Source organism: Notothenia rossii (genome assembly GCF_949606895.1).
Source record: "Notothenia rossii genome assembly, chromosome: 3".
Classification (NCBI taxonomy): domain Eukaryota; kingdom Metazoa; phylum Chordata; class Actinopteri; order Perciformes; family Nototheniidae; genus Notothenia; species Notothenia rossii.
Genome location: NC_136901.1, coordinates 55,727,067 through 55,799,155, shown reverse-complemented (window position 1 = coordinate 55,799,155; position 72,089 = coordinate 55,727,067). Strand labels below are relative to the sequence as shown.

Here is a 72,089-nt window from a genome sequence, read left to right as displayed (position 1 = left end):
ATTATTTATCAGGAACGAAGGTGCTAGTCGGAGGATTAGTACTTCGATCTTTGATAACTTAATAACTTCATTCGAATAGGAAGAGAGCATGTCAACGAAAGAAACTAAGTTGAGACCAGACGCAGAGCCAGGCTCAACTGCAGATATCAAGGAAAGGGTAAAAATCAGATCAGATGCTTTGACCTTTCCAGGTAAAAGACAGAAGAGATGGAACCAAATAGAGAAACTGTTGGAACAGTGGCAAACAAGAGGACTGATTCCAGCAGATGATCAACCTGGACCAACAAAAGCCCATAGAAGAACAGTACTCGACTATGAGCACGAAAAATGCCTACAACAGCTAACCATGGAGGGAAGCTGAAGAAAGATTTATAAGAGTTACAAGTCCGATACTCCACCTGGAATATGCCAGCCTATTGGCAGACAGCATAAATGTGGTCCAAGTAGCAGACCTGTCAGTGAGGGAAGACATAGCAGAAAAAAACAAAGAGGCTCCAGTTATTCAAACTCCGAAGCTGTATCTAAGCTTGGCCAAAGTCCCTCCTCCCTCCCCGAATGTTGGTTTTATAGGAGAAGTCTTGCAGTTGAATGGAGTCTCCACGGACAAATATATCAAAGAATTGGAGTATGAAGTAAGAATGTTAACAAGTAACTCAAAACACCTGATGGAAGAAAACATACGATTAGAAGAAATCACAGAAGAAAGACGACTACAAAGAGAAACACAAAAGACAGAAATGGTAGCATTACAACTGAGACTCTTGAAGATACAAATTGCTGAGAAAGATACCGAAGCCAATAAAAACAAGAAAGCGGCAAGGCAAATGGCAGCTACATCAAAGATGGCCAAAGAACCAGAGAAGGCAAGGCAGACACCTCAAACAGTTCAACCTCGAGTAGTGCCAGAGATTCAGATGCAGAACCGACAAAAAGGAGGAAGAGGTTTCCGGTTTGAGAGATGTTACCATTGCAGCCAAATGGGACATTGGTCCAGAGAGTGTCCGCAGAACAATGCACCAAACAACGGCCCTCCATGCATTTACCCCAGGGGAGGTTTCCATGATGACGACGGAGGCAGGGGGTCCCAGGGATGTCAAAGACGAACAGCATTGCCAAACGTGACCCAAATGCCACTGACAGCCTGGTATCAACCACAACAATGAGGAAGCTCAGAGGGCCAGACCACCAGGTGATGCATCTTCAGCACAAGGGTATTTTGAAATCCAGCTACATAGAGCCACATATATCACCACATGAGGGAGAGGTTGAATGTTATTTAAAGGATAGTGAGTAGAATATTGCATTTACACATAAAGCATCCAAAGATTAAAAGTAGCAGAGTAGAACATTTAGCAGACTATTTTTGTAATTATGAGAAGGATACAGATTACAAGTGATGTTGTTCGCCCACACAGAAAACTATTGTGTCGACACAGCTAGTGAAGTCAAGAAGACGGGCTTCCACCCAAAATATGCAAGGGGCGGCAATACGCCTGACGTGAAGCTGTCCAGACCTGAAAACAGAAACTCGATTCTGCTGTGGTGAAGTCTGGCTACAAAGGGAGGTGTTCCAATAGGGTCGCTTGTCTCAAACCAGTGAAGAAGTCAACAAGAACCCAGCAGAACTAGAGAGTGACTGTTAGCGGGAGAACAGTGACGGAGCGACAGAGACTGGCCCAACACTTTCCAGCCAGTACATAGATAGACCCCGTCAGAAGACCGGGGCTGTGTTTAAAGGGGAACTTCATTTATTCTTAGCCAGAAGTGTAGTTTTTAATCAAACAATTATGTGATTTATGGAGTCAGATTACATTTTTCTCATAAACACAATTTTATAATCGGTCTGAAGTATCTGTTTTAAGGCATGAGCTGCAGATTAAATAACATAACACTGATTGAGAGCTTGGATGAAGAAGTTGTAGGGTTTTTACAACAGTTTCAAGAATCAGTCTTTATTAATTTATTTATTCTTGAGTAACTTTACTGATTTATAGTGTAGTGCGTAAGGCAATATCTCATTTGAGTGAGGGGCACCAGCCCTTCATGTAGGTCACCCTCTGTGAGAATAGTTCATATTTTCTCTCCAGTTTGGAGAAATATTATTTTATCATATGTTAGTTCAGCAGTGTCAACCAATCCTCTAATCCTAGAATTATTGAGACGCATTAGCGACACCAGGGGTATTGTTTTTTTCGTAGCAACAATGATACATAATACCATGACAAAAGCCATTATTGAAACAAGTAAACTATTAAGGTGCTAATTGCAGATTTTTTGTGAATATGCATTTATGCCATCAGAAAGCCATAAATCATACAATATTTGTGTACGCCTTGTGGGCACACGGAGAAGTTATATTTATTTAATGCAACGTTATGTGTTTTACATGTCCTGTTCAGAATAGTAGTGATGGGATTTATGGCTCTTTGAAGGGAGCCGGATCTTATGGCTCCGTTCCTTTCAAAGAGCCGTTCAAAAGAGCCGTTCAAAAGAGCCGTTTTTTTTGGCGGGGTTACTTGGTTTGTCTGTGAAATAATCACCAGGATAATGATTGACTGTATTGCCAGACCTAATGTCAATAATCTGCTTTGTAAACACGACACAAGGTGGCGCCATATCCATGTCATTCATGTCCGTGAATGTACTACTTTGAATTTACCCTCCGTATGTGTTAAGTAAATAAAGTTGCCTTGCCTTGAATGAAATTCACGCAACTCTTAATATAGATACTGTGTTTTTAAGTGGCGATGGAGATCATTTGTTGGCCCTGCTTTAAAGGATATTTTGCCTTTACAAATGGTGCGCTTTTTTGGTTGAAGTGCATCAAAATGCTGCTGCGTTTTCGCGTTTGGCTCATTTTCCATCCGAAAAACACGTCGTCTACCTGTCCTGTAGCCTACCACTTTTTATGACTTCTCTCTCGCGTATTCCATTAAGACCCACCCCATCTCACTCCTCCTGCTGAAACCTACTAATCAGAGTAGGGGCGGGTCTTCACAGAATACGTTTGGGGAACAAAATCAAGCTTTTTAACAGGCGAGTGGATTTTGGCAGGCAGTGAGTGCGGACTAACAATTGAACGATAACAAGAACGGCTCTCACCAAGTACGACTCGGTTCCCCTCGTTCATTCCAAAGAGCCGTTCAAAAGAATCGGCTCGTTCGCGACCGACACATCACTACAGAATAGGGTAATCGTTGCAATATTAATTGAGCATGTTATGCTCAAAGGAGGGAGTGTCATGATTATACAGATATGTTGATTCGGTGACGTTGTAGTTAATAAATAATAACAGGTAGTTAACAATAGGTCTCATAACAACGAGAGGTATGCCGAAGCTATGGCCTTCTCCAAAGAGGGAGTGGTCCAGTTTTAGATATTAGACAAATAGAAGTGGATGAATATGTCAGAACTCTGAGTAATATTATGCAAGTTTTGTCTACACAGGCTAAGAAAACTACAGAGATAACAGACGAGACACCAGAAGAGACTCCTGTTCGGCCAGGTGAATGGATGAGGGTCAAAGTTCACAAAAGACAGTGGGCTGATGATCCCCGGTGAACGGAAGAGTGAAAAGTTGTAACAAACTTCACACGCGCTCCGGTTTAAAGGTAAAGAAAAAGGAGCAAATTGACACCACCTCACACATTGTCACCCTTCACTGGCAACTTCCAGAACATTATTGGGAGTTAGGACTGATTTGGCAGAGCTGGAACAAAACAATAAATAGAAATAAGATAAAGATAGAAACAGCTCAAAGACAAATTGTCTATAGATTTCTATAGATTGTACACTAAAGTGAAAACCTATTTTTTTGTTTTACATCTGAAAAAGAGTCCAATTTTTTGTATGTTATTTTTGTACTCATCATTTAAATTCTGTAACTGACACAACCAGGGATAAAATAGAGATGATGTGAAGAACAAAGCCAAACCAATTGTGGGGTCCCCTTGGGATAAGAGTCAGAATAGCATTGTTGATTGTGCTCAGTACACTTGGCACCTTTCTGGTTGGATGGGGAGCACAATATCAAGTAAGACATGGAACCATTAGTTCACTCATAGAGAATGCCCACATCACTAACAAGACTCCAGCTGTGTTTCAGAGACTTTCACTTATCCCCGGAGCCAAAAGATCAGCTGAGCAACAAGAGGAGGAGTTAGAAATACTCTGTCCCAAACAAGAGGCGGTTATAATCAAGATGATTCACCCCCCCTACATGCAGTTCTTGTATCAAATGATGAGATGGGTTTAAGTGATCGGGATATGTAAGTGATGGGGATTTACAGATTAGGGGAATCTCTAAATACACTGGATCCATGTTTTAGTCCGTACCAGAAACACCCCCTGTTAAGTTATGAACAACCGACCAGTGACCTGAGCACAATTATTGAAAATGATTACAGTAGAAACAGGCCACTAACCCACAAGTACAGCTTTGTACGTACAAACTCTATGAACAAGATTCCCCAGCAGATAGTGGCGAAATTGCAGATATGTCCAGTCACAAAAGTTACTAAGGTTCTAAATAACATTGAGATTGAATTGGGATGGAGAAAATATGGGGACGTTCTTTTTTAGTGTGTGAAATATGTAGTGCTTGAAACATGTAGGTATTTAAATGTATAGAAGAAAATGGTTTCCAGAAAGAGTTAATTGGAGTAGACATGTTACAGTGGCTGAAAGCAATGTTTAGGGATATGGTCAAATTATTAGTAGACATAAATTGTGTTTAGATGACATTTAACAACTAAGATAAATAGTAAGATTAGGAAAATAGAGTGGAAAAGGTTGGATTTATTTTACCTCAGTGTGTTAGAATTAACTATAGATAATGCGTCCCGAGATCTCTCTCTCTCTATCTCTCCGCCTGTCAGAACGCTACGACCCCAACTTCCAAGCAGACAAAAGACCTCACCACGGAAGACTCCTCCTTCTCCATCGAACAGACAGAGAACCAGAGCTGAACCAACAATGACAAGACTTTATCCAGAACCATCTCCACCTGAGGAATCCAGAACTACAGGTGACATAAAAGGCACACTCATCGGTCCCCCACAGGACATGGAGTTCCAAGCTAAGCCACAGGATTGGGCACAAGAGCAGAGTGTGGGACATGAGAGCCGAATACGCCCTCCATGCAACAAAGTAGAGACTGTAAAGGAGGAGAATGAAATGCAAAGCAGTTGGGCCACTGAAGAGAGTTACAGTGGAAGGATCCAAGAGCGGATGGACTGAGGAGAAGGTGGACGGAGAAGAGGACAGGACGGAGGAGTTGGCATGGTCCGGCAGAACGTGAGGGGGTTGTGGCTTGACAACCAGAGGGGGAGAGAAGGAAAACGGGAGTGAGTGAGTTTACACATAAACACACTTATTCACCAACGAGAAATACGTAAAGAAAAAAATATTTATTAGCCATGAATTAATCAATTAGTAACTTTATAAAGTAAGAAAGAGGAAACTATTAAATAACCCTAAAAACACACTGAGGGTAGAACATATTATTCAATCTTTTCATCATATGAACAAATTATTCTTTAAGAGATTCCAATTCATGTGTGAACCAGGGAAGATTTAATTTGTTACAATATAAATCTACAGTTTTTTTAGGAACCACTCTATAAGAGTAGACAAATCTTTATTTGTATGAAAAATGTTAAAGGTAGAGCTAGTACCAAGCCAAAGATAGTATTCCAATCTAGAGTATTGATTTCTCCATTGTAGCATGGTTATTACCTCAGGAGGGAAGATTAAGGTGGAAATAACATTTGTTTTTCATCCAAGAAGTAGAGTTTTAAAAAGACACTGGGCAAAGAGAGATTGCACATTTTAATAAAAAAAAAATAATATAATTGGGAGTAATACATGCGGGGCCTTGGATCACTCATTGTGATGGTGCATATTTTACAACAAATATCGTTCAGGGAGAAGGGGTCTCTCGACCCACCCTGCAGATGTTTTAAATCTTACTTGCAGCTTCAGAGGGAGCGCACGGCACCAGAGTTTGAGTTTTAAAAGACAAGCGCCACCAGCTCCTAATGGTCATCCATTCACCAGATGACCTGACATTTAGAGATGTTATTTAAAGGAGAAACATACCTGCCATAAGTGAAAATTCCTTAATTGACTTACAAACCATTAATGAAATGACTTCCGTTTTTTAAATCCTTGTTAAAGGAGGGAGTAATTATCACATGCTCGGGCACCCAAGGTTCCACACACTGTTAAAGGGGTTAGAATAGTTATTTAAGTAGACCAGAATTGAAAATAAATTAGTATAATGCGTTATTGATATTCCACCGGTTCTCACACCATTTCAGGGACTCTATCACTGCATTAGAACAGACCACCCAAAGGTACTTAGTAGGAACTTTTAAGTGATGAAATTCTACAACTGTTGTAACTGACCAAAATCTTCTCCCAGAAATGACTGTCTAGAATGCCGTACCCCAGAGTAGAACGTACAGGTTGATCACGGCGGCCCCTTCTAGAGAACATATTACTTTCATACCTTAAATGGTATGAAAGGAGGGAGGGTACATTTCTCATGAGGAGACAGTTACAAATGCAAGCAGAACAAGACGACCCACCCCCGTATACAGATGTTGATGACAATGATGAGTTAGTTTGAATGATGTAGAATGATATGGATGTTCGGAGATGAGATTGATCAATGAATGTCCAGCCGATGTGATTCTTTAAATGATATCGTGAAGAAGTGAGCAAAATTAAAATGCTAAAATGGAGTGAATCCATTTAAATGTACTTTACACTATTCCAAGATAGTTTATTTTTATTTTTCAATTTACTTTGCCAATCCAAGATATTTTATTTTATTCTTTATTACTTTATACTATTCTAATATGGTGGATCTCATGTTTTATAAATCGTTGCTATTCTAAAATGGTTTGTTTCTTTTCACTTTGTAAAAAACAAGTGCCTTAACACTGAGCGTGGTATGGGAACGGTCTCTGTGAAAGGAGGGAGGAAGAAATGTTCTAATACCAAGCCATTGCTGCAATATTTGAAGAATGTAAACACAAGAAGTTATGCACAAGGGAAAACTTTTATGTTTGAGAAGTCAAAGTATTTTTTTGTATTTTTGTAAAGTTACGGCTATTGAACCGTTCCATTTTGAATGTATGTTTGTAATATGAGTTATGTACTATGCAAAGTTCAGATGAAGAACTCATTGATTTCAGTATTAGATACACACCTAAAAGGTGTGTAAGGAGGGACTGTTAGAAATTAAAATCAACGTTTTGATGGTATAATGTAGCTTAAACATACCGTCAGTTTAAATGTTGTTTTATACTGAAAAAAACAGAAATTCTCTTGCACAACCAGTTGTTAAGCTTTTATTCTGAAAATCCTTCATCTCCGGTTAGCATTTAGCATGTGGCTAATATACTATTTCCTAAAGAGGTGAATTTAGTAGCGAAATGACATGGAGTGATGCACACCGAAACCTGCTGATTTAACACTACAACTATAGATGTCAAGATACTACCATGCTGAATATTAAATGAAGGTACAGTTTATTTGAATACATTATTGTTTACAGACGTGGGTAGCATGTGAAAACATCCGGACCTCCAACGGAAACCAAAATGCCGTGAAGTATTTCCAGTATTTTTAAAGTATGAATTACAGCGTTTAGAATGTGTTAAACGAAAAGGGATGAAAGAGAATATGAGGAGAAAAGGCATGTGGAAGTAAGCAATGAATGTAAAATGTCGGAATCCTCCGTATAACGCAATATCGGACTCAGAGGAACAAGGGGGGAGTCCCCTACGTCACTACAGCTCCCAGAGAGGAGGAGCGAACAGCCAGCAAGCGGGAAGTACGAAGACTTGTGTGCTCTCTTCTTCACGAGAGGGAGCTGCAGCTTTTCTCTCCTCACCTGAACAATATTCTGCTTGTAACACTACCGCGCCTTTTCTAAATTAAAGTATCCCATTTTAATCTTCTCAGAGACTCCATTTAGTCTCATTTTTAAAGCTTCTCTCCTGGACGCGAGAATAACGAACATAGTTAACAATATCTAGATACTTTCCAAGGTTTGACATAATGAATTGTGCTACTTTTAAAGCAAGCAACGATGTTTTCAAATCTGTAAAATCAAAAAGCTCCTCAAAAACGCTATCGAAGCAGCTCCTGCCGTTGCTACGTTAGTTCAAACAGTAACAACGGACTATTTTTCTCAGCGGATGCATGTCAATTTAAATCAATACAACTATTTTTTAAATCAATAAAATTATTTTCTAAATCCACAAAAGCATTTAAATTTATATTGGGAGTCATTTTTGTTGAGAATGTGGCCATGTAATAAGCAGGATAATGTGCAGCGACTTGGTCATTATGGGTAAAAGAACACCTTCATGCCGATCTAGATCCCTCCGCTTCGTTGAAGATATCTGCGTTCTTGTGACACGTAAATACTGCGCTTCCTATGTTTTGGTGCGGACTGCGTTCACACCAGCAATGAACCGCTCCAGAGTTCGCAAGCAAGCGCTCCGAGACCACCTATTTTAGCGGACCAGAGTCCGGTTGTTTAGTTCACTTAAGAGGTCTCGGACTGTGTTCACACCGACCCAAATTAACCGCACCAAGCGGCTAAACGCACCAGGGTTCGATTCAACCGGACTATACAAGGCAGGTGTGAACGCACCCTTAGTTTATTATATTTTGTTTATTATTATTTCTTAGCTTTTATAAAATTGTAATAATTTTAGGGCTGTCAGTTGATTAAAATATTTAGTCGCGATTAATCGAACATTTTTTATCTGTTCTCAATGTACCTTAGAGGAATATTTTTCAAGTTTTTAATACTCTTATCAACATATGAGTGGACAAATATGCTTTATGCAAATGTTTGTTTATTATCATTTGAACAATGACAAATAGTCTCATCAATATTTAACACAACAACCTCTGAACTATACAAATATTCGCCTCAATTCAACCTGGAACCTCTCTCATACAATACAAAGTGTGTGTGTGTGTGTGATTGTGTGTGTGTGGAGAGACACTGTGATGGATTGTTGGAGCTTTGTGCAACTCAAGGCATATGCTCGAACGGGAGCTGCCTGGGCGCTACAATCATGTTGCGCGCACTATCCGTGCTGAGTGTGCCAACTGTTCTTACAATGTCCCACTGTCTGGCTATCTGCATAAAGTCAATTGCTCGGCGTAGTTGTTGGCGAAATGTCGCTCTTCTGTTTTCTTTGATACAGCTCCTTATATCCGTTAGCGCAGCTAGCTAGCACCAGATGCTAATAACAACAACAATACACGTAAGGTGTGCACGTTCTCTCTCTCTCGCTCGCTCAGGCCATACATACACACACCCTCCCGGTCCTCGGGTCCTCCCGATGGCCAGTCGGTGCCTGCCGGTGAGCGTGGAAGTGTGGTCTGCGAGCGGCAGGAGTGGGGCTGTCAGCATCAGCTTGTAGATGGTATTTTAAACTCGATGCGCTCCGAAACTACCGGGCGGCCGAGGACAAAAAATACACATGCGTTAATCGCGTTAAAATAATTAGAGGAGTTCATTTTTTTTTGCGTTAACTTGACAGCCCTAAATAATTTGTTTGGTTACGTATTATTCTTTCTGTGTCTGTATGCACCACTAATACCAATGCATATTCCTTGTATGTGTAAACCTACTTGGTAAATAAAACCGATTCTGGTTTAAATGTCTTAACTATAACCTTGTGAATAGTCAAATCCAAAAATAAGAAGTGAAAAAGAACACGTTGAAGAGCAGAAAGGAAAAATCAATGATATACGGGGTTACATTCAGCCCTATTCTATGAAGGAACAATATACACACATAAAAGAGGACTTGAAATATGTGTATAATGATCATGGAGTTTGAATCACTTTAACACAACATAAGCTTCATAAATAAATTATGCATTGCTTTTCCAAAACAAGCACAGCAGGGAGTAACTATCATGTGTCATGCCTTTACGTAGTTACATCAAAAAGTAAAACTTGACATAAGTGAGTGGCAGCCTGCTGATGGGTAGTTACTTTTTGCTCATTTAAATAAACTACCGTACGCTCGGGTACACAGTTTTTAAACTCCTCCAACATAATTAGCTCACACATTGAGGTAATGTCATCAGCTTTACAAGATCTACACCACCTGTCAAAGAGGATTTTCTTCTCCCTCGCCAAGTCCGCATAAGTCTGGCCAGAAGTTCTCTTCAGGCCGCAAAACGCTGCCTGTAGGCCTCAGGCACAAGCTCATATGCCCTGAGAACAGCACCTTTCACATTGTCACACACCGAACTATCCTTGACAGAAAGAGCAGAGCAAGCCTCCTGAGCCTTGCCGACTAGCTTGCACTGTACAAGTATGGCCCACACATCTTCTGGCCAGCGCAGAGCAGCAGCAATGCGCTCAAATGCACCAAAGTAGGTTTCCACTTCTGACTCACGAAAAACAGGGACCAAAGAAATGTGTCTACATACGTCGAAGGAGGCAGCAGGACCAGACTACGGCCGTGTCTCGTTTCTGAGATTCCCCTCCTCAACTCCTATCCTCGAGACTTAGTCCCGCCCACAGGAGATGCGTGCGGAGGAGCCGAGGAGGGGAAGCAGCAGGCGGTTAGAGAAATGAGAACTCCTCTCCTCTGAGCGGTCATTTTAAAGAGACGTCCGTTAATTATAACGTGGCAACAGCTGCATCAGCTGTCGAGTGTTTTGTCAGAGCGCTGTATTTTGTAATCTCTGTTAGATCAGCTGAACAGTGTTCCCCCACATACAGGACTGTCTCAGAAAATTAGAATATTGTGATAAAGTTCTTTATTTTCTGTAATGCAATTTAAAAAAACAAAAATGTCATACATTCTGGATTCATTACAAATCAACTGAAATATTGCAAGCCTTTTATTATTTTAATATTGCTGATTATGGCATACAGCTTAAGAAAACTCAAATATCCTATCTCTAAATATTAGAATATCATGAAAAAGTATACTAGTAGGGTGTTCAACGAATCACTTGAATCGTCTAATTAACTCGAAACACCTGCAAGGGTTTCCTGAGCCTTGAAAAACACTCAGCTTGGTTCAGTAAACTAAATCACAAGTATGGGGAAGACTGCTGATCTGACTGCTGTCCAGAGGACCGTCATTGACACCCTCCATCAGGAGGGTAAGACACAAAAATAAATTTCTCAAAGAGCAAGCTGTTCACAGAGTGGAGTTTCAAAGCACATCCACAAAAAGTCTGTTGGAAGGGGGAAATGTGGCAGGAAACGCTGCACAACCAAGAGAGATGACCGCAGCCTTAACAGCATTGTGAAGAAGAGTCGCTTCCAGAATTTGGGGGAGCTTCAAAGACAGTGGACTGAAGCTGGAGTCCAGGTATCAAAAGTCACTGTTCACAGACGTGTCCGGGAAATGGGCTACAATAGCCGTATTCCCATGGTCAAGCCACTTCTGAACTCAAGACAACGGAAGAGGCGTCTGACTTGGGCTAAGGAAAAGAAGCACTGGACAGTTGCACAGTGGTCCAAAGTCCTCTTTTCAGACGAAAGCAAGTTTTGTATTTCATTTGGAAGTCAAGGCGCCAGAGTCTGGAGAAAGGCTGGAGAGGAGCAAAATCCAAGTTGCTTGAAATCCAGTGTGAAGTTCCCACAGTCAGCGATGGTTTGGGGAGCCATGTCAGCTGCTGGTGTTGGTCTACTGTGTTTCATCAAGCCCAGAGTAAATGCAGCTGTGTACCAAGAGATTTTAGAGCACTACATGCTTCCGTCTGCTGAAAAGCTCTATGGAGATGAGGAATTCATTTTCCAGCATGATCTGGCACCTGCCCACAGTGCCAAAACCACCAGTAACTGGTGTACTGACCATGGCATTACTGTCCTCGATTGGCCTGCAAATTCCCCTGACCTGAACCCCATAGAGAATATGTGGGGTATTGTGAAGAAGAAGCTGAAAGACACCAGACCCAACAATGCTAATGAGCTAAAGGCCGCTATTGAAGCATCCTGGGCATCCATAACACCTCAGCAATGCCACAGGCTGATTGCCTCCATGCCACGCCGCATTGATGCAGTAATCCGTGCAAAAGGATTCCCAACCAAGTACTGAGTGCATTAATGGACATTTTCAAATGTTTGATTGTGTTTTGCTATTATAAATCTTTTTTTTTTACTTGGTCTGAGGAACTATTCTAATTTTTTGAGATAGGATTTTTGAGTTTTCTTAAGCTGTATGCCATAATCAGCAATATTAAAATAATAAAAGGCTTGCAATTTTTCAGTTGATTTGTAATGAATCCAGAATGTATGACATTTTTGTTTTTTTAATTGCATTACAGAAAATAAATAACTTTATCACAATATTCTAATTTTCTGAGACAGTCCTGTATGTACTTTAAATTCCATTTGCAACAAGTATGACACGACTGTATGAGTATTTCCGACACATAATAGCATCTCTTCTGTATTGGGCAGCACTAAAACATTATTATAAAAAGTACCCTACAAATAAAGGGCGACATACTGTATAGTCTACATTAGGCTTATACGTTTCATATATTCACACATACAAACACACAAAAAACCCAATAACTGTCTATAACCCTTTTAAACTAGTAGGCTAAATGACATCATAAATCATCAAGTCACACCTCTTTCACAAAACACTTGCAATAAATTTCTAATCCAAGTAATTAACGAATCATGAGGGACCTGCAGGCTAAGGTCCAGGCACACCTCTGATTTAAATCTCAACAACGAAAAACAACGTGAGAACATTAAACAAATTGACTCTGAAAAATCCATTGAAAATGCAACCTGCAGTAGCGTGTGCCTTATGGCAGTGGCAACAACTGCTAACCAACAACAGGAATCAGGAGAGACGCCGATCCCAGTGCTGGAAAGCTCAAATGCGCAAAGCCATCCTGCTTCATCTTGAGTTTAAAATTGTTTTAAATGATTGAAAAATTCATTGGAATACAAAAATAGATTAATTTGTTATTACAGAATATTTATGTGAAGTTTAGTTTGCTGGATAAAAGGTATTGACCTCTGTACATGTTATTCTTCCTGTAGGTTCAACACCCACACTCTCCCATGTACAAACGTTTGAACAGCAGTGTCCCGGTGCTGGAGCTGTACTTCGGTGATCGGTGCCTGCTGAGGGACTTCAGAATGAGCCGAGACTCCCTGGAGGCCTTGATGCGGTGTCTGGGGCCTGAACACCACATGACTGTATTGACAACTTTGTACTGGCTGGCACACGGTTTGTCATACAGTGTGATGTCCCGGGCCTTTCAGGTACCCCTCTCCACGGTCCACAGACTGGTCCACCAGGGAGTGGAGGACATCGCTGCTCTCAGGCAGTCTGTGATCAGGCTGCTTGCTGGTCCAGAGCTGGAGGAGGTCGTGCAGGGCTTCCAGCAGCTGGCCAATAGCCCAGCATTTAGTTGCTGTGTGGGTGCCATTGATGGGTGCCACATTAGAATAAAGACCCCACCCGGACCCAGTGGCCAGGACTACGTGAACAGGACGCTCTTCCCGGGAAGGCTAAATTCCTTCAAACATTCGTAGGATTTCCGGGCTCCTTGCAAAAAACAGTGCCTTATACAAAGAGGCTTTAGTGTCCACAGGGTGGGGGGGCCATCAGTACTATCCACTTTAGTTATTAGGCAGCTCCAGACATGGTTTTGCACAATTATGCACAACAACACAATTAGAAAGCATTTAAAAAAGGGCAACGCTATCTTGGGGGTGTCTCATAATAACAGAGTCAGTGAAAGAAAACAAGTCTTTGTTTCTTCTCAGTGTTTTCCAGAGACTCAGTGTTGCAGAACTGATGAGAGGCTGGCTGTGGCGTGGCAGTGTGTTGTCCTGCCAGCATGCTGCACTATAGATGGTCAGTGAGCTGAAAACAAAGCCCATCGCCTTCCAACATCCCTGCATGCCCTGAATAAATATACACGTATATATTATTTCTAAGGTAGCTGCTCTACCCAAATCTATCCAGGCAGCATTCTTCTGCACTTCTTCACTGCTCAAAGATCTGGCTGTGATCCAGGTAAGAAGTGGTGTGTGTGTGTGTGTGTGTGTGTGTGTTATACAAGCTCCGCAGTTAAAATTCCTAGCATGCACTGTGATTGCTGCTTTACTTAATGCAACAGTAAAAAAAGCAAATCAAATAAAGAAAGCTAAGTTTTATTCCAAAGGTTGAGGCTTCACCATGTTGCAATAAACCACTCGGTAAATTGAAATGAAAATCTAAGTGGACTGAAGTCAAGTTTACAAGAAAGGGATGCTCAATGAATTATGGCAAATTGCATACACAACTTGTACGGTGGTTTTATTGAATCAATCTTTGGATACTTGCTGGTTCATCAAATAACAGTAGAAAACAGTATTTAGTTGTTTTAGTTGAGCTTTACCATACTTTTACATTTGAAGCTACAAATGTTGTTTTGACTTTTTTCAAAGCGCAGCACTAATCTCAATCTTCATATTAAATATTTTTGAGCGCATTGTTTAGGTTGTTTCTTTTTTTGCAAATTGCCCCTAGGACATTAGTTTCCAATCACATTAATTTGTGGTGGAGACCAAACTTTAGCTATAATTGGGATGAATATTGGACTTACATTGGCCCAGTAGGCAGAAACTTGACCCCAAAATAATGCTCATATTGCTCTGTTTTTGAAAATCCTCAATCTTAATTCTTCTATTAGATTATGACCTTTTCCCCCTTCAAGCAGCCAGGGGACTTTAGTACCAAGGCCCCCCTGGCCTTCATCTACTAGGTCCATCAAGGAGACATGTATTTATGGTATGCACAAACTCAATGTATAACAATTACATGCCTCTGTAAACACACCATACCCCGAAAAGGAGTAGGGAGAAGAACATCTCATATTACCTGCCCCTTTCTCAAAAAAAAAGAAACAAATGGTCTGTCCTTCATATTTTCTTATTCACAGCCAATCATTGCAGTAGGAAAATAAGAGGAACACAACCAAATAATTAGTTCCCACTACTAGACAGTTAAGGGAAAGACACAAAATAACACCAGAAGAGACGCATTTTAAAAAAGGACAAAAAACCATGAAGTGACTCAAAATGTCTTAAAGAGGTTCACGGTCAAATGGGCTCTTAAAGTAATTGAACCAGCCTAGCTCTGTGGTTACAAATAAATTATAATAAAATGCACTTGATGGTTTCTTATTATGCTGGCGACTGCCTGTTAAGATATTTTTTAAATGTCACCTATCATGTGAAAACCGTGTATATCTAGAATGTCAACATTTCTGTCAGAAAGTAAAGAGCCACAGTTTTAGTGTGACCTTTTCGGAGTTACCCAGTGGAGAGTTTCACAAGAGTCAAACACTGTGTAATCCTTCAGCTAAAGTTCACTGAGAAAGTGTGGTGATTGAAATAGATCAATCAAATATATTTTCAAGCCTTTTCTTGGGAACCCCGATTATATCTCAACAGGGTGTTCTGGTTCCAATGAACCGGTTGGGCGTACCTGGAAGCAGATCTATCATGAAGAGGAACCCTCTGAATAGGGATGGGTATCGTTAAGGTTTTAACGGTACTACTACTTTTATCGATACCGCTTATCGGTCCGGTCTTTTAACGGTACTCTTCTCGGTTCTTTTGGAGAAAAAAACATGGTAAACTAACTAAACAAATTGTGAACAAAACTAACATTGCTTTTTATTTAAATTTAAATAAATAAAATTTCACATCAAAAGAAACAACAATGCTTTAACAAATCATATTAAATAATGTGATGACAGAACTCTAAACAGAATAGCTGAAACTTTAACAAAATAAATAACTCAGTTACCTCTAATCATTAACCCATGTTTGTATAATGTAGTGAACTCTGTGTGTTGCTGCTTGCATACATAATACTTGACGTGGAAAAGTTACTCGTGGATGGGGCTTCAGAGCTAATAGAAAGACAGTCGAACCCGGTGCATTTCTCCGTCTGAATGTGGTGCACTTTTGCTAAATGTTTCGACAAATTGCTCGTGTTACCGCCCTTACATGCTAAACTCTTATTGCACTTTTGGTAACGAGCATTGTCCACATCGAGACGGGTAAAGTTTAACCACACCTCGAAGCGCGTTCTCTCCGCCATATCCTCCGTGTGTGTGTGTGTGTGTTGCTGCATGTAGCAGCTGAGCAGCTGCATGTGTGCAGTGTTGCCAACTCCATAGTAAGGAAAGTAGCTATTGGCTGTCCGAAAAGTCGCCAGAAGTCTCTAAATGACGTCATTGCCTAATTTGAATATCATGTAATAGCGGTAAAAAAACGTTCCACCCCCTTCAAGGAGGATCAAAACTTGAAACAAGAGTAAATCCAGACGACAGTAGATCAGAAATGTCTCTATTAGAAAAATAGAAAGTAGTTTTAAGTAGAAATCTCCCTTACAATAAAGGCAGTATGCCCGTGTGTCATCTCCAATAAATGGCTTCAACCATCCTTTAAACTCAGGGTTTGATTCCCACTCCTTTCTGTACTTTTGTGATTACAGTTTACTTTAGACTGTGACATGATGACCTACGTGAATGTTTAGCTTGTCACAGAGAGGCACACACACATTGGACGAGGTGATTAAGTGACTGAGGCTGTGTGAGTCAATGCAAAGCAAAGGCAGTTATGAATTATAGTGTGACAGTGAAGAAACATTTACATTTAAATCTCGCTCAAAAGCAGGACGGCTTGTCGCATGCGCAATTCATTTACAGTCTCGATGCGGGAGGGTGTGGTTGTCTCCTCTCTGCTCTGACTGCAGCTGAGCTGCTGCGGGAGGCAACTAGCGCCTGTGAGTACTATGGGAGGGCAGAGCAGGGGCAGAGGGGCTCACGGCAGCACCTGCGGCTCGTTAACTGCTGAACAATAAGTGAGTCTCCAAACACCAGAAAAGTCCCTAATAACACCATTACAAGTCGTTAGATTAGTCGTTAGTCGCTTTTGACAAGAATAAGTAGCCGGAGGGTTTGGAAAACCGCCAAATTTAACAACAAAGTCGCCAAGTTGGCAACACTGCATGTGTGTAAACTGCCCCGTCCCCTCCCAAGCAGGCGGGGGAGAGAGATCTCTCGACTGGAAATATCGAAAATAATCATAGACGCATTTTGCAGTCCTTTTGCATATTAGAAACTGATTTGGCGACACTGAAACTGCAATATAATGTTTGTGTATCAATAATACATATGACATAAAAAATGTGGAAGTCTCCAGTACCGATAAAAAGACCGATAACGTCGGATCTTAACGGTACCACGGTCTTTAATAATTCAGCCCCTCTGAGTGTCTAAAGTCCTCACCCTATCTCTAACACTGAGTCCAGTCATTCATATATGTACAACTTTTTTTCGTTGCTTTCTGCCATCTCATACTGTTATGAACTCAAACACTCAGGATGTAGGACCCAATTGTACGACCCGGGAGACAGAGGTAAAGTATTGGTAAGATACTTTATTTTTCCAAAAAAAGCAAGATGAACAAAAAATGGTCACTATCAAATCTCAAGTTGAGATAACAAAAAATGAGAACAAAATGAAATCGCTCACGTAGTGAGGAACAACACTTTTCTTGAGCACAAAGAGAGCATAGACCTGACCATGGCAAGAGACAAGACGAACTGACACTGAACACTGGGAGACAGGGGAATTTAAACACAGGATAACAAGACACAGGTGGGGACAATCATGGGCGGGGCTGACGCTGATAAGCACAGGAGACACACAAGGGAAACAGGTGAACACAATCAGACACACCAGGGAAACTAACGACAGGGAGGAAAACACAGGGAAAAGGACCAGACAATACACAAGGAGGAAAACATGACAGGGAGAACAGAACAGCAAAACACCCATTACCAGACAGACCAAATTAAAACCGTGACATGACATAAGAATCGTGACAGAACCCCCCCCTCACGTTTTCCCAGATGTAGATGAGACAAAGAGTGATAATGGAGGCGGATGAGATAGAGCTGACCAAAGATGAGCTCCGGAATTAACTTAACTATTTTCTATCTTCTCCACCCTCTTGGACCCCCCCAAAGCACCTCCCCCCTCCTCCCTTCTGTCAAGCGACTTTGTTAACCATTTTGAAAAAAAGGTTGATGATATTCGCTCTTCTTTTTCTGACTCACCTTTACTCACCGCTGGGTCACCAGACCCTCCCTTCACCCACACACTGACCTCCTTCTCCCCTCTCTCTCCAAGTGAGGTTCTTACCCTCGTTACCTCTGCCCGTCCTACCACCTGTTCTCTGGACCCTATCCCCTCAAACCTCCTTCAGACTATCGCTCCTGATATTCTACCATTTATCACCCATTTCATCAACACTTCTCTAACTTCTGGTCACTTTCCAAACAGTCTCAAGGAGGCAAGAGTAAACCCTCTCCTAAAGAAACCCACTCTCAACCCGTCTGATGTTATTAACTACAGACCCGTCTCTCTCCTCCCGTTCCTGTCTAAAACACTTGAACGCGCTGTCTTTAAACAACTCTCCTCTTATCTCCATCAGAACAACCTTCTGGATCCGCACCAGTCTGGTTTCAAGGCAGGTCACTCAACAGAAACTGCTCTCCTTGCTGTCTCTGACAAACTGCACACTGCTAAAGCAGCCTCCCTCTCCTCTGTCATCATCCTTCTGGACCTGTCTGCTGCATTCGACACAGTGAACCATCGGATCCTCCTTCGCACTGTCCAAGAACTTGGAGTTTCAGGCACTGCACTTTCCCTCCTCACCTCATACCTCAACGACCGCACCTACAGGGTTACTTGGAGAGGGTCCGAGTCCGACCCTTGTCAATTAACTACAGGGGTCCCTCAGGGCTCGGTTCTTGGTCCCCTCCTCTTCTCCCTGTACACAAACTCGCTCGGGTCTGTCATTAGCCCGCATGGTTTTTCATACCACTGCTACGCTGACGACACCCAACTAATTCTGTCCTTTCCCCGCTCAGAGACCCAGGTCGTCGCACGCATCTCTGCTTGCCTAGCAGACATCTCTCGGTGGATGTCTGCTCATCACCTCAAGCTCAACCTTGACAAGACTGAACTGCTCTTCCTTCCGGGAAAAGATTGTCCCACTCTTGACCTAACAATCAACATCGGCACCTCTGTTGTTTCCCCGACTCAGACTGCAAGGAATCTGGGTGTGGTCCTAGATAACAAACTGTCCTTCACTGCAAACATCGCTGCTACAACCCGCTGCTGCAGATACACGCTTTACAACATCAGGAGGATACGTCCCCAGCTGACCCAGACATCAGCGCAGATTCTGGTCCAGGCTCTCGTCATCTCACGCCTAGACTACTGCAACTCCCTCCTGGCTGGTCTACCTGCATGTGCCATCCGACCTCTGCAGCTCATCCAGAATGCAGCGGCTCGTCTGGTCTTCAACCTTCCCAAATTCTCCCACACCACACCGCTCCTCCGCTCCCTTCACTGGCTTCCAGTAACTGCTAGAATCCACTTCAAGACACTGGTACTTGCGTACCATGCTGCGAATGGATCTGGCCCTTCCTACATCCAGGACATGGTTAAACCGTACACCCCAGCACGTGCACTCCGCTCTGCATCAGCCAAACAGCTCGCTGCACCCGCACTGCGAGGGGGACCCAAGTTCCCGTCAGCAAAAACACGTGGGTTTGCTATCCTGGCTCCAAAATGGTGGAATGAGCTCCCCATTGAAATCAGGACAGCAGATAGCTTACACATCTTCCGACGCAAACTGAAAACTCATCTCTTTAGACTCCACTTCGAGCGATAAAATTACTAACAAAGCACTTATATACTAATAAAGGGCTGGCTTTCTAAATGCCAGTTGAGTAGCACTTGAAATGTTTGGCTCTATGAAACCTGATGTACTTATATGATTCTGTTTTCTTAAAGGTTGTATCTTCCTGGTCGAATGCACTTATTGTAAGTCGCTTTGGATAAAAGCGTCAGCTAAATGCAATGTAATGGAATTGGGTCAAACGGAAGGTGGACAAGCTGATCGAGTCCGATATTCTGGAGAAATTGATCCTGATTCAATCTATGCTGGATCGGAAAGTAAAACGGGCTTCCGAACTCGTGAAGCTCTGCGAGTCTGTGTCGGCATGTGAAGCCGTTGTGAGGAAAACATGACAGGGAGAACAGAACAGCAAAACACCCATTACCAGACACACCAAACTAAAACCGTGACATGACATAAGAATCGTGACACATACATTCAATCACTATATGAAGATGAAGGTTTAAATATTCATGGACTAGTTAACCTAACTCAACCTTCATACACTAAATGTTGTCATGACTAGTAAACAAATCCCAAATATAGCAGTATCACATTTCCAATCATTTTCCAGCAGAAAACCATGGCCTCAAACTTGGAGGAACTGACTCTTATCCTGACCGATGCAAAACACCCCATTCATTGTGTGATGAAGCCAAGCCAGCACACTTCTAATGTCTTCTGAAAAAGGATATACCTGTAAAGAATAACTTTTCTCTGTATTTGCTCCCTCATGGTTCCATACTACATGCATGACAATGTCATGCCATGTCATGTCATGTCTGCTTGGCATGTCTTACGATAGCCAGATCTGTGTGCCACTTAAAGGTCCCCTATTACAGGGGTTCCCAAACTTTTCAGCCCGCGACCCCCAAAATAACAGTGCCAGGGACTGCCCTATTATACTGTTTTTCATCAATATATTATAGGTCTCAGATATATACAAAACAGGTCTCTGAAGTGTTTGGCTCGAAATACCAAACACATTGTAGCATCCCATAAACCCCTCTGTTTCAGCCCTGTTTCAAAAGTGCTGATTCTCTGTCTTTTACGCATCCTACACGGTTCCGTTGCGTGCTTCAACGGAGACGCTTCCCATTCACTTTGAATGGGGCGACGTCACGCTTTGCTGAACTGAATTGTGGTTCCGTTGCTTCGCTTTGCCTCCGTTGCTCGCGGTAAAAGTTGAGAAAAGTTCAACTTTTCAAGCATCAACAGAAGCGCTAGCCAATCAAATCATATGCCAGTACAAGCGCTAGCCAATCAAACCGCATGCTTTGTCTGTCTGGGCGGGAGATTAATGTGATTGGTTGTTGGTCGCATGGCAGACACATCAACCCGCAAGCTTCAACGCGACGGGACTGTTTGTAGATACGTTACTTTAGATGAAGATAAGGAGCCACTCCCCACGCCCCTCTGCAAGATATTTGGTTAAAAATAACACAATGGTGCTCTAGGAGGAGATTCAGGCGATAAGATGGGGGGGGGGGGGGGGGGGGGGGTGTTACCTTGGTTGCTGATTGGCTAATGGCTACACAAGCCAAAACATCGTTATGACATCATAAAGTGGCCAAAATCTGATTAGCTCATTTTCAGGCAGGTTTTTATATAAATGGATCAAGACAAAAAGAGAGAGAATCTTTTTTTCCTGAAACGTTCAGAATCTCTTTACTCAGAGGGGACACATGTGGATGTAGAAGAGACATGAAGAAGAGGGGACACATGTTGATGGAGAAGAGACATCAAGAAGTGGATTTTGCATAATAGGTGACCTTTAAAATGGACATCTACTCTGTGAGCCCACTGTTAAAGTGTATTGAGGACATAAAGGCCTGGATGGCATGCAACTTCCGAAAACTTAATGTAGACAAAACAGAAGTGATGGTTTTAGTGGCACCTGGCTCATCTCCTTTAGTCCTGGGGGTCCTTGGTTCAGTACACCAAGCCCACTATCACCAACCTTGGAATTAAAATGGACCCTGAGCTTAAACTTGAGTCAGATCAGAGCAGAAGTTAAAACAAGTTTATTTCATCTGAGGCAGCTGGCCAAAAGAAAGTGCTCTCTTGGAAGAAATGGTTCTTCCAAGAGAGCACTTTGAGACAGTAATCCTGGGTCACCACTCGGCTGGATTACTGTAAGGCACTGTACATCGTCTGCAGATGGTGCAAAATGCAGCAGCATAGCTGTTAACTGGCACACACAAGTACATCTCCTCAATGTTAGCTTCACTCCACTGGCTGCCCATACATTTTTAGGATTTGTTTTACATTTATTTGATTCACTTTCATACCCCTGTTCCCACCCTACCTTCCTGAGCTGCTACACCCCTATAGACCCACTCTAGTTCTCAGTTCAGCTGCTCCTGAACACTATCTTTTTTTAAATCGCTTCTTTAAACCCACCTCCTCTCCTTAACAATGTTGTAGATTGTTGCTTTTTTATTGCTTTTAAATTGTCGCGCTGTTATTATTTTATTCTTGTTTATTTGAGTTTTTACCATTTTCTTTGCATATTTACTCATTTTATGGTTTGTGAGCTGAGCTGTGTGATTTTTGTATTTTATATTTAGCACTTTGGTCTGGAGGTTTCATATTGCTTTACAAATAAAGCTGCATATAAACAAAATAAATGTGTGTCATTGTGTTTCTAACATTCAAAATGTCTTGGTATGGAACAACTTCTCTCTACATTGTGAGTTTGTGAAATATTTGCACTTATATTTATATTAATAAAGCTGATCTTGATAACGCTTCCTGATTCATTCTAACATTTTCAGTCAAACGTGTCCCAGTCTACTATGCGCTAATGCAATATCTCCTGCATGGTTCAACCACGTGGCCTTTACTCCACTCACTTTTGCCCACAGATCTTTTCTTAAGTCTGTTTACCACTGCAGAGAGTAACCTGTGTCGTGTCAATGTTAGCATGATTCTAAGCTTATTGACGAAGTGACACCCCATTCATTTGCTATGTCATCATTTTCAACCTGACAGTTGTACTAGTGAATACTGTTCAATACTGTGACAAATAAGCAGTCTGTATTGTTTTCACTCCACCCTTTGGTATTGGCTCACCTCCCTTAAAACCTTGTCTAAGGCTGGAAAAAAAAAGTACAATTTACAAGCCAAATGTTTTGCTAATGGAAACCAATAATTAGTTACTACATAAGTAATGTACGGTAAGGTTAGGTTATGGGCTTTGGGGTTATGGTTAACCATATTAACGGTGTGAGAATTTAAACTCTTCATGGCTGAAAACTAGGGCTGTCAGTCGATTAAAATATTTAATCGCATGATTGTCCATAGTTAATCTGTTCTAAATGTACCTTAGAGGAATATTTTTCAAGTTTTTAATATTCTTATCAACATATGACTTGACAAATATGCTTTATGCAAATGTTTATTATCATTTGAACAATGACAAATATTCTCATGAATATTAAACATAACAACCTCTGAACATTACAAATATTCGCCTCAATTCAACCTGGAACCTCTTTCATACAATACAAAGTGAGTGTGTGTGTGTGTGTGTGTGTGTGTGTGTGTGTGTGTGTGTGTGTGTGTGTGTGTGTGTGTGTGTGTGTGTGTGTGTGTGTGTGTGTGTGTGTGTGTGTGTGTGTGAGATGGATCGTTGGAGGCTCTATGTGCAACTCAAGGCATATGCTCGAACGGGAGCTGCCTGGACGCTGTAATCATGTTGCGCGCATTATCCGTGCTGAGTGTGCTGACTTTTCGTACAATGTCCCACTGTCTGGCTACCTGCATAAAGTGAAGTGCTCGGCGCAGTTGTCGGCGAAATGTCGCTCCTCTGTTTTCATTTAAACAGCTCCTTATATCCGTTAGCGCAGCTAGCTAGCACCAGATGCTAACAACAACAATACACATAAGGTCTCTCTCTCGCTCGCTAGCGCCACACACCCTCACGGTCACCCTGATGGCCAGTCGGTGCCTGCCGGTGAGCGTGGAAGTGTGGTCTGCCGCAAGCGGACGGCAGGAGCGGGGCTGTCAGCATCAGCTTGTAGATGGTATTTTAAACTCGAAAACTACGGGGCGGCCGAGGACATAAAATACACATGCATTAATCGAGTTAAAATAATTAGTGGCGTTAATCTTTTTTTTTTTTAAAGCGTTAACTTGACAGCCCTACTGAAAACACTTTTTCATTTATTTTGGCCTATTTCGAAATGAAAATTATTTTTTGATTGCAGTTATTATTTGATGGTTTGCGAACCCACATTATCTTTTTTCGGTTTGATTCCATAATTGATGGCAGATCAGGAATAAAAGAGGGCCGTCAGAAATGAATTGAGCTGTAATGCGTTTACATCAGACGTCAAACAGTTGTGTTAGACCTCCTCTACTCAGATAATTATTCCCAAATAAAATGAATGCAGCACTTAGACACACGCCTCTACAGAGCTCAGCGGTAAATTCTGCCCCCACATCTCTACCTCCCAACGATACACACACATAAACACAACACACACTTAAACACAGCACACACACCTCCACTGCTCTCAGCGAGCCAAATGCGTAAGCCACTTAGTGAGAGTTGGCTTTCATGCAGTAAATAAAGCGTGTTTTTATTCCACGTAGGATCGGCACATTCAGCGAGCACCTTGTTTGTCATTAAACTGGGATCATCAAAAAGCATTTTTTTCCTTCTGTACTCTCTGGCAGCGGCACTGCGAGAAGCGAGCGCGCTGCCAGGAAACTGGGTCAGTGGCTTCTCTTGTATTATGAGTCCGACCATGTCTTCATTAAGGGAAAGAAATAATTAAAAGAAGGAAGGAAAACAATGGAGTGGCCCATTTCTGAAAGAGCTTCCGCAGTAATGCAGGTGTGTGAGCGGGGAAAGGGGTGAGAACGAGTGAGATCGACAGGATGAGAGAGAGTGAAAGAGACTGTGTGCATTGGTGTGTGTGCGATGAGAAAGCGCAGAGACAGAGAAGTTTGTGTTGTGCTCCGCGTTGTTGAGTCTCGTGAGCGAGGGTTATATCGGGTGTTGTTGTAATTCTTTCTGCATTTCCTCCCTCAGGCCGTCACTTCTTTCCGACTGAACTTGCTCTAATCAAAAACACACAGTTAATTTATCCTTTTTCAACAGCACATCGCACTTCCAACACACTAAAGCTAACGCTCAAAGGCGAGAAGGATTAGTGTAGGATCTGAGACTTCCTTCGCTTCTTTTTAATCTTGCTTTCTGTCAGTAACCTCTGGGGATGTAATTAACCCATTTGGAAAATATGTTAAATTGTCTGCGTTTATATAGCACCTTTCTACCTTACCGGACAAAGCGACTGACGGTGCGGGGCTCTGATTCGGAAGCAATTAATAAAAGCAAATTGTGATTAAAGGATGATACGCCCACATCCGGAGCCACAGCCTCGATACAAGCACTTGCACATTCTCTAGGAGTCTTTAAAAAATAACATTTGTCCTTCTGTGCCCCTGTGCTTTTAATGTTGGCGTGCATGGAAAAGCTGGTGAAAAGCTTCTGTTTGTGTCCTGCAGTATTTTTAGGTCTGTACTGTCTGCTATTGTGCTTTCTTTGTTTTGACCTTCCAAGAGACTAAGGATGTGAATTAGCCTAAAGATATGAGTTACTCAAGCGATCTCCTACATTTTTCTTCCTTTCCTAAAGAGCGAAAGAGGTTTCAATGTTGGCTTGAATGTAGTTAGTGACTTTCTCATAAACATAGATTGGATGTATAAGACCCAAGCTGTTGCCTAGCAGTTCTGTTCAAATGCTCTTTAAGATGGAAAGCCATTACAGCCTGCCGTTTAGTTTACCCAGAGGATAAATCCTAATGACTTAAGTAATGTAATGCCATCCTCAGGTTTGACTTTAACTTTGCTTCTGCTCTACTTTTGTTTATAGCGCTAATCAGCAAATGCTAACATACTTTGTCAACTGTGACAAAGACCATGGAAAAGATGACTTAAAACGGCGTAAGAATATGATTTTGTGAACATGTAAGCATTTTGACATTAGTATTTATTGTACTGCAGCACACCTACAGCCTGAGCTAAGCCCTTGAACAATCTACTAGGGTCAAATCATGTTCTTACGTACCTACATTTCCTGTTTTGTGTGCAAAAGAGCATCTCAATTCGAAGTAACGCAGCGTACCTGGATAATGCGCTCATAAAACAACCAGACTCAGAGACAGTTTCATCCCACAGGTCATAAGAATGTTAAACACCTGAACTTTTGAAAGAACATCCATCTGTTTTCAACTTATACTTATATACATATATCAATACTCCAATTACTTGAATATAGACTATTCTGGACAATTTATATTATATTCAATTTTATTTACTTGCACTATTATCTGTGTTATTGTGTTGCACTTTTGGAGGAGCCTGTGACCTAAGAATTTCATTGTCATAACTACACTGTAGCTATTTACATATGACAATAAAATCTTGAATCTAATGTTCAAAAAGTTGAGTTTTGGATGTTAGACACTTCTCAAACTCAACACCCTACTTTGTGGCTATGCAACAGAAGTTATGCAACCATCTCCAACTGCGGTTGCTTCAGTAAATACAACAGTATACAAATAAAAGATACACATTTGGTTTCACTGTTTAAAGAGCAACTTGCAGGTTTTTTTTTTAATAGATTTATGCTTAACCTTGCCTGAAAATTACAATTAAAAAGGTTAATGCAGGATTTGATATTTTTTACAAGACATAAGGGCAGGAATTCAGAGGGAAAGGAATCGTTTTGAGCTCTGCTATTAACCCTTTCATGCATGAATTATGAAAGCCTCACTCAGGATTTTTTTACCAAGTGTTTTTATTGCTCTTGGGGCATGAAAAACACGATTTGAACTTTATTTATTTTTTTATACAGTTTTTTCAAAGATATATGTATATGCCCACTCAGGTCTGTATCTGATCTGCATACATATCCAAAACAACATTTAGGAATACTTTTTCACTTTTCTATCTACCATGGTAATTGGCAAAGCACCCAGGGCACAAAGCCACGCGACACTGCATGCAGATGTCCTTGGTTCTTCGTGTGCATGCAGCATCCTGGCATCTGTTTGCATTTTTTGCTTCAGTGAGCTGAGGCCAGTGGTTTCCAGAGCCAAACCTGATCTCAGGGGGGTGCCTTGGACACTGCTCTGCGCTTCCGAGGTGGGGTGGCACTGGGTCTTCCTCTTCCGCGTATCTTGATGGATCCTGCATTTATGAGCGCACGAGCTACAGATGCCTTGAAGTGCAGAAGATCCATCTCAGGGTATATGCAGGAATCCTGAAGTCAAATGTAATACCTTTTAAGACCCTTTCCATACATTTTAAGACCTCATCGCAACTTTGAGTTCTAACCGGTTACATTGGCAACACACTTTACCTCACATTTAGTGTATTGATTGTAAGATAGCAAAACTAAACAGAGTGCAGACAGACTACTGAAGCCTCCTTTCCACATGAACTTCAACCTCTCTGTGAAGGTCAGGTTTAATGCAGTATGCTGCTTTGTTGCTTCTGTACTCTGTGCTCTTTCATTCCAGTAAAACTCCTCAGAAACCATTAGAAACCAGTATTTGACCAATAAACAAAACAATTGACAAAACTTTGAACTATGAAATATGTTAAACTTTGGTGAGCTTCAGCCGGGTAATGCCATATAGCAGCTCCCTCACAAATACCCAGGGGTTAAATTGGGCTGGGGCTGTCCGGGGCTAAGCCCTGGCACATAGGACGATGCTCTGACGTCATCACCCTCAAAAATGTGTCATATCTTTACAAAAAAGGATATATATGTTAAGACTTTTCTCGTTCTTAATATAGACTATATGTAACCGGCTGTGTCTGACTCTGCGTTGTGTTGTGTAGAAAGACGACGACCCAGACGTGTAGCTTCATTCAGGATGTACATTTATTTTCACTCCTGACGAAACAGCGACAGAAAGAAAACATTTCTCCAGTCAGTACTCTCTTTAACGTGCCCCTCTCCCACAGAGATCAGTATCAAAAGGGCATAACGTAAAAAGTAACACAACATACCTGACGAAACAGCGACAGAAAGAAAACATTTCTCCAGTCAGTACTCTCTTTAACGTGCCCCTATACAAATTAAACAACACAGAAATACATTGTGAACACCCGTGAGACACTACAACAAAAATAAGTAATAAAAAGTAACTTAAAGTGCATAAAGTCGACACTAAAACACGGAAATTGCTTCTGGCTGAAGAGCCGCCTACCTCTCCCACAGAGATCAGTATCAAAAGGGGAGAACGATGCATGAACCCCGCGAAAAAAAGGGGAACAGTGTCACATACATAAGGAACGTAGGGGTACACGCTAAAATTATAGTTCCACATACTGATGTGAGTCCTACTGCGTCAGGTATTAACACAAGATGAAACAAGAATAAACACAGATTTTGTGTAATTATATAGACATATTTACATAATATATTATATACAAATGAGACATAACTGTCCCTGTTACACTCACCCCGCTAGAATTATGCAAAATTCTGGGTCGCAAAACAATCCACATATAAACACACTGGCCATTACAACAAGCAACAAAACCATATGAAACAGCAATAAGAGCTTCCTACCTAAAGGATAAGAGAATGAGGGACTCGCTTGGGCCCAGCAAGAACCCACAGTACTCTACAGACAAGGTGAGGTGCAGTTTACACCCCACACCCTGGCCAAACGATGTGGATGAGCGAAAAAAAAAAAAAAGGCTCAATACAGCAGTATATCACCAGAGCACAAATAATGGCTAACACGCCACATTTCACACATTAATAACACCACGCGGCCTTATCTCAACCCTCAAGAAGGGACTCAAGTTGTGCCATGGACTCAATGAAGCGGCGCACAGGTCTAATGACTCTGCCGAATCGTGAGGTAACCTGGCCATCTACATGTGATGCTTGACGCTTATTGGCAGGGGGCCGTTGTGGCAGAGGAGCTGGGAAAGCCATTGGGGTCTCTACAGCAGTTGCAGGGTCACTAGAAACGGGGGTGACCAACACAGAAGGAGGTGGTGGGTGGTCTGGATGAACAGAGTCATCAACAGGGGACTGCTCAAGGACCCATGAGGCGGTGCGGCCATCCTCCCCGTCAACATCCGAGAGGGAACCAGCTAGGGATGGCCCAGCTGTTGCAGCTGCTGTGTCTAACTCGGACACCTCTGTCCCATGCCAATCAGATGCCGGAGCGGTATCGGTCATGTTAGGGGTAGGTGCGGGCACAGGAGCATCATCTTCACCATCCGAGGCCTCCTCCAGCGGAAGGAAGTTGACTTGCAGCAGCAGGTTTCGGTGAACAACACGCTCATGTCCCTCTGGATCCCTGATCCGGTAGATATGGAGGGCTGGTTTTGAGGCCACCACAGTGTGCACAACAGGCATCCACTTGTCAGAAAGCTTGCATTTTCCCTTGGCGCCTTTGTTCGCCAGCAGCACCTGGTCACCGACAGACAGAGGTTGGCCCCTGACCCGTTTGTTATACTGGTCACTCTGATGTCTCTGCTCCGCTGTGCAGTTTTTCTGGGCCAGCGCCATGGCACAGTGCAGGTCTTCCAAGAGGGATTTCACATAGGCATTGTAGTCACACACAGTCACATCATGAAGTACATTCCTGAACAGAAGGTCCACTGGCAGCCTTGGGATTCTCCCGAACATCAAATAGAAGGGCGCGAACCCAGTGGTCTCATGGACAGTGCAATTGTACACGAAAGTCATTGTCTGTATCATCTGCGGCCACTTCTGTTTGGAGCGAAGTGGTAGAGACCTCAACATGTTGCCCAGGGTGCGGTTGAACCTCTCTGTGCCGCCGTTCCCCATAGGGTGGTAAGGTGTGGTGTGGGACTTGTCAACCCCTGACAACTGCAAGAGCTCAGCAATCAGCTCACTTTCAAAGTTTGCTCCCTGGTCAGAATGAAGGCGCTGAGGGAAGCCATAAACACAGAAAAAGTTGTCCCACAGCTTCTTGGCTACTCTCTTAGCTGTCTGATCCTGGCAGGGGAAAGCATGTGCCAACTTTGTATAGTGATCGGTGATCACAAGAACATCCACAGACTTGTTGTGACGGTCTTCAGCTGACCAGAAGTCGATGCACACAAGCTCCAGAGGGGCAGAGGTCTTAATGCTCTCCAGTGGGGCTCTTGCGGAAGGTTCAGGAGTCTTGCTGAGAACACATCTGTGGCAGTGCTTCACATGATTGCGGACATCCTTCTCCATGTCGTACCAGAAGAAACGCTGGCGGGCCAGAGACAGTGTGCGGGGCTGACCTTGATGGCCAGCATGGTCGTGAACACCAGATAATGCATCTGCCTTTAGCGACTCCGGCACCACGAACTGGGACCTCTTCTGTCTAGTCAAGGGATCTTTCGTGACCCTGTAGAGGACGCCATTCAGAAGAGTCAGTTTATCCCACTGCTTCAAGACTCTCAGAGTCGGCTGACTCTCATTGTAGCGTTCCCGTCTGGAAGGCCTGCGCTTCCTGTCGACATAGAGAGCGACCCTGGAAATTACTGGGTCCCGTTGCTGGTGTGACTGCAGCTCAGAAAGAGATAGGGAATGCAACGTGTCCTGGCCAGGTGGTTCAAAGGTGGTGAGGTGATCAACCAGGGAGGCTGCACGCTGCCTAGGAGCAGAGTCCCACTCGTCCAAGGAGGAAAGAAGAGAAGAGACCTCATCCTCAGACATTGAACCTTCAATGGCGTCAGAGTGAGATGGACCCTCCAGTGACTGTGGTTGGCAGGTGAGGCGGAAGGCATCTTGCACAGACCCATCACTGACGTCACAGACCTGGTCCAGTAGCTCCAAGTAGGGTTCACGCAGCAACCGTTCCCTCAAAGGTTTCACGAAAGGGTCTCTGCTGAGGGCATCCGCCACCACGTTCAACCTGCCGGGAATATGTTTGATTTCGAAGGAATACGGAGCCAACTTAGCAACCCACCGCTGCTCACAGGCGTCAAGTTTCGGCTTGGTCATGATATATGTGAGAGGATTGTTATCTGACCAGACGGTGAATCTGTGACCCTTGAGCCAGTGGCTAAACTTCTCACAAACCGCCCACTTTAGAGCCAAGAACTCCAGTCTGTGTGCAGGACAATTGAGCTGGCTGCGACTGAGAGTTTTGCTTGCAAAGGCGATGGGTCTTGTCTTCTCCTCACCAGCAGAAATTTGGGACAGTACAGCACCCATACCATCAAGGGAAGCATCGGTGGAGAGGATGAAAGGCCTATCAAAGTCTGGGTGTGCCAGCACCACGCTGTTGAGGAGTGCGTGTCTCAGATCATCAAATGCCTTCTCACAGGCAGGGGTCCAATCCTGAGGAGTCAGTTCTCGAAAGGTGCCAGCTCTTCTCCGACCGAAAGAGCCCTTGGCTTTCCTCTTCTGCCCTGCAGTTAAGGCGTAGAGTGGCTTTGCGATGGAAGAACAGCCAGGAATGAAGTGTTGATAATACAGCACCATCCCGAGGAAAGACCTGACCTTCCGCTGAGATGGGGTGCAACCGTCGTCGAGATCCTCCTTCCCGAAAGCTGAGATGACCCTCACCTTCTCTTGGTCGACTGAGACGCCACTGCTGTCTATCACGTGACCCAGAAACCCCACAGTCCTGCGAAGGAAGTAGCACTTCTTCTGAGACAGCTTCAGGTTGTTGGCTCTGAGCCGCGAGAAGACAGTCTCCAGCCGTTTCAGGGCTTCCTCCTCGGATGGAGCAAAGACAAGCAGGTCGTCCAAATAACAGAGGAGGCTGGAGAAGTTCAAATCACCAAACACACTCATCATCATCCGCATAAAGGACGCGGGACTGTTGCAAAGACCTTGGGGAAGTCTGTTGTACTCATACAGGCCTAAGGGTGTTGTGAATGCCGAGTACTTCCTGTCAGACTCATGGAGGGGGATGTTGTAGAACCCCGATGTGAGATCCATGGTGCTGAAAAAGGCGTTTCCACCAAGGGCAGCAAGACAGTCGGCCTGGTGAGGCAGCGGGTGGGCGTCCTTGACGGTCTTGGCATTAAGCCAGCGAAAGTCAGTGCAGATCCTTAACTCTCCTGACTTCTTCCAGACAAGGACCAGCGGCGATGCATACTCACTGACTGATTTACTGATGATGCCTTTCAACTCCATCTCAGACAGCACCTCTCTCAGTTTGTGATAGTGTGCTGGAGGGACACGGCGATAGGGTAGCCTGAAGGGGTGATCATCAGTGAGATGAATCCGGTGGACGAACTCTTTCGCTTCCCCACAGTCCAGCTTGTCTTTGGAGAAGACATCCTGGTAAGTGAGCAACAGTTCAGAGAGTCTCTTTTTCCATTCATCTGACACCGCACAGCCTTCGAGGTCGATGTCTGCCAATCCACAGTCTTTAAGCTGCTGAGTGTGGGTAGAGCTGGCATCTGAGTTGGGAGGAGGGTCAGCTGCCTGACTGGTCTGTGGCCTATTCACACCCTGAGAGAGGGGAAGGTCTTCCATCGCAACACAAGTAAACACATCGGCCACTTTAGCATTGCGGCGTAGTGTCACGGGACTCTTGGTTGGGTTAAGGACCTTCATAGGGACCCAACGATCTCCCCACATGGGTGCCACAACCCGTCCCACAATAATATCTTTGGGGGCTGAACGGGAGGAGGTGGGCTCCACAATGACAGTGCTCCCAGGGGACACAGGAACACTGCCAGGTAGCTTTCCCCACACCAGATACTCCTTCTGTGGTGCTAGAGTGATAGCTTGCCGTAGCTTGACCGTGCCAACCTTGTCAGGCAGTTCAGGACCAGACCAACGAGTGATGCAGCTGAGCAACTGAAGAAACTGCTCACAGTCGGGGTCTGAGGTGTTGGACTGGATGAGCTCCCAGTACTTCTCATCAGACTTCATCCTCTGTAATATGGGCCTGATGACGTTGCTACCAATAATGAGTTTGTCTCTCTGCCCTGGGACAAGGAAAGTTGGCACAATGAATTTAGAACCGTAAACCTCAATCTCCAGGTCATAGATACATCTGGGTTGTGTCATAAGGCCACCACAGCCAACTAGGACCACCTTCTCTGGCACAGGCTGAGGACAAGGGAGGACACCAGCAGCTCTAAGATTGGACTCTGCCTCTTCGCTGAGTGTGCATGACATGCTCCCTGAATCAAGCATCCCCCTTAAAGTTGACTGACCCCCTACTAACACTGGGGTATAAAACAAGTCATTGTCTCCTTCAACTCTATGTGAACCCACAGCAATCACAGTTTTGTCATCAGGAAGATTACTACAGCAGTTCACATATGTTGATCTTAAGTCATTTTCCTCACTGAGGGTGTCACTAGTGCCGCCCATGCTATCCCTCTCACTGCACGGGCGGGCTAGTTTAAACCAGCATTGGAGGGAGAAGGTGGCATGGCTGAGGAAGGAGAGGCCTGTGGGCACTGATTTCTTATGTGACCAGGACTGAAGCAGTTAAGGCATAATCTGTAAAGCCTGCAGTGTGCATGGGTTGAATGGTCCCTGGAGCCACAAACCTTGCATGGAAAGGACTCAGATGCCTGCTGGTAACGGGGTCGACCATTCTGACGGTGGACTTGTTGGTGGTTGCCTGGCTGACCATTCTGACGGTGGGCTTGTTGGTGGTTACCTGGCTGATGGTAGTCTGGCCTTTGACTGGTTGTAAGGGAAGCGTTGCACATAGCCAGAACTCTGTCAAACATTGCAACTACCTGTTGAACACCAGCGTCGGTAGTAGGTGGGTTGACGGTGGTAGGGGCTGGGTCAGAGACAGCAGAGAGAGGCAGGGATAAGGGGGACACTTGGGGACTCACCCTAGCATGGTCTGGCTGAGGCTGACTGTAAGCAAGGGCAGTGGCCGGTAGAGAGTTGGGAGGGGGGTCTGGTTGGTGCGCTAATGAGGCCTGAGACATCCCCAGATTGACAGGGCGAAAAGAATCAGTCACAGGGCTCTGACTATAAACTGACAGACCCACCACATTATGAGACTGCGCTGCTGTTTTTCTCACATTTCTCATATGGGCGTCCAGACGCTCCTGAACCTCAGCCGTGGTCCACCGCTCAGGTGCCTTCAGTTGGAATGATATGGCGAGACTGGGGTCAGGACAGTGATTAATGAACATCAAGACCACTTCTGCACTGGGGTCATCTACACATTTACCTCGCCTCCGGAGGCACTCGTCCGCAGCATCTATTGACTTGTTAAGGCGTATCCAATAGTCCATAGCACTTTCACCAGCACGTGGAACAGTGCCGTAAAAATCTTTCATGGGCAAGTTAGAGTATGACAGCTCACTAAAGTTACCCTTTAATATGTCAAACACAGCTGTGGGCAGGTCGGTCGCACTCAAGTCAGGTCGGCTGCGGATTGACACTTTCACCACATCCCTGGCTTTACCTGTTAGTCTTGACATAATCAGATCAAACCTTTCTACGTGAGTGTCACATTTCACTCTATTCAGGTAACATCTCATCATGTCCTCCCATTCATGAATAGAAAATACATCAGCACGATCACCCCTGAAGTAAGGCGGAGCCTTGGTGTCTGACTGCACCACAACCTTCAATTGAGACAAATCAGCCTGGTGGGACGGGTGTGGATTGGTGGGAGACTGAGGCTGGGCAGCACTGGGCTGGTGCATGGTGCTTGATATGTTCTCACCTATCTGTTTAGCCAAACTTGTTATCATTTCCCCAAAAGCTTCAACAGATACTACTTGTGTAAGTTTACGGTCTGGCTGCATAATAGGTGTGGAGCTTGCAGCAGGTGTTAATGTCGGGTTGAAATCACTAGCGAACCCAAATCTTTCACTACCTTTAAGTCGCTGGCCCCTCCCCAACCCAAATGTGACATCATGCCCACTAACATCCATATTGTTAATGACAACAACAAAAAAATCCCACAAAGCAATCAAAACACAGTTTAAAGCCACCCACAAGAGATAAAACACTAAAATAAAATAAAATGATAAAACACAGATAGACAGATATACTCAGTGATAAGTGTCCTCTCAGACTCAGTGCATCTCTCAATTTGAATTTGTACACTGTCCCTTTAACGCACCTGCCGTCGCAGCAAGAGAGGGGGAAAAAAAAAAAAAGAGGAAAAAAAAACACACACTCCAGTCTTTCCTTCTTCCCGCCGGTGGGCAGCAGCTTTACCCCGGGGACCAGACGGCGCTGGTCGCGGATACAACGGGTCGTCACGGCACCAAGTGTAACCGGCTGTGTCTGACTCTGCGTTGTGTTGTGTAGAAAGACGACGACCCAGACTTGTAGCTTCATTCAGGATGTACATTTATTTTCACTCCTGACGAAACAGCGACAGAAAGAAAACATTTCTCCAGTCAGTACTCTCTTTAACGTGCCCCTCTCCCACAGAGATCATTATCAAAAGGGCATAACGTAAAAAGTAACACAACATACCTGACGAAACAGCGACAGAAAGAAAACATTTCTCCAGTCAGTACTCTCTTTAACGTGCCCCTCTCCCACAGAGATCATTATCAAAAGGGCATAACGTAAAAAGTAACACAACATACCTGACGAAACAGCGACAGAAAGAAAACATTTCTCCAGTCAGTACTCTCTTTAACGTGCCCCTATACAAATTAAACAACACAGAAATACATTGTGAACACCCGTGAGACACTACAACAAAAATAAGTAATAAAAAGTAACTTAAAGTGCATAAAGTCGACACTAAAACACGGAAATTGCTTCTGGCTGAAGAGCCGCCTACCTCTCCCACAGAGATCAGTATCAAAAGGGGAGAACGATGCATGAACCCCGCGAAAAAAAGGGGAACAGTGTCACATACATAAGGAACGTAGGGGTACACGCTAAAATTATAGTTCCACATACTGATGTGAGTCCTACTGCGTCAGGTATTAACACAAGATGAAAAAAGAATAAACACAGATTTTGTGTAATTATATAGACATATTTACATAATATATTATATACAAATGAGACATAACTGTCCCTGTTACAGGGTCTATATGTGTTGACTTTACTTTAAAATAGCAGAGGTCTGTGACCGGATATAGTTTGGCTTAGACCCCGGCCCCACGAGGACGCATACGGTAAAACGCATACGCAAGCGCAAAAAAGGCTTCCGTTCACACGCATTCGATTCATTAACGTGTCCGTTCACACTAGACCGCTGGAAATGCTGGAAACGATGTAGTACATATGTCAGGCCTGTTAGTGGCACTGCTGCCACCCGAAATACACCAAAAGCAGCGAAGAAGACCCCGGAGAATGGTTGCCATGGTTGCCCTTCTGTTTATTCTCCGCGGTGGACGGCGTGTTTTCCTGATGTATCTCTCAGGTAGTCCACCAGCAGATGAAAAACACCCACCTCTCCGCCTCTTCCAAGGAACGAGGGGACCGTGCGGCAGAGTTTTTTAAAAAAAAAATTCCGCCGGTCAACATGTCCGTTAAAGTTTAAATCTTCTGTACAAAATTAGAAAAGTGCCAGTCAGAGGTCTTCTTTGTTATTTATTGAGCTTTAAAACAAATTGATAACGACTCTGTTCTCTGAATAATAATATAATAATATTTAATAAACGGTGACTGCCTCTCTTTTCCTCCCCCTCTTCTGACAGCCCAGCAGCAGCAGGAGACGTGGGGAGAGGGAAGCGGGCTATTTCCTCGTTATCAGAAAATGATCATATAGGGCTTACACACGGAGCCGTTGGACCCCCAGTGCGTTGCGTATGCCGGTCTACCCACCTTGGGACCCGTTACCGTAGTCGTTGAGTTCCCCCCCCCCACACACAGAGCGGAGCAAAGCAACGAAACTTAAAATAATAAGCAGCATTTTACGGCGCGCTATGTATGGCTCCGCCTTGGGGGGTTTCCCGACGTCTCGTTTCAGTAAATTAAAGGGTGTTTCATGTTTTCGTTGCTGTGGACCTTCTTAATACCTTGGAAAATGCCGTTTAATACTTTTTAATAGCCTTAATTTTCGCTAAATCGATTTATCAACTTTTAATACTTTTTAAGACCCCGCGGACACCCTGTTGTTCCAGACCAGACATTTTGTATAGGTGCCAGGCATTCACAGTGGTCACATCCAAGAAGTAGAAGAACACTTTGATGTACCACCGTTTGTTTTTGCGTCTGTGGGGATACATCGTGACACATTGATCCATGAGATCCACTCCTCCCATATGCTGATTGTAGAGCTTCACAGAAAATGGCCTTTGGATGTTGAGCATCTTCTGTTCTTTCTTGCTCCATCATCACCGTCCACATCTGATGGGGACTGGCCGGTGCAGGTAGAGGCCATGTGGATCACTGAACTGTCGAGCCAACGTGTAATACTCAGGTTTTGAGCATTGGGGACAACAGAGCAAGCTCCTCTTCCTTCTTTCTTGAGTTGCTATTCACTCTTGAGTATCAGTTGTGCTCCATGTAGCCTGCTTCTTCGGCATGTACCAGTGCCACATATGCCCTGGCTTTTCAATACCTGAAGGACTGGAATGGTAGTAAAGAAGTTGTCAAAAAACACCTTGTGATTTTTTTGCTGTATGTCATCACAGACGCGTATCTGCAGCCCAATTGACTGATCTGACCACGCACAGCTGCACCCTACTAGACTTCAAACCTGTACATGTATCCAGAGGATCCTGATCTCACCCACACTTTTACACCCCAGGGCTTGGGTTTTTTGGGGATGTACTGCTTGATAGACAGACGACCCTTGAAGGGAATCATCTGCTCATCGATGGATTGAAATTCTTCAGGATCGACTGCTGTACGGAATGTTTCCTTGAGTGCTTCTAACACTGGTCTGATTCTGAAGAGCTTATCAGCATTTCCAGGGGCCTGTGAGTAATTATCAACAAAGTGAATGTAACTCAGAAACTGCTCAAATCTGTTTACTGGCATGGCATCTGCTATCAAATCAAGACGAAGCCCTTTTTCTGATGACCAGTACATTCTTGATCTTGGGTATCTGATGTATGACATGACCATATTTATTCCTAGGAATGTTTTCATTTCGTCTGAGGTCACAGACAGATTTTCTTTTCTTTTTTGGACTGCATACAAGTTTGTATTAAACACTATGTCATTGATCAGCTCTTCGGGAAATAGATGCATAAAGAACTCTACTGGTTCTGTTCCCTGAACATTTGCTTTCCACTGTCCTAGAAAAGGAGGCAAGTCTCCCTCAAACTGTTTGTCTCCTATTTTCCAGATGCTTGCTCTGGTAGGTGGCACATCCTCAGCTTCCTCAACCTCAACTCCCTCAGCATCCTCAGCTGCACTGTCAGTTTCATTAGCTCCTTTTTCTGGCAGTATGTCGTCATCACTGCCACTAACATCATCTTCACTCGAGTCAGATGGTATTTCCTCCACTATCTTGTAGGCCTTTCTATCACAGTCTGCTTTGAGCACTACAAAATATAAAGATATACAAAATCTTAAAATGACATTATAATAACATAAGTATATTGATTTACGGCCCAAAAAGATATTGCAAATGAAGTATTTTCAAGAACAACAGTAGCAGTAACAGTATGAATTGTAGTTGAAATATAGCCAGTGATGCATGACGTCCACTGTAGTGGACAGATGATTAATCACAATTTCCTCCCAACAGAAAATCAATACTTCGACAATTTATTAACTCTATGATTCCTTAGTTGTTACTTGATGTCACCACATTTTTTATACCTGCAGGGGACGCTTTCCATAAAAGGATTGGCAGGATATCGGCAGGTGACTTGGTCCATCTGGCGGCAGAGGCATAACAGGGGGGGCACGAGAGACCAGGAGGAAAAATGGTTATTTAAAAAAAAAAAAAAAATCATATTTTGAAAAATTATTGATTCAAAAATAATATGATACAGTACTATTACGTCTGGGTCTCTGTGTTTCATTAAAGCTCGGCTCTGTGTGTCGGCCCGTCCAAACTACAGCTTCGACAGCTTCAAAAACGGTTTCCAACGCGTATGCCCATTCACTTTGAATGGGGTGACGTCACGTTGCCTCGCTTTTCGCCGAACTGAATTGTGGGTAGCAGAGCAGAGCTTTCCTGGCGTTTCAGGCTGCAAAAGTTGAACAATGTTCAACTTCTGAAGCCGGAGACGCAAAAGTAGCCAGCGTCAGCCAATCAAATCCCGTTTATGCAAATCTGACAGTTCAATCGCTAGCCAATCAAACCGCGTGCAAGCTGGGAGAGCCAGACCGCTGTTCATTTCCTCATATTCCAAACGAGAAATTACGGTAGCAAATCACCCGGTTCTTTACAGCCACAACTATTTACTGGGATACAAACCGGAGGAACCAGGCATGGAGGGAGGTGGCAGAGACAGTCGGTGAAACTGGTAGGTTTTCGCCTGTTTGGGGAGTTTATATTTAAGCAATAGCTCACGACAGGCCGTGGTATATGCTCATTATATCACAGCTAAGGGGCGTGGTTCGGCCCGACGCGAAGCGGAGGGTCGAACGGTATACTGTTTTTCTCAGACGCGGAGGGATACTGACTTGTTGTGAAAAGTAACTTACAATTCTACCCGTGGTATACGCTCAGTATATCACGGCTAAGAACCAATCAGATTGCTTGATTTGACTTGTCCGTTTTATAAATATATATATATACAGTATATATATATATATATATATTGCTCGCATAAAATGCCCGTTTTTTTTTGCTTTGTATGCCGGGGGCGGGACATCCATGTGATTGGTTGTTGGTTGCGGTGCTCGAATAAAATCCCCAGGCTTCAGACACGCCCAGCTCCAAGCTTTTTTTGAAGCTATAGTGTGGACGGGCCGTGTGTGTGGAACAAGCCATTTTCTGTGCGTGCGCGAGCGAGAGAGAGAGAGAGCGTACCGGTACCGGAGATCGTTGATGTTAGCTTCTGGTACTAGCGAGCTACGCTAACGGATATAAGGAGTTTTTTCAACAACAAAGTGGAGGAGAGTCCTCTCCTGTCAGACTGAGAGGCTCAGTGAGCTAAAGGACTCTCTCAGTGTTATCTCAGTGGGTCTCAAACGTTTTGGTCACCATTAATGTAAACAATTATTTCCGAGGCACACGTTTATATGATAATTATAGTTATAAAAAAATAAGAGAATCAATTAAAAACAGGTATGAAATACTATATGACATTAAAAAATGAATAAAGTTTAAAAGGGGAGTGATTTGTAAAATATCCAGAAAGAAATAGTAAATCTGTTTACAGTTCTGTGTTGAGAGATGTATCCATAGATCTCTTCATTTTGCTCTCAAAGTGCACCAGATTGATGCTTTTAACTTCAATATTTAAAAATCTTCCCGGGGGAGCTTGCCCCCCGGACCCCCCTATGTGAGGTCCACACACCACCTATAAAAATAGCACTTTAACCCTGCTTACACCTATATGCCATGAGCTGATTACAGAGCCTTCATTGTAAAAGTCGCGGGTACATTGTGTATATGCGTGGGGAATGTTGCAGTAGAAAATTCCACTTTAACGACCGGTACATAGCATCCTCTATGAAACGTGAAGCTACCCCACAGCACCCCCAAAATAAATCTCTGGCGCCGCCACTGAGCCTGACTATTTGTGTTGGGGGGGCCCGACTTTTTTTTTCTCCAAAGGGGGGGCTTGACAGAAAAAGTTTGTGAACCACTGGTTTAGAGAGATGTATCATGCACTTACACTGACTTTCCACTGAGGGGCAGTGTATGGGATGATGCAATAGGGTCCTATGTAGTGGCTGATGGTGCAACTATGCAAAAAAAACAATGCATATACAAGAAAACACCTTTTGAATAGCTGTCCACTGTAGTGACCTCTATGCATGAAAGGGTTCAAAACTGCTTTTTTTAAAACGTCTAACGCGTCATATTATGTCACATGGGGGAGCAACTTTCTCCAACTCCTTCTCTGCCCAATCCGCGGTTGTAGTTTATAGTTGGTTTGAGCGGTTGTGGTTTAGTGAGCTGGTATTTTTTCGGTAATTTTACATTGCATTTCACCATTTGTAATCATGGTGAAGCGGCGATAACTCCCTATGAGTTAGCTGCTGAGAGGCAAACAAAAGTGCTCTTTGCTGTGATGCGTTCCATGTAAGAGTCCGTAGTCATTTGTAGTCCATGGTGTTTAATAAAACGAAAACAAACAATATACAACTCCAGACCTCAGAGCGCCATTCACCCTCTTCCTACATCATATCCTCCAAACCGGCATCCAACAGGTGACTAAATACCAATAAACCACACCCACGTGACCATTGCCGGAAGTGATAAACAATAAGAATTAAACGCAATGCAAACAGAAATACAAGATAATAATACAAATAAAAAGTAAGGCAAAAACAAGCGTTTTGGCTCTTACATTCCGGCACCTAATTATTATATAACAATTTATAATAATTATTCAAAACTAATTATAATAAAACACTGTATATTCTAATGATATGCAGATCATGAGTGCAGGGGGCAAACATAGTCACTGTATGCAGGGGACAAGGAGCAAGGTGAAAGGTTGAAAACTATTTAGACATGGCAAAAGTTTCTCTGCCTCATGAAAAAGGCATACTTGGCTGAGGGGTCGGTTCAGAAAGCCACTATTTGTTTTCATCTGAATCACAAGTACAAGTCATTTTTTTCCTTGTCCTTTTCCAATCTAATGCGATTGGTCCTTCCAATAGTTTGGCGGATTTTAAGACTGGATCCCGGAACCGCTGATTTCCCCTGGAAAGTCTCTGGATGTCTCTGCCACCTTCAGGATAGTGCATCTCAGTGGCGGTTCTACGGGGTGGCACGGGGTGGCAGCTGCCACGTCAGAAAAATGCCTTGCCACCCCAGCTGCCACCCCATTTGGCAGCTTTGTTTTGAAAGAAAAGTTGTGGCTCATCGGACATTTATGAGAGAAAATCTCTAATGTCCGAGTGCAAGTAAATGCTGCGCAAGACGCGAGCCTTGTAACCCCTCCCCCCCTGGCGCGAGCTTGGAAATATGATTGGCGGCGATTTCATTTGAACGGGAGGACAGCGCAAAACGGGAAGCATTTCGGATACAAGTAGACAGAAGGAATGAGGTATTTGCGGTCAGGGTATGGCTGGGGTAGGCTACAGCCATACCAATAAATGGCTTAGCCCCACCGTGAAAATGATGTTAAAGTAAGCAAAATAAAGTCTGCCAAATCGCGCGGAGTAAATTGCACAGACAGCAGTTAGTAAGATTGATTTCAGTAGCCACTTGTCTGGAAATACCGAAGACTAGAAACGGTGTTGAACACTTTTGTCACGTAGTGATCGTCTTCTCAATAGAACATCTTTGATAATTTCTTCTGGCCAATCAGAATCACGATAACGGCGTGGTGTTGTTGCAGGAAGTCCCGACGGAGAATACTTTTGCTGTAGTACATCTCAATATACATCGGTACAACTATAAGACCCCACGGTTTGATGATTGATAGGTGTGTGGGCTGTCTTTCAGTTTGACACACAGAACAATGGGGGCTATCCACCCTTATCCACAATGTAAAGTCATTCACACAGCCTCTTCCCTCTCTCTGTGAGGAGCAGCAGGTTCAGCTTTCAGAACAAAGTAACAAAAAACTAAAATGGCATTCATTTTTTTAAATACGTCGTGTAGTAATATATATTTATTTATTTTTCTTCTCAAGAGAGCACCAGAATGTGTATTTGATGTTAGTATTTCAAAAAATCTCCTGGGGAAGAATCCCCCCAGACCCCCCTGCAGAAGTTGGGTTTTCAACTCTTTCACCTGTGGGGAAATTGCTGGATTGGCTCCAGGTCGCCCTTTTTATTAACTACAAGACAAATGTACCTTTTTATTTCATACAGTTCAATTTGGATTGAGACAGGGAAATAATCTAAACCTCACGCGTGGCGTTTCACTGTCAAGGGGAGCGTGTATGTAATTACATTGCAAATACTGACTTGGGCCCCACCACTGTATGGGTTAGCCCTACCATAGATTACCCAACACAAATACTCTGGCGCAGCAACTGTTTGCGGTCTACCATGACAAGGAAGAGCCTGTCAAGTTTGGCTGTAGGCCTACTCAGCATTGAATCAAAACGCAACATAGCTTTAAATCTTAATATGTTTGTGAGGTGTTTTGCTGATCAAGATCGCCACATTCAGCTGTTATAGGCATGCCAACTTGATGCTCTGCTCACGGATGAGCGATGAGAATAATAAACTGTTTAAGAAGATGACCTTACATGTGTAAATATATGTTTCTTCTTTGTGGGGGTCTGCCCCCAAAAAACAGTTTCAACAGTTTCAAGTCTGTGCAGGTTGCTGATACGCTGACACTTGCGCATTCGTTTCTGTTATGGATCAGTATCAACAGTATGGCAGTAACGTTACTATATTATCAATACTACTTTAGTTAAAGCCTGATATATGATAGCTAACTTTAGAATGTTGTGATGTGACTGACGTATGGCTAACATTAACCGTAGCTAACGCCGGTGTTCCTGTCACGATTATCATGTTATGTCACGTTTGTAGTTTTGTATGTTTGGGTTTATTTTGCTGTTTGGTTCTCCCTGGCCCTTTCTCATTTCTCCAACTCCCCTCCTTCTCCCCAGAGAAATGAGAACTCCTCTCCTCTGCGCGGTCATATTAAAGCGACGTCCGTTAATTATGACATGGCAACAGCTGCATCAGCTGTGAATGTTTTGTTAGAGCGCTGTATTTTGTAATCTCTGTTAGATCAGCTGAACATTGTTCCCCCACATATTTACTTTGAATTCCATTTGCAACAAGTATGACACGAATGTATGAGTATTTTCGACACATACTAGCATCTCTTCTGTATTGGGCAGCACTAAAACATTATTATAAAAAGTACCCTACAAATAAAGGGAGACATAGGCTACATGAGGTTTATGTACGTTTCATATATTCACACATGCACACATACAAACACACAAAAAAAAACAATGACTGTCTATACACTATACTATAGGCTGTTAACCTTTTTAAACTAGTAGGCTAAATGACATGATAAATCATCAACTCACACCTCTTTCACAAAACACCTGCAACGAATTTCTAATCCAAGTAATTAACGAATCATGAGGGACCTGACAGGCTATATAAGGTCCAGGCACACCTGTGATTTAAATCTCAACAATGAAAAACATATTCAGTGACCACATGAAACAAATTGAGTCATGAAACCTGCAGTAGCATGTGCCTTACGGCAGTGGCAAAAACTTCTGACCAACAACAGGAATCAGGAGAGACGCCGATCCCAGCGCTGGAAAGCGAGAATGCGCCAAGTCATCCTGCTTCATCTTGAGGTATTTGAGTGTTCGATTACAATTGTTTTAAATAGTTGAAAAATAGCTGGTTTTTTAAATTGGAATACAACAATGGATTAATTTGTTATGACAGAATATGTATGTGCAGTTTAGTTTGAATGGATACAGGTATTGACCTGTACATTTTATTCTTCCTGCAGGTTCAACACCCACACTCATACAAAAGTTTGAACAGCAGTGTCCCGGTGCTGGAGCTGTACTTCGGAGATGGGTGCCTGCTGAAGGACTTCAGGATGAGCCGAGACTCCCTGGAGGCCTTGATGCGGTGCCTGGGGCCTGAGAGGAGACAGGCCTGGGGACACCACATGACTGTATTGACAACTGTGTAGGGGAGAGCGGGGTAATGTGAGACATTTTTTACATTTGCTCTCCTGTAGGCGAGCTAAAATGATATATCAGTAAAATTTACACATTTCCCATTAATTCAGGATGTTTCCTAGCACTGGAAATGATCAGAATGTCTTCAGGACAAAGGGCAGTGAAAATATGATTGTTTTTTAAAAAGTGGTCTTGTGTCTCACTTTACCCCAGCTAAGGGGTGAACTGAGACAGACTAGAGAAATCAAGGGGGTAAAGTGAACCACTTACCTTTTCCACTTTTAAACTACCAAAACAACACATGTTGTAACAGTTAGAATCCTGACAGATAGATTGACAACCACACATTCCAAAACTAATGTCGGATGCGCAACATAATCATGGGGATTGGTCAATTTAGCACATTTTTTAAACAAAGTAACTCCAAACAAAGTCAAATACAACATAATATATTTCAAAGTGCTTTAATAAACATTCAATTAACCATTTAACCAGTTAGATTAGAACACGATATGATATGAACATCAGCTGCATATTTAAACAAGGCCTACTCTACATTCCAGCCCTGCAGGTTACAGGGAAAGGTGAAGAGTTGCTCTCTCCGTGTTGTTCCTCCAGGCCTATTAGGTTGAGGCAGCTTCTTCACCACATCACCTTTAGGAACATGTGCCACATCCTTTTCTTTCATAGCAAACGTGGGTCTCTCCCACTCTCTGTTGTTTCCCTGGGTTTTTCTGAGGAATTGGGTTAGTATTTCGTCCCCCTCAACCTTCTCAACCATGCCAACATAACGGATACTTCGGTGTTTTGTGGCAAAGTTGACGAGGACGAAGTCACCCACGGACAGATCTTTGTTTCCGGGGTCACTCCTCTCATCTTCAGAGCTCTCAAAATCATCCTCAAATGGGACAGGGTCATCACTCTCCTCCGAGCTGCTATCTATGATTTTCTTCTTGGGTGCCTTCTTTTTCGGTTTTCCCTTTTCTTTGCTATTTTGCTTTTTCCCTGCCAGTTTCTTTTGTCTCTCTTCATAAGCCTGTTCTATGATTTGCTTCTCTGGAGTATCTGTTAAGATGGCTGTCTTCACACACTTTCGTTTTGTTTGTCCTCTGGGGGGACATTTTGGAAGTGGTATGATTTCCTGAGGAGACACATATCCAGATCGTGAGACAGCTGGCGAGGCACATCCATGTGGACCATGCAAAGTGGATGGAATAGCATCAGCGAGTGGAATAGCATCTGCAGCAGGTGGTTCATCTGCAGGGGGTGGATAATCTGCAGGCCGTGGACCATCCGGATCATCTGAAGTGGATGGACCAGTGGATGCAGGCCGCAGCTCAGGGTTTGGCCGGTCTGACACCATGGATGGTGCAAACGCCTCCTCAGGGAAAATATCTCTGTTATATGGGAAGATCCCAGTGGACTTGAAGCCAGAGGTGATATTGCGTGTGTCACTGCTGACAAGAAGGCCTCGTTCACAAATCCTGCAATCTGATAGATGGAGACTGTTTTGCCAGGGTTAGATCTCATCCACCCATCAAGAGCTCGGCTGTATAGGGTCTTGAACGGGCCATACACCGTCACGTCGAGAGGCTGCAAGCGATGGGATGTGTGGGGTGGGAGGGTGAGCAGAACAATACCATTACTCTTTGCTTTCTCCACTGCCTTGAGTGAGATGTGAGCTCTCAGATTATCCAGGATTAGCAGCATGGGATGGTCAGGAGTGCACTTAGTGTGCTTTATCAAGTGATCGAGGAACTCAGGCCAGGTGTCTTCGTTCATCCATCCTGTTCTGGTGGAGGCACCTTTGGCTCCTGGAGGTGCTCCTATCATGAAGTCGTCCTTAAACCTAACTCTGGGGAAGACAAACATGGGAGGTATGGCATTCCCAGCAGCATTCACTGCACACACCACAGTCACCAGTTCTCCTCTCTCAGCTGATGTGATAGAACCAACTTGCTTTTTCCCTTTCTCTGTCACAACCTGAATCAAGTAGAAAGTTTAGAATCAATGGCATGTGCAATCAGTAGGCTACTATTGGTCTAAAGGTACATTTTATTTTGTTGCAGTCCATTCATTTTTTTCTAGTTCACAGGCTCACAACATTACTAATAGCATTAGTTTCAGCATTCTGCCAATAGCTAGCTGGTCATTATCACAAGCCACTCAGTATCAGTCTGCTGCTCTCTAGTAGCTTACCTGCCGTGGCTTTTGTACTGTAAAGACGCCTGTTTCATCCACATTGTAAATCATGTGTGGAGGAAATGTGTGTCTGTTAAAGAAGAGAGGCAAGGGAAGAACCTTATCAGAATCAAAACCAAATCTTACAGGTAAAGCCTCCATAAAACATTTGCAACTAAAGAATTAATTCTGTCACCTGTCCATCACTACAGCCAGATTTGTAAAGAACTCCCCCACTGTAGTCTTATTGAAGGCTGTAGCCCTTCCCAGGGATGTTGCCTCCGGAGTTCGGACAGAGAGATGGCGACGGGCTAGAAAGCTGCCAAACCACTCTACTCCTAAAGAGTGGACAATTCGTTATTATAAGATAAGCTTTGTGGCAAGATCAGTTGGCCTAAGTTGACCTACAGAATCATGTGATCTCTTGCGCACCCTAGCCTACCTGCACATTGTTTCTCCATCCAATTGGCAGGGACAGGGATATGGTTTTTGTCTGCATATTCAAATGCCAGTTCACGGCACTTAACTGGAGCAAGGCCATGGAACTGGTCAGCCAGTTGTTTTAAATGTTGGGCAAGCTCCTCCTCCATCTCATCTGTCAGTATTCTTTTTGCCTCAGCTACTGCACCCCAGGCTACTGATTTAACTCTCCCTTTCTCTATTTTCTTAATGAATCTTTGGAGGGTTGTCTTGTCGATATTTCGTTCCTTTCCTGCTTGTCTTAAGGACTTCTTTCCTTGCATGACCTCTGCAGCTGCACTCTCCATCTCTGTGAGGGGTGTTTGGCCCCAAGATGTCGTCCTGATGTATCGTCTTGGCATGATGACTTTTCTACAATGTTTATGACATTAAAATTAAAACATATGTATTGTAATATTAGACTAAAATATATATAAGACTAAACTTAACTTGTGCTTCATGTCGGGGTAAAGTGAGACACTGTCTCACTTTACCCCACAGCATCTGTCTCACTTTACCCCACAGCCACCATTTTAGAAAAAACAACATCTCTAGGCAATTCAGGCTAATCTTTAACTAGCATCAATCACATGGTTTTATATGTTGGAAGTTCATCAACATGTATGATATAAGTTTTTCAACCTGAATCAATTTGCTTTGATACTACAGTTGATTACGTTCGCAGTAAGAAAATTTACTTTTACATGCAACATACACATTTTTGTGAAAAAAAATACTTACCACAGAACCAGCACCAACTTCTCCTTCATGACAAGTGGGGGGTGGGAAGGGGTTGAAAACATTATGGTCACATGACCGCAAATTTGTTTCTTTGCCTAGTTACAGCGGGTGTCTCACATTACCCGGTGTCCCACATTACCCCGCTCTCCCCTACTGGCTGGCACACGGTTTGTCATACAGTGTGGTGTCCCGGGCCTTTCAGGTACCCCTCTCCACGGTCCACAGACTGGTCCACCAGGGAGTGGAGGACATCGCTGCTCTCAGGCAGTCTGTGATCAGGCTGCTTGCTGGTCCAGAGCTGGAGGAGGTCGGGCAGGGCTTCCAGCAGTTGGCCGATAGCCCGGCATTTAGTTCATGTGTGGGTGCCATTGATGGGTGCCACATTAGAATAAAGACCCCACCCGGACCCAGTGGCCAGGACTACATAAATCGGAAGCTCTTTCCTTCCATACAGCTGCAGGCTGTATGCGATGGGAAGGGTAAATTCCTACAAACATTCGTCGGATTTCCGGGCTCAGTGCACGACACCCGTGTCCTAAAAAACAGTACCTTATACAAAGAGGCTCTGAACCCTCCACCAGGGTACTTTATTGTGGGAGATGGTGGCTATCCATGCATTGTACACCCCATAACGGTCGTAACCCCGTATCGGGAGCCACTACAGGGGAGGGTACAGAGCCGCTTCAACGGCTGCCATGCCAAAGCGCGCAGCATCATTGAGCGCGCTTTTGGGATACTGAAGGGGCGATGGAGGTGCCTCCTGTCGAAGGCCTTGGAGGTGAACCACACCTTTGTCCCTGCTGTGGTAACTGCCTGCTGTGTACTGCACAATCTCAGCATTACTGCAGACATGACTGAACTGTTGGAGGAGGAGGAGGAGGAGGAGGAGCAGCAGAAGCAGCAGCAGGAGGGGGTAGACAGGTGGACAGGGCCGGAGAGACAGACTGGCAGACCAAATCTCGGCTCCTGACCACAACCCGGTCCAGCTGAACGACCACGATTATTGTTGGGAGGATTTTTATTTATGGCCAGTTTTTTTGTTTTCCGTTTGTTTTCTTCACCGATGAAAAATGCATTTACTGGCCAGATGCATTACTCAGTTCTTTTGTTCGTCCATTTATATGCCTTATTTCCAATTTCACCTTGCTCAAGTTTATTTAGAGGACTTTACAGACCCATATCTTTATTACAAATTGTATAGGAAATAGGCCATCACACAATCTCTTAAGAAAGTGTTACGTTTAGTGTTGAAATGTAGTTATGTTCAGTGATAAAATATTGTTATGCTTTGACTTAACTTGAAAAAAAAGAAGAGACATGTGTTAGCAATTTTACTTATGTAGGGTTTGAGCTACATGCAGTAACTTGCTTCAATGTTAATGTATATATTATTTATAATAAAACATCCCTGATATTGCATTTGGATACTTTACACACGGTTGGTTTATGCGCAGAATTATTTAAGGTGGAGATTTAAAAAGCGGAAATCAGTGGCCATGACTTTCTGTATGACTATAGACAGTTATGCCTTGGGTTGCAAAAATACTTTAAAAACGTTGGCTTTTCATTCAGGTCACAATCATAAAATGTATATTCAGCTTTGTATAAAATAAATATCTCCTTGTATCTTCAGTCAACATGTGTGTTTCTGTATGTCTAATTGTAAAGAAGGCTTCATGCTTGATGTAACCCTTGTATGGTGTTCGGGTCTGTGGGACCCGTTTATTATTTTTCTAAAGAAAATTGATAATTTATTTTCTCTAACTCACTCAATGGCCTTGGCTCTGCATGTCTCCCTTGAAAAAGAGATCAATGATCTCAATGGGATTTCACCTGGATAAATAAAGGATTTTAATTGAATTTTCTGTGAAGAACAGATATCAGAACACATTTTCAGTGACCACCCACTGTACCCCCCCCCCCCTACACATTTATATTACATACAGGGTGTTCGGGTCCACCAGACCCACGAACACTGGCTGAATAACAGAAATATGAACACACCACACAAGAGTTAAGGTCAAACTTAAATATGTTTACTAAACTTTGTAACATATATACAGGGCCGGCCCTAGACTTTTGGGGGCCCTAAGCAAGCTTTGGCTTGGGGGCCCCCTCACTCTAGCGCGTTCTCACTACACACAACACGGAACCAACTTTTGTCTTATGATGTTAGCATAAGCTCACATATTGTATAAATAAGCATGTAAACACCGTGGACCTAACATCGTCTAAGGGGGTCCTCACCTCCTCTAGGGGGGTCGGGGGGCATGCTCCCCCGGGAATTTTTTTTTTAAATATTGAATTTAAAAGCATCAATCTGGTGCACTTTGAGAGAAACATTAAGAGATCTATGGATACATATCTCAACACCCATATGAAACAGAACTGTAAACAGATTTTTCTTTATGGATATCTTACAAATCACTATCACTTGTCATATAGTATTTCATAACTCTTTTTCATTTATTCTCTCTGGCTGTCCATCATATAATGTTCACATAGAAACTAGCTGTCAATAGGAATATCATTCAGAAGAATTATAATTTCTTGCAAAAATCTGTCACAAAAAGAGGTTGCACATTTAAATTCCAGTGTTGTTATGGCAACGTCAGTGGCCAAACAGCCACATTTACTGCTGCAAATACATTCAAACATGCTGTTGACATGTAAAGCAGTGGCAACTATGCCACCATTTCAGCTGACTTTTTCTCAGAAATACTGTCACATAACATCCATATATTTCAGTGCTAGGTTGATGCTTAGCTAAGCTAACTGTGAAACACTTTAACTGACAGGACTTCGGATCAAATGTGTACTGTAAGGTAGCTTCTAGCTTCATGTCGAACAGTAAGTCAACATTTCCCAGAGAGCTTTCTTTGAAATCACCAGATAACGCTAAAAAACATTACATTTAGATTATATGACAAAGTGTTTATTTAATATATCTGGCTAGCTATAGCTGCTTGCTAACGGTTTAGCTTACCCCCGCGATTCAAAGTAACGTCAACGTAGCTGTAATTTATGCTTTGCTTACATGTTCGCATTACTTGGAAGTTTACTGACATTTACATACCTTGTTTACCTGGCTCAAGTGATTGCTCTGGGGTTGTTGTGTGAGCCACCACTTTAAAATTGTCGTATTTTTTAAGAAAATGTTTTCTTATGTCCATCTTCAAAAACTCTGAGTCCGACTGACAGTTTATTTTAAACATTGTCACAGCTCACATGATAGGTACCTGTCAGCCAATAAGACAGATGTTTATTTCCATTCAACTCTCTGGCTGGTCTGGCCTCTGTTGCATTCACTGAACACGGGAAATTACAATCCTGCCGTCCTCTCTTGTGTCATGATGAGGTTCAGGTAAAGCACGGTTAATGTATTATATTATTGACTCAATAATATAATACATTACTTTGAGAGTAGGCAATCTAGGCATATTAACACAATTAATTAAACATACTTATCACGGCGACGGTGTACTGAGATTTATTTATTTTTTAAATTAAACATTTAAAAATTTTTTTTTTTTTTTGCTAGGGGGCCCCTTAGTGGCTGCGGGGCCCTAAGCGGCCGCTTATGTCGATTAATGGGTCGGGCCGGCTCTGCATATATAAATAAAGAATAAATGAACACATCCAAAGTACAGAAAAAAGAAGAAAAAAAAGACACTATTCCTTCCCAACTAGTTCCTCGAAGAGCTTGAGGAATTTGGCGGAGGCTTCCTCCGAGGCTGCCTGCTGGCGGTTGAAGCGGTCCTCCTCCTTGTCCGCCTCTGCCTCCAGGAACTGTAGCAAAGCGCTTTTTCTTTTTTTTCGGGGAGGGGGACCAGCAGAGGTGGATGGCTCAACACACTCCTGGCTGTCCGAGCCAGACTCTGTGGCCTCCTCATCCTCCACTGTGGCCTGGCTCTGGACAGCCTCAGTGGATGTTGAGCCACTGCCAGAAGCCACAGCAGCAGTGGCCGAGTCCATCAGGGTGGGAGGGTCGATGGATGGCCTCCCACCGATGGCCTCATGCATGGCCGTAAAATACGGATATGTTCCCAATCCAGGAAAATGTCACTCACTCCCAGGCTTTCTTGGCAGTGTGCCTTCGGCCAGTAAAAAGGTTATCGTTCTCGACCCTCACTTTGATTAGGGTCAGAGCGTCTTGCTCTGTCCCTGTGAAAAGACAAAGTAAAAGGTGTAGCTTAAAACTGTTGGAAGATTTACAGACTGTAATGAGCGATGGATTCTAGTGTACAACATAGCCCAAACCAAATGATGGTGCTGAATGCTAAACAAAGTTCTGGTTGATTTAACACTCTTACAAACAAATTAACGTTTGCACTTTTAAACATCATGGCATGCTGTAGCAGGATTGGGTGTAGTTAAAATGTGGATAAAAACATAAAGAATATCAGGTGAAATGTCAATAAGGAATGCGGTTAGAGGGCTCTAACTGCATACAGACGGTCGGAGTTGGATCGCGCATTTCACTTCTTAAATAACTAATGCAACGTATCATTATCAACACTTACATTTATGCATTGCTCCCGCCATGGTTTTGAAATGATTCCAGCGGTGTGTCACGCCTATTTTATACCCAACGTTCCCGGAAATGCATCAGCGAAGGAGCCGCGAAGGACCGTGGAGGACCCATCAGTGTATCCTCGGTTATAGCTCCTCCAGAGAGCCTCCTCGACGCTCGATCCTCGGTCCTCGAAGTGTATTTAGAGAAATGAGATGTCCTTCAACATGGCGCGCTGAAATTCATTTCCGGGTCACTACCGGAGGACAGAGGAGTCGAGGAGTCGAGGAGGGGGATTTGACGAAATGAGAAAAGGCCCCTGTCTTGTTTTCCTCCTTGTGCATTGTCTGGTCCCTCTCCTTGTGTTTTTCCTCCCTGTCGTTAGTGTCCCTGGTGTGTCTAATTGTCTGATTGTGTTCACCTGTAGCCCTTGTGTTTCTCCTCCACTGCCCGGCTGTTTCTCGTCTTGTGATTACCCCTCCCTCTATTTAGTCTTGTCTCTTCCAGTGTTCAGTGTTGGTTCGTCTTTTGTTTGTGACTGAGTTCACCGGTGAGTGTTCTGTTTTGTCCAAGTTATTATTTTATCCTTGAAATAAAGTCAATATCAGTGTAATCTGCATTTGGTTCCTGCTTGCTTCGCCCACCGTAACAGTACCAACCAACCAACCAAGAAATGGACCCAGCAGATGATCCATTTGAGGTGGAATTACAACATTTTCCCTTTTATTTGGCTTGCTGCTATGATTGGTGGAAGGGAGCGTCCAGTGTTCTGCAGAAGGAGGCCGCTCTGGTAGAGGCGCACCGGTTGGCTATGGAGAAACCAGGCTTGGTGAAATTCTTACCTGGCTGGATTTTGAACTCCCTCTCAGTGTGTGATTTCCAGCCTGCTGACTACAAACGACTCGGTGTGTTCCGTCCGGAGTCAACCCCTGCTTCTTCCCCATGTCCTGCTCCTGTTCAGGAGCTGTTCTCGGGAACTCATCTGGCTTTCGGAGGTCCACGGAGCCTCCAAAAGGCTCCTAAGAGAAGGAGTCGCAAGTCCAGGCTAGCAGCCCGAGCCCCAAGAGCCGTGTCCTGTCGGCATACCGGCCGACTCCAGTACCTCGTCTCCTGTTGGCTCTCCAGCCGACGCCAGCTCCCCGAGTCCTATCGGCGTACCAGCCGTCTCAAGTCACCTCTCCAGTTCCCTCTCGAGTCCCCTCTCGAGTCTCTTCTTGAGTCCCCTCTCGAGTCTCCTCTCGAGTCCCCTCTCAAGTTCCTTCTCAGGTCCCCTCTTGAGTCTGTTCTCGAGTCCCCTCTCGAGTCCCCTCTCGAGTCCCCTCTCGAGTCACCTCTCGAGTTCTCTCTCAAGTCTCCTCTCCAGTTCCCTCTCGAGTTCCATCTCAAGTCCCCTCTCCAGTCCCTACTCGAGTCCCTTCTCTTGTCCCTACTCAAGTTCCTTCTCTTGTCCCTACTCAAGACCCCACTCAAGTGCCGTTGGAGGTTCCGCTGGGGGTCCTGCCAACTCCATGTCCTGTCCCGTTGGGGTCCCGCCGACTACTCTTCTGCCGGGGGTCCTGCCAACCCTATCTGTGCCGTTGGAGGCCCGGCCGACTGCTCTCCTGCCGGGGGTCCTGCGAACTCCATGTCCTGACCCGTTGGAGGTCCCGCCGACTACTCTCCTGCCGGGGGTCCTGCCAACCCTATGTACACGGACCACAATTGCGGTAAGCATGTTGTAACTTCCGGTTGTTGTTGTCATCTCCGGGTATCCCGTGTGCCTGTTCTGTTGCTGTTAGCTTATTATCTTAAACTTAATCGATCGTTTTAAAACTCTTGATCACGGCAACTGCCTGACGTTGTAATCACACGTTACTACAGCTTAAGCACTCACAACTCTCCTTCTCTTAGCGACTGTAACTCCACAGTTGCCTACACTCTTTTCGGGTTTGCTAACGGTAGCTACTTTAGCTTGATTGCTAGCCATGGCTCTTTCCCCACCCCCGGTGCTATTTCCTGCTCTAACTGTCTCATGTTTGGTTACTTCCCTACCTCCTTCACTCAGGGTTCCCGCGGGGTCTTAAAAAGTCTTAAATTTGATAATATGAATTTAAGGCCATAAAAAGGTCTTAAATATGATCAAAAAAATAAGGAAGGTCTTAAATATGATTTAGAAGGTCTTAAAAATGATCGGATTTGAAAGGTACTTCTGTGTTGCAATCGCGTCTAAATGTGTTTTGGCGGAAATGTCCGGGCCGCAAAGTAACCAGTACGGTAATAGCCTTTCAGTTCCCCCCAAATTTGTATTGAAATAAATTAACATGGAACCAGTAATCATTAACTTTGTTTCCCCCGGCCCCTTATCGGAGAACACCCAGCTAGTAACCTAACAGCCAAGCTTCAGCTAGCGGCAGTCAGAAATTCAGGTATCTTCGAATCGATTTGCAAATAAATATGGGGAAGTGTAAGTTCAACCGTATTTGGTTGGAAAACATCGAATTTAGTGCTTAGTCGAAACGAGTGGAGGGGAACGTGTTTGAAGCCTGCTGCACCTTTTGCAAAATAAATTAGCGTTTGTTTTGCTAATGTAGCGTTAGCTAGTACAGCGTTACCTAGTGCAGCAGCTCCCGCAACAACACCGGGGGACCTCCGGGCGACGTCAACCCTAAAAGCGGAGGTGCTGACGCTAAATACCGTAGTTAAACACCAATCATACAACAGCAACGATGAAAGATTTTAGCCACGGCAGCAGAGCTCTGAATATAGCTCTTGTCACACACACACACACACACACACACACACACACACACACACACACACACACACACACACACACACACACACACACACACACACACACACACACACACACACACACACACTATGGCTGCTCGATTATGGCAAAAATCACGTTAGAAATCACGATTATTTTGGTCAATAATTGATATCACGATTATTAAATATGATTATTCATTGACTTTGAAAGCATCCATTTATTGAACTTTAAAACAAATAATCATTTGAACAGTATCTTTTTAACTGTTGGTTACCCTGAACGTATAATTTAACGGAAAAACCTATACAAAAATAAATTAAATAAATGATAATATCAAAATAATAAATACCAATAAACAAGATCAGTAAATATTTTGGAGCGCACTTCCACAAGCTACTAAACCTATATAAATATGATAAATAGAAATAAATTAGACTAAAATTAATTAGATCAAATATGTTGCAGTGCACTGTCACAACCTAGCAAAGCTAAATTATCGTTTTTCGATTATGTTGTTTTCGTATTTGTGGCAGGCCAAAATCGTAATTGCAATTAAAATACGATTAATTACACAGGCACACACACATACACACTTTTTGTCTAACACGCTAACACAGTTCTGTGTACTGTTAATTTCTTATGTTGAACATGAATTAATTTACTTTGTAAGTAATTATGGGACATATTTATTCTTTCATAGCAATTTTCCTTCATACTTTCTTGCCGTGAAATAGGTCTTAAATTCTATTCAAAGTGGTCTTAAAAAGGTCTTAAAAAGTCTTAAATTTGAGTTGGCGAAACCTGCAGGAACCCTGTTTACTGGTACCGATACATGTGTTAAATGTAGTATAGTTGTTATGTTGGAGGCGGGAATCATAGCCATAGAAGCCCGGCTCCGCATCTTAGAAAGTAACTCAGCTACAGTAAAGCCCATGTTAGCCGGTGCGGACCGGCAAAAGGTAGCTCCTCTTAGCCGTCCCCCGGCAACTCCCGAGCAGCAGGGAGATTGGGTGACTGTTCAGAAGGGGCATAACGCGAAAGCCGCAGGTCCCCACCAACCCGTTCACGCATCTAGCAGATATTCCCCACTCAGCGAGACACCCGCTGAGAAGCCAACTCTGGTTATTGGTAGCTCTATTATGAGACACGTGAATTTAGAGACCGAAGCCTCCACAGTCACATGCATTCCGGGGGCCAGAGCGGGCGACGTTGAGGCGCATCTTAAACTGCTGGCTAAAAATAAACGTAAATACCGTAGGATTGTTATTCACGCCAATCAGAATGCACCAAACTTAATGTGGCGTCGGTGTGTCGTTATGGTAAAACAATGTCGGACACCGTAATCTTCTCTGGTCCCCTCCCCAATCTGATCAATGATGACATGTATAACCGCATGTCATCATTTCAGCGCTGGTTGTCTTGGTGGTGCCCAGCAAACAATGTGGGCTTCGTAAATAATTGGACAGCCTTCTGGGGAAAACCTGGTCTGATTAAGAGAGACGGCATTCATCCTACTTTGGAAGGTGCAAATCTCATTTCGGCAAACATTTCAGGGCTTTGTGGACTTAATCCATGACAAACTGGAGTTGAGACCAGGAGGCGGAGTCACAGTCTTACAAGCTTCTCTGCGCTCTCTCCTAGGCAGTCATCCATAGGAATCCCGACCCCAATAAAATACCCAATATTAACGGTGTGTGTGTCTGCCCAAGGACAATTTAAGGTAAAACCTAATAGAGGTGTCATACATAATAACCTAATAAAAGTAAATGTAACAACTACTACAGTGCAACAAAACAGGAAGATTAAATGTGGTCTCTTAAACATAAGATCTCTAGCATCTAAAGCAATATTGGTAAATGATTTAATATCAGATTATAATATTGATATGCTGTCTCACTGAAACTTGGTAGAGACATGAAGAATATGTCAACATAAATGAGGCCACTCCACCCAGCCATGTCAATACTCATATTGCCTGAGGCACGGGCCGAGGAGGTGGAGTTGTAGCAATCTTTGACTCAAGTTTACTTATCAATACTAAACAAAAATTTAATTATACCTCCTTTTGAAAGCCTCGTTTTAAGTCTTATGCATCCGACCTGGAAAACTTTGCAGCCAATCTTATTTGTTACAGTGTACCGTGCACCAGGTCCTTATTCAGAATTCTTATAAGAATTCTCTGAGTTTTTATCAGCTTTGGTAGCCTACTTAAAACAGATAAAGTAATTATCGTAGGTGACTTTAATATTCATGTTGACGATGATAAAAATAGCCTTACTGTTGCATTTAACTCTATATTAGATTATGTTGGTTTCTGTCAGAGTGTAAATAAACCAACCCACTGCAATAATCACACTCTCGACCTTGTTTTGACTTATGGTATTGAAATTGAGCAACTATTAGTTGAACCGCATGATCCTGCTTTATCAGACCATTTCTTAGACCCTCCAGAAAAACGCGGGCAAAAATCCTTGATTATGCGGGCTAAATTCCTTGATTATGCGGGCTAAATTCCTTGATTATGCGATTAAACATGCAGGGTTTTATGTGATTTTATGCGGTGAAACTGCGGGAAGTTGCGAAATATGCGGAAAGTTGCGAAATATGCGGGAAAAAATTATCGATATTTAAAAAAATATTGGGCTGTCTTATTTATTCTCTCTCACACACAACCTGCCACTAACGTTAAACCTCTTTACTATTCAATTAAACACATTCAATGTTTATTTATTGTAAAAGCAATTGGGCTATTTTAATCTCACGCACACACACACACACTTCTCCGCCTCATTCTGTTTTCATTTACTCGTTCGTTATCTGCAGCTTCAATCTTGTAGGCTACTCACCTCGTTTCTTGTAGCCCTCGAAAGGGTTTTGGAGGTTGATGCCTCGTGAACGTGAGTTGTTTGGCTTTCTTGTCCGCAGCAGCAGAAAGCATTTTCGAATGTTTGAATGAATCAAAGCGGGTCGTCACCGTCGATTTTCTCTTATGCTCCAACACACAGTTGCACGGGGTGCAGAATAGTTTCCCCCCACTCTTTGCCCGGTCTTTAGTAGAAATGTTCGTCGGTAAATGAGATGGATTAGATATTTTCATTTTGGTGTTTTCTCTATCGTGTGAGCTCCACACGTTCACTCTATACAGTGTTGTTTACATTCTGTGATGCGCGAGCTGATGACGTCACGTCAAGACGAGTTAACTTTTTTTCTCTCAACTTTGTGTGGAAAAATGCGGGGATTATGCGGCCTTTTGATAAATATGCGGCCTTTTAGAAATCTGCGCCATTTTGCTGATTATGCGGTAAATTCTGCGATCGCAGAATCGCGTTTTTCTGGAGGGTCTAATTTCTTAGTAACTTTTGAAGTACTGTTACTCGACTACAAAGCATTCGTCAAAAGCTCCTGCAACAGAAACCTATCTGTTTGTGCTATAGCCAAATTTAAGGAAGAGATTCCACCAATACTTAACTCGATAGCATGTCTGCATGTAAGGGAGGAAACTTATACAAAATGTACACCACCCCAAATTGATCATGTTGTTGATAGTGCTACAGATGCGCTGCAAATAAAATTAGACTCTGTTGCTCCTTTGAAAAAGAAGAAAATAAAACAACATAGATTAGCTCCATGGCATAATGCCGAAACTCGCAAAATAAAGCAAAAGTCGAGACCACTTGAAAGGATATGGCGTTCCACTAAACTTGAAGAATCTCATTTAATTTGGCATATTACTCTCAATGAATATAAGAAAGCACTGCGTAAAGCGAGAGCAGCATACTACTCTTCATTAATAGATGAGAATCAGAATAATGCAAGATTTCTTTTCAGCACTGTAGCCAGGCTGACAGAGAGCCACAGCTCGATTGAGCCTTCTATTCACATAGCACTACAGTAGTAATGATTTGATGTGCTTTTTTAATGATAACATTTTTACTCTTAGAAACAAAGTTAATGACCTCTTGCCTTTGACCAGTATAGTATTATCAACAGCTCCCGGAAACGTAAGTTCTAATATTACACTAGAAAGTAAACTAGAATGCTTTTCAGCCATAAACCTTGAACAATTAAATTCAATGATTCTCTCTTCTAAACCATCAACGTGTATCTTAGACCCGATTCCAACTAAGCTGTTAAAATAAGTTTTTCCATTAATTAGCACTTCTTTATTAAATATTATGAATATTTCTTTATTATCAGGCTATGTTCCACAATCATTCAAAGTAGCAGTGATAAAACCGCTTCTTAAAAAGCACAACCTCGATCCAGAGGTTTTAGCCAACTATAGACCTATTTCTAATCTTCCGTTCCTCTCAAAAATTCTTGAGAAAGCAGTCGCAAAACAGCTGTGTGATTACTTAAAAAAACTATGATTTATTTGAAGATTTTCAGTCTGGCTTTAGAACACATCATAGCACAGAGACAGCTCTGGTTAAAGTCACAAATGGCATTCTAATAGCCTCAGACAAGGGACTTGTCTCTATTCTTGTTTTGCTCGATCTCAGTGCTGCATTTGATACTATTTGATTTGATTCAATTCTCTTTGGTTCTCTAGCCCCTCATGCTATAATCATGTGTATTTTCTCCATTCCTGTTCATGTGTCCTCTCGCAATTATCACTGGCCCCGTGTATCTCCTAATCGATTTAACCGGCCTGCTCTTGTCTATCCCACATGCTCCACTGAGATCCAACATCTCATTTCTGGGGGCCTGTGGAACTGCCAGTCAGCTGTTCCTAAGGCTGACTTCATCTCTGGCTACGCTTCCCTGCAGTCTCTGGATTTCCTTGCTCTCACGGAGACCTAGATTACTCCATCCAACACATCCACCCCAGCAGCTCTCTCCACAGCATATTCCTTCTCCCATACACCCAGACCCTCTGGCAGAGGAGGTGACACTGGTCTCCTGCTCTCTCCCAACTGGAGCTTTTCCCTCTTCAAGCTACCTAACTTCACTCCTTCCACCTTTGAATTCCATGCCGTCACAGTAACCCATCCTATACAATTAACAATTGTTGTTCTCTACCGTCCACCAGGCGCCTTTGGAGACTTCTTGGAGGAATTAGATCATCTCCTCTCACACATCCCTGAAACTGGCCCTCCCGCTGTACTTCTCGGAGACTTCAACCTCCAGACAGGGAAGATAGACGAACTAACATCTCTGTTAACCACCTTTGCTTTCTCACTGTCTCCATCCCCACCAACTCATAAAGCTGGCAATGTCCTTGATCTCATATTCTCAAGGAACTGCACTACTTCTACCTCTCTGTAAACCCGCTTCACACATTCGATAATTTCTTCATTTCATTCTCTCTACCCCTTTCCAAACATAACAACCTAATCTCTTCTAATTCTGCTCCTGTCCGCCGCAACCTTCGTTCCCTCCCCCCCTCTACCTTTGCCTCATCGGTGCTCTCAGCCCTCTCTTCCTCTGATTCGTTCCAACTCCTGCCTCCAAACTCTGCTGCAGAAACTCTCCTCTCTACTCTCTCATCCTCTCTGGACTCTCTCTGTCCTCTCACATCTCGGCCGGCTCGTCAGTCCCCTCCTGCTCCCTGGCTAAATGACGCACTGCGGGCTAATAGAACCATCCTTCGGGCAGCAGAGCGGAAATGGTGGAAATCCAAACACCATGATGACCTCCTAACCTATCAGGCTCTCCTCTCCTCTTTCTCTGCTTCAGGCAAAAAGCACTTTCTTTCAAGATAAGATCCAATCTTCCTATTCCAATCCCCAAAAACTATTTTCTATCTTCTCCACCCTCTTGGATCCCCCCAAAGCCCCTCCTCCCTTCTGTCAAGCGACTTTGTTAACCACTTTGAAAAAAAGGTTGATGATATTCGCTCTTCTTTTTCTGACTCACCTTTACTCACTGCTGGGTCACCAGAACCTCCTTTCACCCACACACTGACCTCCTTCTCCTCTCTCTCTCCAAGTGAGGTTCTTACCCTCATTACCTCTGCCCGTCCTACCACCTGTCCTCTGGACCCTATCCCCTCAAACCTCCTTCAAACTATCGCTCCTGATATTCTACTGTTTCTCAACCATTTCATCAACACTTCTCTAACTTCCGGTCACTCTCCAAACAGTCTCAAGGAGGCAAGAGTAAACCCTCTCCTAAAGAAACCCACTCTCAACCCGTCTGATGTTATAAACTACAGGCCTGTCTCTCTCCTCCCGTTCCTGTCTAAAACACTTGAACGCGCTATCTTTAAACAACTCTCCTGTTATCTCCATCAGAACAATCTTCTGGATCCGCACCAGTCTGGTTTCAAGGCAGGTCACTCAACAGAAACTGCTCTCCTTGCTGTCTCTGACGAACTGCACACGGCTAAAGCAGCATCCCTCTCCTCTGTCATCATCCTTCTGGACCTGTCTGCTGCATTAGACACGGTGAACCATCAGATCCTCCTTCGCACTCTCCAAGAACTTGGAGTTTCAGGCACTGCACTTTCCCTCCTCACCTCATACCTCAAAGACCGCACCTACAGGGTTACTTGGAGAGGGTCAGAGTCCGACCCTTGTCAATTAACTACAGGGGTCCCTCAGGGCTCTGTTCTTGGTCCCCTCCTCTTCTCCTTGTACACAAACTCGCTCGGGTCTATCATTAGCCCGCATGGTTTTTCATACCACTGCTACGCTGACGACACCCAACTAATTCTGTCATTTCCCCGCTCAGAGACCCAGGTCGTCGCACGCATCTCTGCTTGCCTAGCAGACATCTCTCGGTGGATGTCTGCTCATCACCTCAAGCTCAACCTTGACCAGACTGAACTGCTTTTCCTTCCGGGAAAAGATTGTCCCACTCTTGACCTAACAATCAACATTGGCACCTCTGTTGTTTCCCCGACTCAGACTGCAAGGAATCTGGGTGTGATCCTAGATAACAAACTGTCCTTCACTGCAAACATTGCTGCTGCAGATACACGCTTTACAACATCAGGAGGATACGTCCCCAGTTGACCCAGAAATCAGCGCAGCTTCTGGTCCAGACTCTCGTCATCTCACGCCTAGACTACTGCAACTCCCTCCTGGCTGGTCTACCTGCATGTGCCATCCGACCTCTGCAGCTCATCCAGAATGCAGCGGCTCGTCTGGTCTTCAACCTTCCAAAATTCTCCCACACCACGCCGCTCCTCCGCTCCCTTCACTGGCTTCCAGTAACTGCTAGAATCCACTTCAAGACACTGGTACTTGCGTACCATGCTGCGAATGGATTTGGCCCTTCCTACATCCAGGACATAGTTAAACCGTACACCCCAGCACGTGCACTCTGCTCTGCATCAGCCAAACAGCTCGCTGCACCCGCACTGCGAGGGGGACCCAAGTTCCCATCAGCAAAAACTTGTGGGTTTGCTATCCTGGCTCCAAAATGGTGGAATGAGCTCCCCATTGAAATCAGGACAGCAGAAAGCTTACACATCTTCCGGCGCAGACTGAAAACTCATCTCTTTAGACTCCACTTCGAGCGATTGAATTACTAACAAAGCACTTACAGATGTAGCGATTCATTTCAGACAGTTTGAAACGCGAGGGCCGTGATTGGTACGTGATCTGCCCTCGCTCAAGGGAAAACCTCCAGCTTGACTTGAGACCGCCCCCGTGATAGATAAATGTAATTATAATGAAGCCAGCTGCAATGGATCATTGATCCACCAGGGGGTGCAGTGGGGTTCCACACTGGAGCTCATGTTAAATAAAGTCAGATACAGTACGCTGGATGTACAGCGGAACTTTGTTAAGATCCATATTTCACGGATATCATACTCTGTGCTAAATAAGAGACATGTAATCATTTACAAAACATCACCATGTTGTTATTTAACAAAATAATGTTGTTTAGTCGAAAAAAACGAACGGGAGGAAATGCAGCCCGGCTCTCGATTTTTAATCCAAATTGAATCATCATCTTCACCACGATCATTTATGTTTATGTTCACCGAATTGAAATGAAATCACTGACACATATGAATATACTGTATTCAACTTCATTAAAACGTTATTAACGTGCCTAAACTCAGTAATTCACTAAAAATATTTATATTTCAATGGAGCCTCGTCGGCAGATCAGGATCCCAACGCGCAGCGGAGGGATATTGGTCCGCATGACGGGTGTTATTTTCCCCATAAGGAACAAGACGCTGCAAATTATCCCGCTTATTACATGGCCACATTCTCAACAAAGTAACGACATGACTCCCAGTATTAATTTAAAGGCTTTTCTGGATTTAGAAAATGTTTTTATTGATTTAAAAAATAGTTGTAGGTCTTGATTTAAATTGACATGCATCCGCTAAGAAAAATTGTCCGTTGTTACCGTTTTTTAAACAGTGTGAATGAAACGGCATTTCTCTCCCCCCTCCCCCCCTGATCTTTCTTCTCCAGCAGCTAAATTAACTGTAGGTTACTCTGAGTGACCATAGACTGTATGTGACAAGCTTATAGTTAGTGACGTAACAACACCATAAAAGCTGGTGGGTTGAAAGCAATACGGGAGGTAAAAATAACTAGAATAATTGTGATTTATTTATTGTTGCTTTTATGTTTTTAGGTATAAAATGTTATGTAATTCAGGCTTATAGTTCATCCTTCTCTAAAAGCCTTCAACAATGACAATATTCATTGTAATTTAATAAATCCTTCCAACACACATTGTAAAAAATTGCCTACTGTAAGTTAAGAAATCATTCCAATATGTACATCTTCTGATGTAACAACAATAACATTATAAATAGTAACATAGCTGAACATGGTATTGCACATTTAGCTTTGAGTGTTACTGACCTGAGATGTTTTTATTACATGAATTAAGGTGACTGAGGCTTTGGGATGCAAACTCATCTGTATGAAAAAGGTGACAAGGATCCGAGCCTCCGGCTCCCCCACCCCACGGAATATCGGCTTTAAAATGAGGAATAACAGAGGATTTCAGCAGTCAGAACAACTAAAGCAGCAGTGTTAACAGAAATGCCAAAGAGTCACATCTAATATAAATATAAAAAAGCATTTATTTTAATTGTGTAGCAGTCAGTTTATAATTTTGGCAGCACTGTTGAGCATTTTGAAAATGTATTTTCATGCCTCTGTGCAAGGCTTAGTCTTTCCACATGGTGTAAAGTAACTAAGTTCATAAACTCAACAAGTACTATACTTGGGCACAATTTTGAGAAACTTGTACTTTATTGAAGTATTTCAATGTTTTGCTACTTTGTTCTTCTATTCCACTACAGTTCAGAGGTACATGGTGTACTTCTTCTCCCCTACTTGTATTTAACACCTTTAGTTACTTCACAGATGTGGATGAATGATGTGAAATATAATCAAGTGTTAAATCAGACTTTAGTTCCACCTGGAGTAAATCCACAAGCTAACCTGCAGTATACAAAGTCATTCAAACTAGCTGCACCTTTACCAGCTTTGAGAACACTTTCATGATCAATCATTATAAAACATATCATATATATTATTCTGAAATGGACCAATCTGTACAATGACTACTTTTACTGTCGCTACTTTCACTATATTTTGATGAGAATACTTTTCTACTTTCACTTGAGGAACATTTTGAAATACAGGACTTTTACTGTAACAGAGTATTCCTACACTCTGGTACTTCTACTTTTACTCAAGTACAAGATCTGAGTACTTCTACTTTTACTCAAGTACAAGACCTGAGTACTTCTACTTTTACTCAAGTACAAGAACTGAGTACTTCTACTTTTACTCAAGTACAAGATCTGTGTGCTTCTACTTTTACTCAAGTACAAGACCTGAGTGCTTCTACTTTTACTCAAGTACAAGATCTGAGTGCTTCTACTTTTACTCAAGTACAATATCAGTGGCGGCCGGCCCATAGGGGCGCTAGGGGCGCCGCCCCACCTCTTACCACATACAAAAAAAAATATTTAAAAAGAAATTAAATTAAAAAGATTTTTTTCTGAAAAATATGTATTTAAAAAATATATTTATTTTTTATTTTTAATGAACAAGGTAAATATCATACAATTGGTATCAGTAAAATGTGTAATCTACAATAAAATCTTGTTTAAAATTGTGTTACGATGTCTAAAGTTACTGATAAGTCACATGTTTCCTGCCTGGCCTTGCCCTTGGCATTAGTTTATCATTACGGGGCGCTGCCCCCGAGCCAAACAACAGCAACCAGCACGTTGCAAAAGTCGCAATAGTAAACTGTGCTGCCGAAACATAATTTCAGCCAATCAGCGCCATCAAATATTTTGGTCACGAGGGCGCTCACTCGGCGCCCACGTTGCTTATGTGCGTTGACGTGAGTTGTTTTTTAGACTCGTGAGGAACTGGGGTAGTATCTATAGTAACGCAGTGCCGTGACGTCATCTTCAATGAGCTCCCCAGAAAAACAACAAAGCCGTTAGCTCTTAGCACTCAGAGCTCACAGCTCTTCATATCTGTTCAGAAACTAGACAAAAGTTAAACAAGTACAAACCACATACTGTCTGTGTCATGGCGAATACAGTCGCTGGTTTATTTATGTCTGTATAGGCCGTTGTTGTTGTGGACGGTCGGAGCATTTACAACGTTAACTTAGCCAAATCTCCATTAGAAAACACGCATTTTAAAAGGTTTTTCGCCTGCCGTCTGTCTGCAGACTTGTCAAAGCCTTAATTCATGGTTTTTACTATCCGGTATCAGTATGTTGTTACTTCGGCATCATTTTGAAACGTGTATTACAATTAAATCACGGTCAAATATGTTCATCTTGTTGTAGTTGTAGCCCCCTTGACAGCGATTCTCTCTCTAGTTTAGACTGCGGTCAAGCCAGCCTCCACTCGGAAAAACCTATTCAAGCCAGCCCTCACGTGATATTGCGGTGCGCGAATATCCTATGCATTACGGTAGAGTCAAAATAAATCCTCCCTCTGTGTTTAGATGAGAATAAAACAAAAATTGTCCAGTATCAAAGACTAATTTCCCTTCAGGGTGATAGCAGGACATCCCATCTAGTCACTCAGAAAAAATCAGGACATTCTGATATACGGTTTCAAAATAAATAAAACCATGACAAGTAGCACTTGAAATGTTTGGCTCTATGAAACCTGATGTACTTATATGATTCTGTTTTCTTCAAGGTTGTATCTTCCTGGTTGAATGCACTTATTGTAAGTCGCTTTGGGTAAAAGCGTCAGCTAAATGCCATGTAATGTAATGTAATGTAATAATACTATCGACCATGAAATCCTATTGCAAAGACGAGAGCACTTAGTTGGCATTCAGGGAACTGCTTTAGGCTGGTTTAGGTCCTATCTATCTGAACGCTCTCAGTTTGTACGTGTCAACGTTGAATCTTCCACGCAAACCAAAGTTAGCCATGGAGTGCCACAGGGCTCAGTGCTCGGACCTATTTTGTTCACATTATATATGCTTCCGTTAGGCAATATTATAAGGAATCATTCTGTAAACTTTCATTGTTATGCGGATGATAGTCAACTATATTTATCAATCAAGCCTGATGAAATTAATCATCTAAATAAAATTCAAGACTGTCTCAAGGACTTAAAAACGTGGATGACCTTACATTTTTTGATTTTAAACACGACCAAAACTGAAGTTATTGTACTTGACCCAAAGAATCTACGAAACAAGTTATCTAAAGATATACTAACTATGGATGGCATTAATTTGGACTCCAGTGAGACTGTAAGGAATTTTGGTGTTATATTTGATCAGGATTTATCCTTTAACGCCCACATAAAATCAATTTCAAGGACCGCCTACTTCCATCTACGTAACATTGCAAAAATCAGGCATATCTTGCCTCAAAACGATGCAGAGAAACTAGTCCATGCATTTGTTACTTCAAGGCTTGATTATTGTAACTCCTTCTTATCAGGGTGTACCAAGAAGTCAGTCAAGTCGCTTCAGCTGATTCAAAATGCTGCAGCTCGTGTACTAACCAGAGTTAGGAAAAGGGACCACATTACTCCTGTTCTGGCTGCCTTAAACTGGCTCCCGATAGAACACAGGATAGAATTTAAAATTCTTCTTCTCGCTTACAAAGCCCTTAATGGGCAGGCGCCATCTTACCTTAAAGAACTCATTATACCCTACTGTCCTACTAGGGCATTGCGTTCCAAGAATGCAGGGTTGTTGGTTGTTCCTAGAGTCTCTAAAAGTACAATGGGAGCCAGAGCCTTTTCTTATCAAGCTTCACTTTTTTGGAATCAGCTTCCAGTTTGTGTTCGGACGGCAGACACCCTATCCGTTTTTAAGAGTGCGCTTAAGACCTTCCTTTTTGATAAAGCTTATAGTTAGGGCTGATTAGATTCAGCCCCTAGTTTTGCTGATATAGGCTTAGTGGCTGCAGGCGATTAAACGTGTGGACTGGAATGAGGACATAATCAAAAATGCTCGCGTCTGCAGCGCCCACTTTATATCAGGTAATGAGGTTATCTAGCCTACTCTTTGATTTAACGGGAGAGCCTTGTTTACATTAGTGATTGTCTGTATGATGTAGAATAATAATCAAATGCAGCTAAAGTTTGATAAGCTGGCGTTAGATTTGCCTAGTAGCTTGCTAGGCTAAACAAACGTGTTTGTGTTTTATTTTTGCAGGCGAGGCATCATTGGACTCTAGTAGTCCTGATTTTGTGCCATCTGTGTTCATGTACACAAAACAAAGCCAGAACCCAAATTCAAAGATGGACAGGTAAGATTAGAGTTGACATCCTCTCAGTCGTTTTTCGTTTTGTTTACCTCTCTTGCATAAGCTTTGGTGCCTACAGCTGCTGTTTTGAGATATGGATTAGTCTAACTATGAATTTCTGCTGTTACTGTAGGTACCATAGGAAAAGGAGGAGAGCTGACACTGCAGCAAATCAACGTGTTACTTCTGAAACTCCAGAACAAGAATGCGGCATGGATCCAGAACAAGAATGCAGCATGGATCATTGTCCTGGTATGAATATATTTATGAATATATGAATATATCATCTTACAATTAACTGATTGATTGTCAGGGTTCCCACCCTCACTGAAAGAGTCAGTGTGCTCCTAGTGTGTGTGTGCTCCTGCCAGGCCCACTGCTCCAATTGCTATGTATGTCTGTGTGTGACGTGTACACTGGCCCCTGGATGGGTCAAATGCAGAGGAAAAATCTCCCCCTGGGATCGATAATGTATCTTCTCTTCTGTCATGGAAAAGTTTTGAAAATTCATTGGTAAAAATGTGTGAGAACCCCTGAATTGTGAACTTGTTTGCATTGGTTGCAGCACATGCTAATTTTTCACTTTTCTATATTAAAGCTGAAGAGGATATCCCAGTTCCAAAGAGAGAGTACGATGATCTGAACCTGAGATACAGTCAACTTCAGGAGGAATATGTCAACCTGCGACAGGAGTTTGACACACTACGAGCAGAAAATGTAAAGCTGAAAGAGGAGCTGCAAAAATCTAGATTCTCCTACACCACTGTTAAGTGCAACATTGGACAATTGATTTTTCTCACAGCACTGACCTCTGTGGTCTTTGAGTGGCTGATTACAAAAATGATGGGCAGCGTAGAAAGAATTCACAACAAACTTACAGTAGAGGACCACCTATTGATTATATTGATGAAATTAAGGTTGGGCCTATGTAATACTGACTTGGCTTATAGATTTCAGGTATCAAAAACCACCCTATCAAATATTTTGCGGAGCTGGGTCCCTGCTATGGCCTTGATCCTCAAGCCACTCATTAAATGGCCAAGTAAGGGTGCAGTACTTAAAAATATGCCAAAAATATTCAAGCGCAACTTTAGAAGATGCTGCTGCATAATAGATTGCACAGAAATGTTCATAGCTAGACCCAGTAATCTGACTTCCAGGGCCCAGACATGGTCAAACTATAAACACAACAACACCATTACATATTTGATCTGCATCACTCCAGCTGGTGCAATTTCCTTTCTGTGTCTTGGGTGGGGTGGACGGGTTTCAGACAAGCAGATCACTAAGGAGTCAGGTTTCCTCAAACTTTTGGAGCCTAGGGATGAGGTTTTAGCAGACAGAGGATTTCTCATCAGAGATGAGCTTGCGGCATATGGTGCAACCCTTCGTATCCCTCATTTCACAAAAGGAAAGAAGCAGCTTTCTGCACAGGAAGTGGACACATCTAGATAACTTTCTCGTGTGAGGATCCATGTAGAGCGAGTTATTGGTCGGTGGAAAAACTTTAAGATTTTACAAACAGTTATTCCTTTGTCGCAGGTTGACATACTAGATGATGTTGTTATTGTATGTGGTGCCCTCACAAACCTCTGTAAGAGTGTTGTTCCCAAATGAGTTACACATAACCATGTATGACTTATAAAGTGATTTTACATTTGTAAAACATGTATATAGGCCTACTGTACTTAAAACTGAATGCATTTTAATAAACCTCCCCACATTGGCTGCCACTGGTGTGTCTAATGGTCCTTTCCCCCCCAGATTATCTCAACAATTCAGAGTGCAGTATCACATTTATTTGTAATGTTGTTACTAACAGAGTTTCATTCCATTCAGGTGCCATTAAAGTGCCACTAAACATTAACAACATAAAAAGTAGGAGTATGTACAATATATTAGAATCAAACTGGTTCTGTATGTTGTAAACAGTAAATAATAATTTTATGTCGCAAATTATCTCTATGTATACATATATAGCATTACAGAATAAAACTTAAAATATCTTGTTGCACTGAAGTGCATCTAGACACAGCTGTCAATAACAACATCAAAAGTAAAGAAAAGGCTGATGATGAATTCATTGTTTCAACTGTAATGCAACTTTAACAACCAGGGAAAGACAATCCATAACCGACATCTAACACCATATCTGGCCATATCCGTGTCACTGTTTTCCAGGCTCGTCAGCACTGCAGCACCTGGGATCACATTCCGCAGTTCCCGGATGTCATCATCTGTCAACACTGATAATAGAGCAACAAAAAGACACAATTAGTGTGCTGCATAATGTTCACATTTTAAGAATAATGACTGAATTATTCTAAAACCAGACCAGTTAAGCTGTAGATAACAAACAATTGAATTTCTAGAATCAGTAATCTGAAGACAAAAGGACAGACATATTCAAACTAACATAACAAATGATACTGAAACTGTTCAAACTGAGCGTGGATGTTTACAAAATGTCATGTCTGTCGGCCTTTTCATCTCTGCATCACCAAGTAACACCTTTCTCAGGCTACATAATGGTGTCAAAACACTGAGGAGAAATCCTGAGAATTAATTAAATGCATTATGGCAAAAGGAAACTTATCTAGGCTCTGTCAACTATTACACGCCTCTGGGTGTGATACTATTCTTCCTAGCAGATGTTGAAGCTGCTGGAAGTTGCCTGCCAAGCCTCTTTGGTTTATGGAAGCTGATTTCCCTCAATGGAGCTGGTCTGACTTCTTTCCTGCTGATGTCTTTCCACACGCACACTCCAGAAGTAACCGCTGCTTTCTCTGTCCTTCCCATCCTAACATAGAGCTCAACTTTGAATAATATTGCAGCTGCATGGCTGCAGCATGACCCAAGCATGAAATTTCACAAAATCATAATAAACATACTGGGCTTGAAAGTAACATTTGCTCTCAGACAAATATCGGCTCTGGCTATGAAGTAGGTAAACATCTAACTTACTAGACATGTGAGTATCCTAAGCTTAATCAGGTTTTGAATGTAACTGAATGATATTGGCTGCTGACATTTTGAACCCTGTTGTCGCTGTGTTGTTGTTCATGAAAATGTTAGTTTCAAACCCTGGTTATGATGAGAAAGTTACAGGGCAAGGCATACGATTTTTGATATGGAAAGGAGAGTAATAGCCAGCTGAAAGGACAGTAACACACCCCTGAACTGTTACCTACAAGCCCACAACACCAAATAATAGGCTACTTACCCCGCCATACAGGTGCAATTCGCTGTGAGGACGTAGTTTTCTTGTTGGTTGATTATGACCCAAGCCTCATACATCGTTGTCTTGTGTCCTTGTCTTTGACTAGGGAGAATTTCTGATCTCAAAATACAAAACTCTGAGTCTATGTCATGGTATTTGACGTTCTGTACATGACCACAGACAACGTATTCGTAAGCATCCACTGACTTATAGGCTCGTAATTTCTCTCTGGTGTACACGCTCGGTTTCTCAATTAAATAGGTATATATATCTGGCCACTGTATATTCGGCCACTTGCTAACGTCTTCAACCCACTCATCAATAGAACACGGATCTGGAAGTCGGACACCATTTGTCAAAGTCAACTTGTTAAGGTAACATTCACGATCTTTAGTTGATAATCCCCTTGCGTAGCTTGACAAGCTGTTTATCTCTGCCATCCTTCTGTTGCCACCATGCGCACGCATACGTTCTACGTCATCATTGTATACAAACACAAAAAGGGTCTATACGCCGGGATCCGGAGTCATGGATGATCCTGCAGTCCTGTGTCATGGATTGCGAGTCCTGGATCTTGAGTCGTGGCTGTGGTCCTGGATCATAAGTCCTGGATGGATATCCTCGTGGATTCATCTTCCTATTATACACACATGCATTTCCAAACATTTGGACTACCTATGTTGCAAATGTATTATCTTTTCAATTTACACACAGCATCTATTTCACGTCTATCTGTCCTGGGAGAGGGATCCCTCCTCTGTTGCTCTCCCTGAGGTTTCTCCCATTTTTCCCTTTAAACTGTGGGGTTTTTTCCGGAAGTTTTTCCTTGTACGATGTGAGGGTCTAAGGACAGAGGGTGTCGTATTGTCATACTGATATTCTGTACAAACTGTGAAGTCCACTGAGACAAATGTAACATTTGTGATATTGGGCTATGTAAATAAACATTGATTGATTGATTGTTTGATTGATTGATTGATTGATGTCCTGTCCCATTGGGGGTCCCGCCGACTACTCTTCTGCCGGGGGTCCTGCCAACCCTGTGTCCTGTGCCGTTGGACGTCCCGCCGACTGCTCTCCTACCGGGGGTCCTGCCAACTCCGTGTCCTGTCCCGTTGGGGGCCCCGCCGACTACTCTTCTG

At 43.1% G+C, this 72,089-nt stretch overlaps 2 protein-coding genes across 8 annotated transcripts; one reads left to right on the top strand and one right to left on the bottom strand.

The window, feature by feature from the left end:
- The first annotated feature begins 24,502 nt into the window (after positions 1-24,502).
- On the top strand, positions 24,503-69,460 carry LOC307032279 (uncharacterized protein). Of its 6 annotated transcripts, none has more exons than XM_079670140.1 (4): positions 24,503-24,628; positions 67,637-67,730; positions 67,861-67,979; positions 68,326-69,460. In XM_079670140.1, exons 1-4 carry the CDS (start codon positions 24,587-24,589, stop codon positions 68,368-68,370), a joined length of 300 nt encoding a protein of 99 aa, XP_079526266.1. In that variant the 5' UTR covers positions 24,503-24,586; the 3' UTR covers positions 68,371-69,460. The 6 variants fall into 6 exon arrangements, 4 of the variants coding, with proteins under 4 accessions (XP_079526266.1, XP_079526265.1, XP_079526267.1 ...); XM_079670139.1 differs by lacking the exon at positions 24,503-24,628 and adding an exon at positions 52,862-54,000; XM_079670141.1 differs by lacking the exon at positions 24,503-24,628 and adding an exon at positions 67,406-67,461.
- Positions 44,414-47,929, bottom strand: LOC307031260 (uncharacterized protein). 2 transcript variants are annotated; one of them, XM_079668212.1, is made up of 5 exons: positions 47,782-47,929; positions 47,024-47,412; positions 46,778-46,919; positions 46,600-46,672; positions 44,414-46,383 (listed from the first exon to the last, which is right to left on the bottom strand). In XM_079668212.1, the coding sequence occupies exons 2-5, from the start codon at positions 47,400-47,402 to the stop codon at positions 45,484-45,486; spliced, it is 1,494 nt and encodes a 497-aa protein (XP_079524338.1). In that variant the 5' UTR covers positions 47,403-47,412; positions 47,782-47,929; the 3' UTR covers positions 44,414-45,483. The 2 variants fall into 2 exon arrangements, with proteins under 2 accessions (XP_079524338.1, XP_079524337.1); XM_079668211.1 differs by lacking the exon at positions 47,782-47,929 and having other exon boundaries at positions 47,024-47,751.
- Positions 69,461-72,089: the final 2,629 nt, after the last annotated feature.

What these genes read in the sequence shown, in the direction of transcription:
- LOC307031260 (XM_079668212.1), bottom strand. Translation starts at nt 47,402, where the DNA reads ATGCCAAGACGATACATCAGGACGACATCTTGGGGCCAAACACCCCTC. An exon ending in GATGGAGAAACAATGTGCAG is followed by an intron (nt 46,920 to 47,023) that starts GTAGGCTAGGGT and finishes TCCACTCTTTAG; the next exon opens with GAGTAGAGTGGTTTGGCAGC. An exon ending in CTGGCTGTAGTGATGGACAG is followed by an intron (nt 46,673 to 46,777) that starts GTGACAGAATTA and finishes CTTCTTTAACAG; the next exon opens with ACACACATTTCCTCCACACA.
- LOC307032279 (XM_079670138.1), top strand. Translation starts at nt 67,687, where the DNA reads ATGTACACAAAACAAAGCCAGAACCCAAATTCAAAGATGGACAG. An exon ending in CCAAATTCAAAGATGGACAG is followed by an intron (nt 67,731 to 67,860) that starts GTAAGATTAGAG and finishes CTGTTACTGTAG; the next exon opens with GTACCATAGGAAAAGGAGGA. An exon ending in CAGCATGGATCATTGTCCTG is followed by an intron (nt 67,980 to 68,325) that starts GTATGAATATAT and finishes TCTATATTAAAG; the next exon opens with CTGAAGAGGATATCCCAGTT.